Source organism: Spermophilus citellus, assembly GCF_964194105.1.
Source record: "Spermophilus citellus genome assembly, chromosome: 15".
Taxonomy (NCBI): Eukaryota; Metazoa; Chordata; class Mammalia; order Rodentia; family Sciuridae; genus Spermophilus; species Spermophilus citellus.
This window is the reverse complement of record NC_138195.1, coordinates 9011711-9083799: the sequence shown is the minus strand read 5'-3', so window position 1 is coordinate 9083799 and position 72089 is coordinate 9011711.

Below are 72089 nucleotides of genomic sequence, written 5' to 3'. Positions count from 1 at the left end.
TGAAAAAATATGTGCTGAGATTTCAGGAAACTCGTAGTTTTTTGGAAGCTTGACAACCCCTTTCCATGAAAGTGATTTGCGCCAGTCTCTGCTTAGGGCTACATGAATAGGAATCAAACCATAGAGATAGAACTTGGAACTACTTGATTTTGTCAAGTTTCAAAGAGCTAGCACAAACCGTGTTTGATTTAGAGTTCCAACTACAAGTATCCATATACGATAAAACAGAGTGATACCTAAAAATTAAAAATGTTACTGCCAACGAACGGTTTAACCTAGAAGAACGAAATTTGGTGAGCCAAGTGGGATTGGGGTACTCATCATTACCTGAAAGTGTCATGAAGTTTGGGTGAAAAAATGTGTGCTGAGATTTCAGGGAACTCGTAGTTTTTTGGAAGCTTGGCAACTCCTTACAATGAAAGTGATTTGCACCAGTCTCTGCTTAGGGCTACATCAATAGGAAACAAACCATAGAGACAGAACTTGGAACTACTTGGTTGTGTCAAGTTTCAAAGAGGTAGCACAAACCGTGTTTGATTTAGAGATCCAACTACATGTATCCATATTCTAGAAAGCAGAGGGAAACCTAAAAATTAAAACTGTTACTGCCAACGAATGGTTTAAAAAAGAAGAACGAAATTTGGTGAGCCAAGTGTGATTGGGGTACTGATCATTACCGGAAAGTGTCAGCAAGATTGGGTGAAAAAATGTGTGCTGAGATTTCAGGAAACTCGTAGTTTTTTGGAAGCTTGGCAACCCCTTTCCATGAAAGTGATTTGCGCCAGTCTCTGCTTAGGGCTACATCAATAGGAAACAAACCATAGAGATAGAACTTGGAACTACTTGATTGTGTCAAGTTTCAAAGAGCTAGCACAAACCGTCTTTGATTTAGAGTTCCAACTACATGTATCCATATAGGAGAAAACAGAGTGAAACCTAAAAATTAAAACTGTTACTGCCAACGAACGGTTTAAAATAGAAGAACGAAATTTGGTGAGCCAAGTGGGTTTGGGGTACTGATCATTACCTGAAAGTGTCATGAAGTTTGGGTGAAAAAATGTGTGCTGAGATTTCAGGAAACTTGTAGTTTTTTGGAAGCTTGGCAACTCCTTTCAATGAAACTGATTTGCACCAGTCTCTGCTTAGGGCTACATCAATAGGAAACAAACTATAGAAATAGAACTTGGAACTACTTGGTTGTGTCAAGTTTCAAAGAGGTAGCACAAACCGTGTTTGATTTAGAGTTCCAACTACATGTATCCATATAGGAGAAAACAGAATGAAACCTAAAGATTAAAACTGTTACTGCCAACGAACGGTTTAAAATAGAAGAACGAAATTTGGTGAGCCAAATGTGATTGGGGTACTGATCATTAACTGAAAGTGTCAGCAAGATTGGGTGAAAAAATGTGTGCTGAGATTTCAGGAAACTCGTAGTTTTTTGGAAGCTTGGCAACCCCTTTCCATGAAAAAGATTTGTGCCAGTCTCTGCTTAGGGCTACATCAATAGGAAACAAACCATAGAGATAGAACTTGGAACTACATGATTGTGTCAACTTTCAAAGAGCTAGCACAAACCGTCTTTGATTTAGAGTTCCAACTACATGTATGCATATAGGAGAAAACAGAGTGAAACCTAAAAATTAAAACGGTTACTGGCAACGAACGGTTTAACCTAGAAGAACGAAATTTGGTGAGCCAAGTGGGATTGGGGTACTGATAGTTTCCTGAAAGTGTCATCAAGATTGAGTGAAAAAATGTGTGCAGAGATGTCAGGAAACTCGTAGTTTCTTGGAAGCTTGGCAACCCCTTTCCATGAAAGGGATTTGTGCCAGTCTCTGCTTAGGGCTACATCAATAGGAAACAAACCATAGAGATAGAACTTGGAACTACTTGATTGTGTCAAGTTTCAAAGAGCTAGCACAAACCGTCTTTGATTTAGAGTTCCAACTACATGTATGCATATATGAGAAAACAGAGTGAAACCTAAAAATTAAAACTGTTACTGCCAACGAACGGTTTAACCTAGAAGAACAAAATTTGGGGAGCCAAGTGGGATTGGAGTTCTGATCATTACCTGAAAGTGTCATCAAGATTGGGTGAAAAAATGTGTGCTGAGATTGCAGGAAACTCATAGTTTTTTGGAAGCTTGGCAACCCCTTTGCATGAAAGTGAATTGCGCCAGTCTCTGCTTAGGGCTACATCTATAGGAAACAAACCATAGAGATAGAACTTGGAACTTCTTGATTGTGTCAAGTTTCAAAGAGCTAGCACAAACCGTGTTTGATTTAGAGTTCCAACTATATGTATCCATATAGGATAAAACAGAGTGATACCTAAAAATTAAAAATGTTACTGCCAACGAACGGTTTAACCTAGAAGAAAGAAATTTGGTGAGCCAAGTGGGATTAGGGTACTGATCATTACCTGCAAGTGTCATCAAGATTGGGTGAAAAAATGTGTTCTGAGATTTCAGGAAACTCATAGATTTTTGGAAGCTTGGCAACCCCTTTCCATGAAAGTGATTTGCACCAGTCTCTGCTTAGGGGTACATCAATAGGAAACAAACCATAGAGATAGAACTTGGAACTACTTGATTGTGTCAAGTTTCAAAGAGGTAGCATAAACCGTGTTTGATTTAGAATTCCAACTACATGTATCCATATAGGAGGAAACAGAGTGAAACCTAAAAATTAAAACTATTACTGCCAACGAACGGTTTAACCTAGAAGAACGAAATTTGGGGAGCCAAGTGGTATTGGGGTAGTGATCATTACCTGAAAGTGTCATGAAATTTGGTGGAAAAAATGTGTGCTGTGATTTCAGGAAACTCGTAGTTTTTTGGAAGCTTGGCAACCCCTTTCCATGAAAGTGATTTGCGCCAGTCTCTGCTTAGGGCTACATTAATAGGAAACAAACCATAGAGATAGAACTTGGAACTACTTGATTGTGTCAAGTTATAAGAGCTAGCACAAACCGTGTTTGATTTAGAGTTCCAACTACATGTATCCATATAGGAGAAAACAGAGTGAAACCTAAAAATTAAAACTGTTACTGCCAACGAACGGTTTAACCTAGAAGAACAAAATTTGGTGAGCCAAGTGGGATTGGGGTACTGATCATAACCTGAAAGTGTCATCAAGATTGGGTGAAAAAATATGTGCTGAGATTTCAGGAAAATCGTAGTTTTTTGGAAGCTTGGCAACCCCTTTCCATGTAAGTGATTTGCGCCAGTCTCTGATTAAAGCTACATCAATAGGAAACAAACCATACAGATAGAACTTGGAACTACTTGATTGTGTCAAGTTTCAAAGAGGTAGCACAAACCGTGTTTGATTTAGAGTTCCAACTACATGTATCCATATAGGAGAAAACAGAGTGAAACCTAAAAATTAAAACTGTTACTGCCAACGAACGGTTTAACATAGAAGAATGAAATTTGGTGAGCCAAGTGGGATTGGGGTACTGATCATTACCTGAAAGTGTCATGAAGTTTGGGTGAAAAAATATGTGCTGAGATTTCAAAAAACTCGTAGTTTTTTGGAAGCTTGGCAACCCCTTTGCATGAAAGTGATTTGCGCCAGTCTCTGCTTTGAGCTACATCAATAGGAAACAAACCATAGAGATAGAACTTGGAACTACCTGATTGTGTCAAGTTTCAAAGAGCTAGCACAAACCGTGTTTGATTTAGAGTTCCAGCTACATGTATCCATATAGGAGAAAACAGAGTGAAACCTTAAAATTTAAACTGTTACTGCCAACGAACGGTTGAACCTAGAAGAACAAAATTTGGGGAGCCAAGTGGGATTGGGGTACTGATCATTACCTGAAAGTGTCATCAAGATTGGGTGAAAAAAATGTGTGCTGAGATTTCAGGAAACTCGTAGTTTTTTGGAAGCTTGGCAACCCCTTTCCATGAAAGTGATTTGCGCCAGTCTCTGATTAGGGCTACATCAATAGGAAACAAACCATAGAGATAGAACTTGGAACTACTTGATTGTGTCAAGTTTCAAAAAGGTAGCACAAACCGTGTTTGATTTAGAGCTCCAACTATATGTATCCATATAGGAGAAAACAGAGTGAAACATAAAAATTAAAACTGTTACTGCCAACGAATGGTTTAACCTAGAAGAACGAAATGTGGTGAGCCAAGTGGGATTGGGGTACTGATCATTACCTGTAAGTGTCATCAATATTGGTTGAAAAAATGTGTGCTGAGATTTCAGGAAACTCGTAGTTTTTTGGAAGCTTGGCAACCCCTTTCCATGAAAGTGATTTGTGCCAGTCTCTGCTTAGGGCTACATCAATAGGAAAGAAACCAGGAGATAGAACTTGGAACTACTTGATTGTGTCAAGTTTCAAAGAGGTAGCACAAACCGTGTTTGATTTAGAGTTCCAACTACATGTATCCATATAGGAGAAAACAGAGTGAAACATAAAATTAAAACTGTTACTGCCAACGAAGGGTTTAACCTAGAGGAACGAAATTTGGTGAGCCAAGTGGGATTGGGGTACTGATCATTACCTGAAACTGTCATCAAGATTGGGTGAAAAAATATGTGCTGAGATTTCAGGAAACTCGTAGTTTTTTGGAAGCTTGACAACCCCTTTCCATGAAAGTGATTTGCGCCAGTCTCTGCTTAGGGCTACATGAATAGGAATCAAACCATAGAGATAGAACTTGGAACTACTTGATTTTGTCAAGTTTCAAAGAGCTAGCACAAACCGTGTTTGATTTAGAGTTCCAACTACAAGTATCCATATACGATAAAACAGAGTGATACCTAAAAATTAAAAATGTTACTGCCAACGAACGGTTTAACCTAGAAGAACGAAATTTGGTGAGCCAAGTGGGATTGGGGTACTGATCATTACCAGAAAGTGTCAACAATATTGGGTGAAAAAATGTGTGCAGAGATGTCAGGAAACTCGTAGTTTTTTGGAAGCTTGGCAACCCCTTTCCATGAAAGTGATTTGCGCCAGTCTCTGCTTAGGGCTACATCAATAGGAAACAAACCATAGAGATAGAACTTGAAACTACTTGATTGTGTCAAGTTTCAAAGATCTAGCACAAACCGTGGTTGATTTAGAGTTCCAACTACATGTATCCATATAGGAGAAAACAGAGTGATACCTAAAAATTAAAACTGTTACTGCCAACGAACGGTTTAACCTAGAAGAACGAAATTTGGTGAGCCAAGTGGGATTGGGGTACTGATCATTACCTGAAAGTGTAATCAAGATTGGGTGAAAAAAATGTGTGCTGAGATTTCAGGAAACTCATAGTTTTGTGGAAGCTTGGCAACCCCTTTCCATGAAAGTGATTTGCGCCAGTCTCTGATTAGGGCTACATCAATAGGAAACAAACCATAGAGATAGAACTTGGAACTACTTGATTGTGTCAAGTTTCAAAGAGGTAGCACAAACCGTGTTTGATTTAGAGCTCCAACTATATGTATCCATATAGGAGAAAACAGAGTGAAACCTAAAGCTTAAAACTGTTACTGCCAACGAATGGTTTAACCTAGAAGAACGAAATGTGGTGAGCCAAGTGGGATTGGGGTACTGATCATTACCTGAAAGTGTCATCAATATTGGGTGAAAAAATGTGTGTTGAGATTTCAGGAAACTCGTAGTTTTTTGGAAGCTTGGCAACCCCTTTCCATGAAAGTGATTTGCGCCAGTCTCTGCTTAGGGCTACATCAATAGGAAACAAACCAGGAGATAGAACTTGGAACTACTTGATTGTGTCAAGTTTCAAAGAGCTAGCACAATCCGTCTGTGATTTAGAGTTCCAACTACATGTATCCATGTAGGAGAAAACAGAGTGAAACATAAAATTAAAACTGTTACTGCCAACGAATGGTTTAAACTAGAAGAACGAAATTTGGTGAGCCAAGTGGGATTGGGGTACTGATCATTACCTGAAACAGTCATCAAGATTGGGTGAAAAAATATGTGCTGAGATTTCAGGAAACTCGTAGTTTTTTGGAAGCTTGACAACCCCTTTTCCATGAAAGTGATTTGCGCCAGTATCTGCTTAGGGCTACATGAATGGTAATCAAACCATAGAGATAGAACTTGGAACTACTTGATTTTGTCAAGTTTCAAAGAGCTAGCACAATCCGTCTGTGATTTAGAGTTCCAACTACATGTATCCATGTAGGAGGAAACAGAGTGAAACCTAAAAATTAAAACTGTTACTGCCAACGAACGGTTTAAAATAGAAGAACGCAATTTGGTGAGCCAAGTGGGATTGGGGTACTGATCATTACCTGAAAGTGTCATCAAGATTGGGTGAAAAAATGTGTGCTGAGATTTCAGGAAACTCGTAGTTTTTTGGAAGCTTGGCAACCCCTTTCAATGAAAGTGTTTCTCGCCAGTCACTGCTTAGTGCTACATCAATAGGAAACAAACCATAGAGATAGAACTTGGAACTACTTGATTTTGTCAAGTTTCAAAGAGCTAGCACAAACCGTGTTTGATTTAGAGTTCCAACTACAAGTATCCATATAGGATAAAACAGAATGATACCTAAAAATTAAAAATGTTACTGCCAACGAACGGTTTAACCTAGAAGAACGAAATTTGGTGAGCCAAGTGGGATTGGGGTACTGATCATTACCAGAAAGTGTCAACAATATTGGGTGAAAAAATGTGTGCAGAGATGTCAGGAAACTCGTAGTTTTTTGGAAGCTTGGCAACCCCTTTCCATGAAAGTGATTTGCGCCAGTCTCTGCTTAGGGCTACATCAATAGGAATCAAACCATAGAGATAGAACTTGGAACTACTTGATTTTGTCAAGTTTCAAAGAGCTAGCACAATCCGTCTGTGATTTAGAGTTCCAACTACATGTATCCATGTAGGAGGAAACAGAGTGAAACCTAAAAATTAAAACTGTTACTGCCAACGAACGGTTTAAAATAGAAGAACGCAATTTGGTGAGCCAAGTGGGATTGGGGTACTGATCATTACCTGAAAGTGTCATCAAGATTGGTTGAAAAAATGTGTGCTGAGATTTCAGGAAACTCGTAGTTTTTTGGAAGCTTGGCAACCCCTTTCAATGAAAGTGTTTCTCGCCAGTCACTGCTTAGTGCTACATCAATAGGAAACAAACCATAGAGATAGAACTTGGAACTACTTGATTTTGTCAAGTTTCAAAGAGCTAGCACAAACCGTGTTTGATTTAGAGTTCCAACTACAAGTATCCATATAGGATAAAACAGAATGATACCTAAAAATTAAAAATGTTACTGCCAACGAACGGTTTAACCTAGAAGAACGAAATTTGGTGAGCCAAGTGGGATTGGGGTACTCATCATTACCTGAAAGTGTCATGATGTTTGGGTGAAAAAATGTGTGCTGAGATTTCAGGGAACTCGTAGTTTTTTGGAAGCTTGGCAACTCCTTACAATGAAAGTGATTTGCACCAGTCTCTGCTTAGGGCTACATCAATAGGAAACAAACCATAGAGACAGAACTTGGAACTACGTGGTTGTGTCAAGTTTCAAAGAGTTAGCACAAACCGTGTTTGATTTAGAGATCCAACTACATGTATCCATATAGGAGAAAACAGAGTGAAACCTAAAAATTAAAACTGTTACTGCCAACGAACGGTTTAACCTAGAAGAACGAAATTTGGTGAGCCAAGTGGGATTGGGGTACTGATCGTTACCTGAAAGTGTCATCAAGATTGAGTGAAAAAATGTGTGCTGAGATTTCAGGAAACTCGTAGTTTTTTGGAAGCTTGGCAACCCCTTTCCATGAAAGTGATTTGCGCCAGTCTCTGCTTAGGGCTACATCAATAGGAAACAAACCATAGAGATAGAACTTGGAACTACTTGATTGTGTCAAGTTTCAAAGAGCTAGCACAAACCGTCTTTGATTTAGAGTTCCAACTACATGTATCCATATAGGAGAAAACAGAGTGAAACCTAAAAATTAAAACTTTACTGCCAACGAACGGTTTAACCTAGAAGAACGAAATTTGATGAGCCAAGTGGGATTGGGGTACTGATCATTACCTGAAAGTGTCATCAAGATTGGGTGAAAAAATGTGTGCTGAGATTTCAGGAAAGTCGTAGTTTTTTGGAAGCTTGGCTACCCCTTTCCATCCAAGTGATTTGCGCCAGTCTCTGCTTAGGGCTACATCAATAGGAAACAAACCATAGAGATAGAACTTGGAACTACTTGATTGTGTCAAGTTTCAAAGAGGTAGCACAAACCGTGTTTGATTTAGAGTTCCAACTACATGTATCCATATAGGAGAAAACAGAGTGAAACCTAAAAATTAAAACTGTTCCTGCCAACGAACTGTTTAAAATAGAAGAACGAAATTTGGTGAGCCAAGTGGGTTTGGGGTACTGATCATTACCTGAAAGTGTCATGAAGTTTGGGTGAAAAAATGTGTGCTGAGATTTCAGGAAACTTGTAGTTTTTTGGAAGCTTGGCAACTCCTTTCAATGAAAGTGATTTGCACCAGTCTCTGCTTAGGGCTACATCAATAGGAAACAAACTATAGAAATAGAACTTGGAACTACTTGGTTGTGTCAAGTTTCAAAGAGGTAGCACAAACCGTGTTTGATTTAGAGTTCCAACTACATGTATCCATATAGGAGAAAACAGAATGAAACCTAAAGATTAAAACTGTTACTGCCAACGAACGGTTTAAAATAGAAGAACGAAATTTGGTGAGCCAAATGTGATTGGGGTACTGATCATTAACTGAAAGTGTCAGCAAGATTGGGTGAAAAAATGTGTGCTGAGATTTCAGGAAACTCGTAGTTTTTTGGAAGCTTGGCTACCCCTTTCCATGAAAGTGATTTGCGCCAGTCTCTGCTTAGGGCTACATCAATAGGAAACAAACCATAGAGATACAACTTGGAACTACTTGATTGTGTCAAGTTTCAAAGAGCTAGCACAAACCGTCTTTGATTTAGAGTTCCAACTACATGTATGCATATAGGAGAAAACAGAGTGAAACCTAAAAATTAAAACTCTTACTGCCAACGAACGGTTTAAACTAGAAGAACGAAATTTGGTGAGCCAAGTGGGATTGGGGTACTGATCATTTCCTGAAAGTGTCATCAAGATTGAGTGAAAAAATGTGTGGTGAGATTTCAGGAAACTCGTAGTTTTTTGGAAGCTTGGCAACCCCTTTCCATGAAAGGGATTTGTGCCAGTCTCTGCTTAGGGCTACATCAATAGGAAACAAACCATAGAGATAGAACTTGGAACTACTTGATTGTGTCAAGTTTCAAAGAGCTAGCACAAACCGTCTTTGATTTAGAGTTCCAACTACATGTATGCATATATGAGAAAACAGAGTGAAACCTAAAAATTAAAACTGTTACTGCCAACGAACGGGTTAACCTAGAAGAACAAAATTTGGTGAGCCAAGTGGGATTGGGGTTCTGATCATTACCTGAAAGTGTCATCAAGATTGGGTGAAAAAATGTGTGCTGAGATTGCAGGAAACTCATAGTTTTTTGGAAGCTTGGCAACCCCTTTGCATGAAAGTGATTTGCGCCAGTCTCTGCTTAGGGCTACATCAATAGGAAACAAACCATAGAGATAGAACTTGGAACTTCTTGATTGTGTCAAGTTTCAAAGAGCTAGCACAAACCGTGTTTGATTTAGAGTTCCAACTATATGTATCCATATAGGATAAAACAGAGTGATACCTAAAAATTAAAAATGTTACTGCCAACGAACGGTTTAACCTAGAAGAAAGAAATTTGGTGAGCCAAGTGGGATTAGGGTACTGATCATTACCTAAAAGTGTCATCAAGATTGGGTGAAAAAATGTGTTCTGAGATTTCAGGAAACTCGTAATTTTTTGGAAGCTTGGCAACCCCTTTCCATGAAAGTGATTTGCACCAGTCTCTGCTTAGGGGTACATCAATAGGAAACAAACCATAGAGATAGAACTTGGAACTACTTGATTGTGTCAAGTTTCAAAGAGGTAGCATAAACCGTGTTTGATTTAGAGCTCCAACTATATGTATCCATATAGGAGAAAACAGAGTGAAACATAAAAATTAAAACTGTTACTGCCAACGAACGGTTTAACCTAGAAGAACGAAATTTGGGGAGCCAAGTGGTATTGGGGTAGTGATCATTACCTGAAAGTGTCATGAAATTTGGGGGAAAAAGTGTGTGCTGTGATTTCAGGAAACTCGTAGTTTTTTGGAAGCTTGGAAACACCTTTCTATGAAAGTGATTTGCGCCAGTCTCTGCTTAGGGCTACATTAATAGGAAACAAACCATAGAGATAGAACTTGGAACTACTTGATTGTGTCATGTTATAAGAGCTAGCACAAACCGTGTTTGATTTAGAGTTCCAACTACATGTATCCATATAGGAGAAAACAGAGTGAAACCTAAAATTAAAACTGTTACTGCCAACGAACGGTTTAACCTAGAAGAACAAAATTTGGTGAGCCAAGTGGGATTGGGGTACTGATCATAACCTGAAAGTGTCATCAAGATTGGGTGAAAAGAATGTGTGCTGAGATTTCAGGAAACTCGTAGTTTTTTGGAAGCTTGGCAACCCCTTTCCATGTAAGTGATTTGCGCCAGTCTCTGATTAAAGCTACATCAATAGGAAACAAACCATACAGATAGAACTTGGAACTACTTGATTGTGTCAAGTTTCAAAGAGGTAGCACAAACCGTGTTTGATTTAGAGTTCCAACTACATGTATCCATATAGGAGAAAACAGAGTGAAACCTAAAAATTAAAACTGTTACTGCCAACGAATGGTTTAACCTAGAAGAACGAAATTTGGTGAGCCAAGTGGGATTGGGGTACTGATCATTACCTGAAAGTGTCATGAAGTTTGGGTGAAAAAATGTGTGCTGAGATTTCAGGAAACTCGTAGTTTTTTGGAAGCTTGGCAACCCCTTTCCATGAAAGTGATTTGCGCCAGTCTGTGCTTAGGGCTATATGAATAGGAAACAAATCATAGAGATAGAACTTGGAACTACTTGATTGTGTCAAGTTTCAAAGAGCTAGCACAAACCGTGTTTGATTTAGAGTTCCAACTACATTTATCCATATAGGAGGAAACAGAGTGAAACCTAAAAATTAAACCTGTTACTGCCAACGAACGGTTGAACCTAGAAGAACGAAATTTGGTGATCCAAGTGGAATTGGGGTACTGATCATTACCTGAAAGTGTCATCAAGATTGGGTGAAAAAATGTGTGCTGAGATTTCAGGAAACTCGTAGTTTTTTGGAAGCTTAGCAACCCCTTTCCATGAAAGTGATTAGCGCCAGTCTCTGCTTTGAGCTACATCAATAGGAAACAAACTATAGTGATAGAACTTGGAACTACTTCATTGTGTCAAGTTATAAGAGCTAGCACAAACCGTGTTTGATTTAGAGTTCCAACTACATGTATCCATATAGGAGAAAACAGAGTGAAACCTAAAAATTTAAACTGTTACTGCCAACGAACGGTTTAACCTAGAAGAACGAAATGTGGTGAGCCAAGTGGGATTGGGGTACTGATCATTACCTGAAAGTGTCATCAATATTGGGTGAAAAAATGTGTGTTGAGATTTCAGGAAACTCGTAGTTTTTTGGAAGCTTGGCAACCCCTTTCCATGAAAGTGATTTGCGCCAGTCCCTGCTTTGAGCTACATCAATAGGAAACAAACCATAGAGATAGAACTTGGAACTACTTGATTGTGTCAAGTTTCAAAGAGGTAGCACAAACCGTGTTTGATTTAGAGTTCCAGCTACATGTATCCATATAGGAGAAAACAGAGTGAAACCTAAAAATTTAAACTGTTACTGCCAACGAACGGTTGAACCTAGAAGAACAAAATTTGGTGAGCCAAGTGGGATTGGGGTACTGATCATTACCTGAAAGTGTCATCAAGATTGGGTGAAAAAAATGTGTGCAGAGATGTCAGGAAACTCGTAGTTTTTTGGAAGCTTGGCAACCCCTTTCCATGAAAGTGATTTGCGCCAGTCTCTGCTTAGGGCTACATCAATAGGAATCAAACCATAGAGATAGAACTTGGAACTACTTGATTTTGTCAAGTTTTAAAGAGCTAGCACAATCCGTCTGTGATTTAGAGTTCCAACTACATGTATCCATGTAGGAGGAAACAGAGTGAAACCTAAAAATTAAAACTGTTACTGCCAACGAACGGTTTAAAATAGAAGAACGCAATTTGGTGAGCCAAGTGGGATTGGGGTACTGATCATTACCTGAAAGTGTCATCAAGATTGGTTGAAAAAATGTGTGCTGAGATTTCAGGAAACTCGTAGTTTTTTGGAAGCTTGGCAACCCCTTTCAATGAAAGTGTTTCTCGCCAGTCACTGCTTAGTGCTACATCGATAGGAAACAAACCATAGAGATAGAACTTGGAACTACTTGATTTTGTCAAGTTTCAAAGAGCTAGCACAAACCGTGTTTGATTTAGAGTTCCAACTACAAGTATCCATATAGGATAAAACAGAATGATACCTAAAAATTAAAAATGTTACTGCCAACGAACGGTTTAACCTAGAAGAACGAAATTTGGTGAGCCAAGTGGGATTGGGGTACTCATCATTACCTGAAAGTGTCATGATGTTTGGGTGAAAAAATGTGTGCTGAGATTTCAGGGAACTCGTAGTTTTTTGGAAGCTTGGCAACTCCTTACAATGAAAGTGATTTGCACCAGTCTCTGCTTAGGGCTACATCAATAGGAAACAAACCATAGAGACAGAACTTGGAACTACGTGGTTGTGTCAAGTTTCAAAGAGTTAGCACAAACCGTGTTTGATTTAGAGATCCAACTACATGTATCCATATAGGAGAAAACAGAGTGAAACCTAAAAATTAAAACTGTTACTGCCAACGAACGGTTTAACCTAGAAGAACGAAATTTGGTGAGCCAAGTGGGATTGGGGTACTGATCGTTACCTGAAAGTGTCATCAAGATTGAGTGAAAAAATGTGTGCTGAGATTTCAGGAAACTCGTAGTTTTTTGGAAGCTTGGCAACCCCTTTCCATGAAAGTGATTTGCGCCAGTCTCTGCTTAGGGCTACATCAATAGGAAACAAACCATAGAGATAGAACTTGGAACTACTTGATTGTGTCAAGTTTCAAAGAGCTAGCACAAACCGTCTTTGATTTAGAGTTCCAACTACATGTATCCATATAGGAGAAAACAGAGTGAAACCTAAAAATTAAAACTTTACTGCCAACGAACGGTTTAACCTAGAAGAACGAAATTTGATGAGCCAAGTGGGATTGGGGTACTGATCATTACCTGAAAGTGTCATCAAGATTGGGTGAAAAAATGTGTGCTGAGATTTCAGGAAAGTCGTAGTTTTTTGGAAGCTTGGCTACCCCTTTCCATCCAAGTGATTTGCGCCAGTCTCTGCTTAGGGCTACATCAATAGGAAACAAACCATAGAGATAGAACTTGGAACTACTTGATTGTGTCAAGTTTCAAAGAGGTAGCACAAACCGTGTTTGATTTAGAGTTCCAACTACATGTATCCATATAGGAGAAAACAGAGTGAAACCTAAAAATTAAAACTGTTCCTGCCAACGAACTGTTTAAAATAGAAGAACGAAATTTGGTGAGCCAAGTGGGTTTGGGGTACTGATCATTACCTGAAAGTGTCATGAAGTTTGGGTGAAAAAATGTGTGCTGAGATTTCAGGAAACTTGTAGTTTTTTGGAAGCTTGGCAACTCCTTTCAATGAAAGTGATTTGCACCAGTCTCTGCTTAGGGCTACATCAATAGGAAACAAACTATAGAAATAGAACTTGGAACTACTTGGTTGTGTCAAGTTTCAAAGAGGTAGCACAAACCGTGTTTGATTTAGAGTTCCAACTACATGTATCCATATAGGAGAAAACAGAATGAAACCTAAAGATTAAAACTGTTACTGCCAACGAACGGTTTAAAATAGAAGAACGAAATTTGGTGAGCCAAATGTGATTGGGGTACTGATCATTAACTGAAAGTGTCAGCAAGATTGGGTGAAAAAATGTGTGCTGAGATTTCAGGAAACTCGTAGTTTTTTGGAAGCTTGGCTACCCCTTTCCATGAAAGTGATTTGCGCCAGTCTCTGCTTAGGGCTACATCAATAGGAAACAAACCATAGAGATACAACTTGGAACTACTTGATTGTGTCAAGTTTCAAAGAGCTAGCACAAACCGTCTTTGATTTAGAGTTCCAACTACATGTATGCATATAGGAGAAAACAGAGTGAAACCTAAAAATTAAAACTCTTACTGCCAACGAACGGTTTAAACTAGAAGAACGAAATTTGGTGAGCCAAGTGGGATTGGGGTACTGATCATTTCCTGAAAGTGTCATCAAGATTGAGTGAAAAAATGTGTGGTGAGATTTCAGGAAACTCGTAGTTTTTTGGAAGCTTGGCAACCCCTTTCCATGAAAGGGATTTGTGCCAGTCTCTGCTTAGGGCTACATCAATAGGAAACAAACCATAGAGATAGAACTTGGAACTACTTGATTGTGTCAAGTTTCAAAGAGCTAGCACAAACCGTCTTTGATTTAGAGTTCCAACTACATGTATGCATATATGAGAAAACAGAGTGAAACCTAAAAATTAAAACTGTTACTGCCAACGAACGGGTTAACCTAGAAGAACAAAATTTGGTGAGCCAAGTGGGATTGGGGTTCTGATCATTACCTGAAAGTGTCATCAAGATTGGGTGAAAAAATGTGTGCTGAGATTGCAGGAAACTCATAGTTTTTTGGAAGCTTGGCAACCCCTTTGCATGAAAGTGATTTGCGCCAGTCTCTGCTTAGGGCTACATCAATAGGAAACAAACCATAGAGATAGAACTTGGAACTTCTTGATTGTGTCAAGTTTCAAAGAGCTAGCACAAACCGTGTTTGATTTAGAGTTCCAACTATATGTATCCATATAGGATAAAACAGAGTGATACCTAAAAATTAAAAATGTTACTGCCAACGAACGGTTTAACCTAGAAGAAAGAAATTTGGTGAGCCAAGTGGGATTAGGGTACTGATCATTACCTAAAAGTGTCATCAAGATTGGGTGAAAAAATGTGTTCTGAGATTTCAGGAAACTCGTAATTTTTTGGAAGCTTGGCAACCCCTTTCCATGAAAGTGATTTGCACCAGTCTCTGCTTAGGGGTACATCAATAGGAAACAAACCATAGAGATAGAACTTGGAACTACTTGATTGTGTCAAGTTTCAAAGAGGTAGCATAAACCGTGTTTGATTTAGAGCTCCAACTATATGTATCCATATAGGAGAAAACAGAGTGAAACATAAAAATGAAAACTGTTACTGCCAACGAACGGTTTAACCTAGAAGAACGAAATTTGGGGAGCCAAGTGGTATTGGGGTAGTGATCATTACCTGAAAGTGTCATGAAATTTGGGGGAAAAAGTGTGTGCTGTGATTTCAGGAAACTCGTAGTTTTTTGGAAGCTTGGAAACACCTTTCTATGAAAGTGATTTGCGCCAGTCTCTGCTTAGGGCTACATTAATAGGAAACAAACCATAGAGATAGAACTTGGAACTACTTGATTGTGTCATGTTATAAGAGCTAGCACAAACCGTGTTTGATTTAGAGTTCCAACTACATGTATCCATATAGGAGAAAACAGAGTGAAACCTAAAATTAAAACTGTTACTGCCAACGAACGGTTTAACCTAGAAGAACAAAATTTGGTGAGCCAAGTGGGATTGGGGTACTGATCATAACCTGAAAGTGTCATCAAGATTGGGTGAAAAGAATGTGTGCTGAGATTTCAGGAAACTCGTAGTTTTTTGGAAGCTTGGCAACCCCTTTCCATGTAAGTGATTTGCGCCAGTCTCTGATTAAAGCTACATCAATAGGAAACAAACCATATAGATAGAACTTGGAACTACTTGATTGTGTCAAGTTTCAAAGAGGTAGCACAAACCGTGTTTGATTTAGAGTTCCAACTACATGTATCCATATAGGAGAAAACAGAGTGAAACCTAAAAATTAAAACTGTTACTGCCAACGAATGGTTTAACCTAGAAGAACGAAATTTGGTGAGCCAAGTGGGATTGGGGTACTGATCATTACCTGAAAGTGTCATGAAGTTTGGGTGAAAAAATGTGTGCTGAGATTTCAGGAAACTCGTAGTTTTTTGGAAGCTTGGCAACCCCTTTCCATGAAAGTGATTTGCGCCAGTCTGTGCTTAGGGCTATATGAATAGGAAACAAATCATAGAGATAGAACTTGGAACTACTTGATTTTGTCAAGTTTCAAAGAGCTAGCACAAACCGTGTTTGATTTAGAGTTCCAACTACATTTATCCATATAGGAGGAAACAGAGTGAAACCTAAAAATTAAACCTGTTACTGCCAACGAACGGTTGAACCTAGAAGAACGAAATTTGGTGATCCAAGTGGAATTGGGGTACTGATCATTACCTGAAAGTGTCATCAAGATTGGGTGAAAAAATGTGTGCTGAGATTTCAGGAAACTCGTAGTTTTTTGGAAGCTTAGCAACCCCTTTCCATGAAAGTGATTAGCGCCAGTCTCTGCTTTGAGCTACATCAATAGGAAACAAACTATAGTGATAGAACTTGGAACTACTTCATTGTGTCAAGTTATAAGAGCTAGCACAAACCGTGTTTGATTTAGAGTTCCAACTACATGTATCCATATAGGAGAAAACAGAGTGAAACCTAAAAATTTAAACTGTTACTGCCAACGAACGGTTTAACCTAGAAGAACGAAATGTGGTGAGCCAAGTGGGATTGGGGTACTGATCATTACCTGAAAGTGTCATCAATATTGGGTGAAAAAATGTGTGTTGAGATTTCAGGAAACTCGTAGTTTTTTGGAAGCTTGGCAACCCCTTTCCATGAAAGTGATTTGCGCCAGTCCCTGCTTTGAGCTACATCAATAGGAAACAAACCATAGAGATAGAACTTGGAACTACTTGATTGTGTCAAGTTTCAAAGAGGTAGCACAAACCGTGTTTGATTTAGAGTTCCAGCTACATGTATCCATATAGGAGAAAACAGAGTGAAACCTAAAAATTTAAACTGTTACTGCCAACGAACGGTTGAACCTAGAAGAACAAAATTTGGTGAGCCAAGTGGGATTGGGGTACTGATCATTACCTGAAAGTGTCATCAAGATTGGGTGAAAAAAATGTGTGCTGAGATTTCAGGAAACTCGTAGTTTTTTGGAAGCTTGGCAACCCCTTTCCATGAAAGTGATTTGCGCCAGTCTGTGATTAGGGCTACATCAATAGGAAACAAACCATAGAGATAGAACTTGGAACTACTTGATTGTGTCAAGTTTCAAAAAGGTAGCACAAACCGTGTTTGATTTAGAGCTCCAACTATATGTATCCATATAGGAGAAAACAGAGTGAAACATAAAAATTTAAACTGTTACTGCCAACGAACGGTTTAACCTAGAAGAACGAAATGTGGTGATCCAAGTGGGATTGGGCTACTGATCATTACCTGAAAGTGTCATCAATATTGGGTGAAAAAATGTGTGCTGAGATTTCAGGAAACTCGTAGTTTTTTGGAAGCTTGGCAACCTCTCTCCATGAAAGTGATTTGCGCCAGTCTCTGCTTAGGGCTACATCAATAGGAAAGAAACCAGGAGATAGAACTTGGAACTACTTGATTGTGTCAAGTTTCAAAGAGGTAGCACAAACCGTGTTTGATTTAGAGTTCCAACTACATGTATCCATATAGGAGAAAACAGAGTGAAACATAAAATTAAAACTGTTACTGCCAACGAAGGGTTTAACCTAGAAGAACGAAATTTGGTGAGCCAAGTGGGATTGGGGTACTGATCATTACCTGAAACTGTCATCAAGATTGGGTGAAAAAATATGTGCTGAGATTTCAGGAAACTCGTAGTTTTTTGGAAGCTTGACAACCCCTTTCCATGAAAGTGATTTGCGCCAGTCTCTGCTTAGGGCTACATGAATAGGAATCAAACCATAGAGATAGAACTTGGAACTACTTGATTTTGTCAAGTTTCAAAGAGCTAGCACAATCCGTCTTTGATTTAGAGTTCCAACTAAATGTATCCATGTAGGAGGAAACAGAGTGAAACCTAAAAATTAAAACTGTTACTGCCAACGAACGGTTTAAAATAGAAGTACGCAATTTGGTGAGCCAAGTGGGATTGGGGTACTGATCAGTACCTGAAAGTGTCATCAAGATTGGGTGAAAAAATGTGTGCTGAGATTTCAGGAAACTCGTATTTATTTGGAAGCTTGGCAACCCCTTTCCATGAAAGTGATTTGCGCCAGTCTCTGCTTAGGGGAATATCAATAGGAAACAAACCATAGAGATAGAACTTGGAACTACTTGATTGTGTCAAGTTTCAAAGAGGTAGCATAAACCGTGTTTGATTTAGAGTTCCAACTACATGTATCCATGTAGGAGGAAACAAAGTGAAACCTAAAAATTAAAACTGTTACTGCCAACGAACGGTTTAACCTAGAAGAAAGAAATTTGTTACGCCAAGTGGGATTGGGGTACTGATCATTACCAGAAAGTGTCAACAATATTGGGTGAAAAAATGTGTGCAGAGATATCAGGAAACTCGTAGTTTTTTGGAAGCTTGGCAACCCCTTTCCATGAAAGTGATTAGCGCCAGTCTCTGCTTTGAGCTACATCAATAGGAAACAAACTATAGAGATAGAACTTGGAACTACTTGATTGTGTCAAGTTATAAGAACTTGCACAAACCGTGTTTGATTTAGAGTTCCAACTACATGTATCCATATAGGAGAAAACAGAGTGAAACCTAAATATTTAAACTGTTACTGCCAACCAACGGTTTAACATAGAAGAACAAAATTTGGTGAGCCAAGTGGGTTTGGGGTACTGATCATTACCTGAAAGTGTCATCAAGATTGGGTGAAAAAATGTGTGCTGAGATTTCAGGAAACTCGTAGTTTTGTGGAAGCTTGGCAACCCCTTTCCATGAAAGTGATTTGCGCCAGTCTCTGATTAGGGCTACATCAATAAGAAACAAACCATAGAGATAGAACTTGGAACTACTTGATTGTGTCAAGTTTCAAAGAGGTAGCACAAACCGTGTTTGATTTAGAGCTCCAACTATATGTATCCATATAGGAGAAAACAGAGTGAAACCTAAAAATTAAAACTGTTACTGCCAACGAATGGTTTAACCTAGAAGAACGAAATGTGGTGAGCCAAGTGGGATTGTGGTACTGATCATTACCTGAAAGTGTCATCAATATTGGGTGAAAAAATGTGTGTTGAGATTTCAGGAAACTCGTAGTTTTTTGGAAGCTTGGCAACCCCTTTCCATGAAAGTGATTTGCGCCAGTCTCTGCTTAGGGCTACATCAATAGGAAACAAACCAGGAGATAGAACTTGGAACTACTTGATTGTGTCAAGTTTCAAAGAGGTAGCACAAACCGTGTTTGATTTAGAGTTCCAACTACATGTATCCATATAGGAGAAAACAGAGTGAAACATAAAATTAAAACTGTTACTGCCAACGAATGGTTTAAACTAGAAGAACCAAATTTGGTGAGCCAAGTGGGATTGGGGTACTGATCATTACCTGAAACTGTCATCAAGATTGGGTGAAAAAATATATGCTGAGATTTCAGGAAACTAGTAATTTTTTGGAAGCTTGACAACCCCTTTTCCATGAAAGTGATTTGCGCCAGTCTCTGCTTAGGGCTACATGAATAGGAATCAAACCATAGAGATAGAACTTGGAACTACTTGATTTTGTCAAGTTTCAAAGAGCTAGCACAATCCGTCTTTGATTTAGAGTTCCAACTACATGTATCCATGTAGGAGGAAACAGAGTGAAACCTAAAAATTAAAACTGTTACTGCCAACGAACGGTTTAAAATAGAAGAACGCAATTTGGTGAGCCAAGTGGGATTGGGGTACTGATCATTACCTGAAAGTGTCATCAAGATTGGGTGAAAAAATGTGTGCTGAGATTTCAGGAAACTCGTAGTTTTTTGGAAGCTTGGCAACCCCTTTCAATAAAAGTGTTTCTCGCCAGTCACTGCTTAGCGCTACATCAATAGGAAACAAACCATAGAGATAGAACTTGGAACTACTTGATTTTGTCAAGTTTCAAAGAGCTAGCACAAACCGTGTTTGATTTAGAGTTCCAACTACAAGTATCCATATAGGATAAAACAGAATGATACCTAAAAATTAAAAATGTTACTGCCAACGAACGGTTTAACCTAGAAGAACGAAATTTGGTGAGCCAAGTGGGATTGGGGTACTCATCATTACCTGAAAGTGTCATGAAGTTTGGGTGAAAAAATGTGTGCTGAGATTTCAGGGAACTCGTAGTTTTTTGGAAGCTTGGCAACTCCTTACAATGAAAGTGATTTGCACCAGTCTCTGCTTAGGGCTACATCAATAGGAAACAAACCATAGAGACAGAACTTGGAACTACTTGGTTGTGTCAAGTTTTAAAGAGGTAGCACAAACCGTGTTTGATTTAGAGATCCAACTACATGTATCCATATAGGAGAAAACAGAGGGAAACCTAAAAATTAAAACTGTTACTGCCAACGAATGGTTTAAAAAAGAAGAACGAAATTTGGTGAGCCAAGTGTGATTGGGGTACTGATCATTACCTGAAAGTGTCAGCAAGATTGGGTGAAAAAATGTGTGCTGAGATTTCAGGAAAATCGTAGTTTTTTGGAAGCTTGGCAACCCCTTTCCATGAAAGTGATTTGCGCCAGTCTCTGCTTAGGGCTACATGAATAGGAAACAAACCATAGAGATAGAACTTGGAACTACATGATTGTGTCAAGTTTCAAAGAGCTAGCACAAACCGTCTTTGATTTAGAGTTCCAACTACATGTATGCATATAGGAGAAAACAGAGTGAAACCTAAAAATTAAAACTGTTACTGCCAACGAACGGTTTAACCTAGAAGAAAGAAATTTGGTGAGCCAAGTGGGATTAGGGTACTGATCATTACCTGAAAGTGTCATCAAGATTGGGTGAAAAAATGTGTTCTGAGATTTCAGGAAACTCATAGATTTTTGGAAGCTTGGCAACCACTTTCAATGAAAGTGATTTGCACCAGTCTCTGATTAGGGGTACATCAATAGGAAACAAACCATAGAGATAGAACTTGGAACTACTTGATTGTGTCAAGTTTCAAAGAGGTAGCATAAACCGTGTTTGATTTAGAGCTCCAACTATATGTATCCATATAGGAGAAAACAGAGTGAAACATAAAAATTAAAACTGTTACTGCCAACGAACGGTTTAACCTAGAAGAACGAAATTTGGGGAGCCAAGTGGTATTGGGGTAGTGATCATTACCTGAAAGTGTCATGAAATTTGGGGGAAAAAATGTGTGCTGTGATTTCAGGAAACTCGTAGTTTTTTGGAAGCTTGGAAACACCTTTCTATGAAAGTGATTTGCGCCAGTCTCTGCTTAGGGCTACATTAATAGGAAACAAACCATAGAGATAGAACTTGGAACTACTTGATTGTGTCAAGTTATAAGAGCTAGCACAAACCGTGTTTGATTTAGAGTTCCAACTACATGTATCCATATAGGAGAAAACAGAGTGAAACCTAAAAATTAAAACTGTTACTGCCAACGAATGGTTTAACCTAGAAGAACGAAATTTGGTGAGCCAAGTGGGATTGGGGTACTGATCATTACCTGAAAGTGTCATGAAGTTTGGGTGAAAAAATATGTGCTGAGATTTCAAAAAACTCGTAGTTTTTTGGAAGCTTGGCAACCCCTTTCAATGAAAGTGATTTGCACCACTCTCTGATTAGGGCTACATCAATAGGAAACAAACCATAGAGATAGAACTTGGAACTACTTGATTGTGTCAAGTTTCAAAAAGGTAGCACAAACCGTGTTTGATTTAGAGCTCCCACAATATGTATCCATATAGGAGAAAACAGAGTGAAACCTAAAAATTAAAACTGTTACTGCCAACGAATGGTTTAACCTAGAAGAACGAAATGTGGTGAGCCAAGTGGGATTGGGGTACTGATCATTACCTGAAAGTGTCATCAATATTGGGTGAAAAAATGTGTGCTGAGATTTCAGGAAACTCGTAGTTTTTTGGAAGCTTGGCAACCCCTTTCCATGAAAGTGATTTGCGCCAGTCTCTGCTTAGGGGTATATCAATAGGAAACAAACCATAGAGATAGAACTTGGAACTACCTGATTGTGTCAAGTTTCAAAGAGGTAGCATAAACCGTGTTTGATTTAGAGTTCCAACTACATGTATCCATGTAGGAGAAAACAGAGTGAAACCTAAAAATTAAAACTGTTACTGCCAACGAAAGGTTTAACCTAGAAGAAGGAAATTTGTTAAGCCAAGTGGGATTGGGGTATTGATCATTACCAGAAAGTGTCAACAAGTTTGGGTGAAAAAATGTGTGCAGAGATGTCAGGAAACTCGTAGTTTTTTGGAAGCTTGGCAACCCCTTTCCATGAAAGTGATTTGCGCCAGTCTCTGCTTAGGGCTACATCAATAGGAAACAAACCATAGATATAGAACTTGAAACTACTTGATTGTGTCAAGTTTCAAAGAGCTAGCACAAACCGTGGTTGATTTAGAGTTCCAACTACATGTATCCATATAGGAGGAAACAGAGTGAAACCTAAAAATTAACACTGTTACTGCCAACGAACGGTTTAACGTAGAAGAACGAAATTTGGTGAGCCAAGTGGGATTGGGGTACTGATCATTACCTGAAAGTGTCATGAAGTTTGGGTGAAAAAATGTGTGCTGAGATTTCAGGAAACTCGTAGTTTTTTGGAAGCTTGGCAACCCCTTTAAAAAATTGATTTGCGCCAGTCTGTGCTTAGGGCTATATGAATAGGAAAAAAATCATAGAGATAGAACTTGGAACTACTTGATTGTGTCAAGTTTCAAAGAGCTAGCACAAACCGTGTTTGATTTAGAGTTCCAACTACATTTATCCATATAGGAGGAAACAGAGTGAAACCTAAAAATTAAACCTGTTACTGCCAACGAACGGTTGAACCTAGAAGAACGAAATTTGATGATCCAAGTGGAATTGGGGTACTGATCATTACCTGAAAGTGTCATCAAGATTGGGTGAAAAAATGTGTGCTGAGATTTCAGGAAACTCGTAGTTTTTTGGAAGCTTAGCAACCCCTTTCCATGAAAGTGATTAGCGCCAGTCTCTGCTTTGAGCTACATCAATAGGAAACAAACTATAGAGATAGAACTTGGAACTACTTCATTGTGTCAAGTTGTAAGAGCTAGCACAAACCGTGTTTGATTTAGAGTTCCAACTACATGTATCCATATAGGAGAAAACAGAGTGAAACCTAAAAATTTAAACTGTTACTGCCAACGAACGGTTTAACCTAGAAGAACGAAATGTGGTGAGCCAAGTGGGATTGGGGTACTGATCATTACCTGAAAGTGTCATCAATATTGGGTGAAAAAATGTGTGTTGAGATTTCAGGAAACTCGTAGTTTTTTGGAAGCTTGGCAACCCCTTTCCATGAAAGTGATTTGCGCCAGTCCCTGCTTTGAGCTACATCAATAGGAAACAAACCATAGAGATAGAACTTGGAACTACTTGATTGTGTCAAGTTATAAGAACTTGCACAAACCGTGTTTGATTTAGAGTTCCAACTACATGTATCCATATAGGAGAAAACAGAGTGAAACCTAAAAATTTAAACTGTTACTGCCAACGAACGGTTTAACCTAGAAGAACGAAATGTGGTGAGCCAAGTGGGATTGGGGTACTGATCATTACCTGAAAGTGTCATCAATATTGGGTGAAAAAATGTGTGCTGAGATTTCAGGAAACTCGTAGTTTTTTGGAAGCTTGGCAACCTCTCTCCATGAAAGTGATTTGCGCCAGTCTCTGCTTAGGGCTACATCAATAGGAAAGAAACCAGGAGATAGAACTTGGAACTACTTGATTGTGTCAAGTTTCAAAGAGGTAGCACAAACCGTGTTTGATTTAGAGTTCCAACTACATGTATCCATATAGGAGAAAACAGAGTGAAACATAAAATTAAAACTGTTACTGCCAACGAAGGGTTTAACCTAGAAGAACGAAATTTGGTGAGCCAAGTGGGATTGGGGTACTGATCATTACCTGAAACTGTCATCAAGATTGGGTGAAAAAATATGTGCTGAGATTTCAGGAAACTCGTAGTTTTTTGGAAACTTGACAACCCCTTTCCATGAAAGTGATTTGCGCCAGTCTCTGCTTAGGGCTACATGAATAGGAATCAAACCACAGATATAGAACTTGGAACTACTTGATTTTGTCAAGTTTCAAAGAGCTAGCACAATCCGTCTTTGATTTAGAGTTCCAACTACATGTATCCATGTAGGAGGAAACAGAGTGAAACCTAAAAATTAAAACTGTTACTGCCAACGAATGGTTTAAAATAGAAGAACGCAATTTGGTGAGCCAAGTGGGATTGGGGTACTGATCAGTACCTGAAAGTGTCATCAAGATTGGGTGAAAAAATGTGTGCTGAGATTTCAGGAAACTCGTATTTATTTGGAAGCTTGGCAACCCCTTTCCATGAAAGTGATTTGCGCCAGTCTCTGCTTAGGGGTATATCAATAGGAAACAAACCATAGAGATAGAACTTGGAACTACTTGATTGTGTCAAGTTTCAAAGAGGTAGCATAAACCGTGTTTGATTTAGAGTTCCAACTACATGTATCCATGTAGGAGGAAACAGAGTGAAACCTAAAAATTAAAACTGTTACTGCCAACGAACGGTTTAACCTAGAAGAACGAAATTTGTTAAGCCAAGTGGGATTGGGGTGCTGATCATTACCAGAAAGTGTCAACAATATTGGGTGAAAAAATGTGTGCACAGATGTCAGGAAACTCGTAGTTTTTTGGAAGCTTGGCAACCCCTTTCCATGAAAGTGATTAGCGCCAGTCTCTGCTTTGAGCTACATCAATAGGAAACAAACTATAGAGATAGAACTTGGAACTACTTGATTGTGTCAAGTTATAAGAACTTGCACAAACCGTGTTTGATTTAGAGTTCCAACTACATGTATCCATATAGGAGAAAACAGAGTGAAACCTAAATATTTAAACTGTTACTGCCAACGAACGGTTTAACATAGAAGAACAAAATTTGGTGAGCCAAGTGGGATTGGGGTACTGATCATTACCTGAAAGTGTCATCAAGATTGGGTGAAAAAATGTGTGCTGAGATTTCAGGAAACTCGTAGTTTTGTGGAAGCTTGGCAACCCCTTTCCATGAAAGTGATTTGCGCCAGTCTCTGATTAGGGCTACATCAATAGGAAACAAACCATAGAGATAGAACTTGGAACTACTTGATTGTGTCAAGTTTCAAAGAGGTAGCACAAACCGTGTTTGATTTAGAGCTCCAACTATATGTATCCATATAGGAGAAAACAGATTGAAACCTAAAAATTAAAACTGTTACTGCCAACGAATGGTTTAACCTAGAAGAACGAAATGTGGTGAGCCAAGTGGGATTGTGGTACTGATCATTACCTGAAAGTGTCATCAATATTGGGTGAAAAAAGGTGTGTTGAGATTTCAGGAAACTCGTAGTTTTTTGGAAGCTTGGCAACCCTTTTCCATGAAAGTGATTTGCGCCAGTCTCTGCTTAGGGCTACATCAATAGGAAACAAACCAGGAGATAGAACTTGGAACTACTTGATTGTGTCAAGTTTCAAAGAGGTAGCACAAACCGTGTTTGATTTAGAGTTCCAACTACATGTATCCATATAGGAGAAAACAGAGTGAAACATAAAATTAAAACTGTTACTGCCAACGAATGGTTTAAACTAGAAGAACCAAATTTGGTGATCCAAGTGGGATTGGGGTACTGATCATTACCTGAAACTGTCATCAAGATTGGGTGAAAAAATATGTGCTGAGATTTCAGGAAACTCGTAATTTTTTGGAAGCTTGACAACCCCTTTTCCATGAAAGTGATTTGCGCCAGTCTCTGCTTAGGGCTACATGAATAGGAATCAAACCATAGAGATAGAACTTGGAACTACTTGATTTTGTCAAGTTTCAAAGAGCTAGCACAATCCGTCTTTGATTTAGAGTTCCAACTACATGTATCCATGTAGGAGGAAACAGAGTGAAACCTAAAAATTAAAACTGTTACTGCCAACGAACGGTTTAAAATAGAAGAACGCAATTTGGTGAGCCAAGTGGGATTGGGGTACTGATCATTACCTGAAAGTGTCATCAAGATTGGGTGAAAAAATGTGTGCTGAGATTTCAGGAAACTCGTAGTTTTTTGGAAGCTTGGCAACCCCTTTCAATGAAAGTGTTTCTCGCCAGTCACTGCTTAGTGCTACATCAATAGGAAACAAACCATAGAGATAGAACTTGGAACTACTTGATTTTGTCAAGTTTCAAAGAGCTAGCACAAACCGTGTTTGATTTAGAGTTCCAACTACAAGTATCCATATAGGATAAAACAGAATGATACCTAAAAATTAAAAATGTTACTGCCAACGAACGGTTTTACCTAGAAGAACGAAATTTGGTGTGCCAAGTGGGATTGGGGTACTCATCATTACCTGAAAGTGTCATGAAGTTTGGGTGAAAAAATGTGTGCTGAGATTTCAGGGAACTCGTAGTTTTTTGGAAGCTTGGCAACTCCTTACAATGAAAGTGATTTGCACCAGTCTCTGCTTAGGGCTACATCAATAGGAAACAAACCATAGAGACAGAACTTGGAACTACTTGGTTGTGTCAAGTTTTAAAGAGGTAGCACAAACCGTGTTTGATTTAGAGATCCAACTACATGTATCCATATAGGAGAAAACAGAGAGAAACCTAAAAATTAAAACTGTTACTGCCAACGAATGGTTTAAAAAAGAAGAACGAAATTTGGTGAGCCAAGTGTGATTGGGGTACTGATCATTACCTGAAAGTGTCAGCAAGATTGGGTGAAAAAATGTGTGCTGAGATTTCAGGAAAATCGTAGTTTTTTGGAAGCTTGACAACCCCTTTCCATGAAAGTGATTTGCGCCAGTCTCTGCTTAGGGCTACATGAATAGGAAACAAACCATAGAGATAGAACTTGGAACTACATGATTGTGTCAAGTTTCAAAGAGCTAGCACAAACCGTCTTTGATTTAGAGTTCCAACTACATGTATGCATATAGGAGAAAACAGAGTGAAACCTAAAAATTAAAACTGTTACTGCCAACGAACGGTTTAACCTAGAAGAACGAAATTTGGTGAGCCAAGTGGGATTGGGGTACTGATCGTTACCTGAAAGTGTCATCAAGATTGAGTGACAAAATGTGTGCTGAGATTTCAGGAAACTCGTAGTTTTTTGGAAGCTTGGCAACCCCTTTCCATGAAAGTGATTTGCGCCAGTCTCTGCTTAGGGCTACATCAATAGGAAACAAACCATAGAGATAGAACTTGGAACTACTTGATTGTGTCAAGTTTCAAAGAGCTAGCACAAACCTTCTTTGATTTAGAGTTCCAACTACATGTATCCATATAGGAGAAAACAGAGTGAAACCTAAAAATTAAAACTTTACTGCCAACGAACGGTTTAACCTAGAAGAACGAAATTTGGTGAGCCAAGTGGGATTGGGGTACTGATCATTACCTGAAAGTGTCATCAAGATTGGGTGAAAAAATGTGTGCTGAGATTTCAGGAAAGTCGTAGTTTTTTGGAAGCTTGGCTACCCCTTTCCATCCAAGTGATTTGCGCCAGTCTCTGCTTAGGGCTACATCAATAGGAAACAAACCATAGAGATAGAACTTGGAACTACTTGATTGTGTCAAGTTTCAAAGAGGTAGCACAAACCGTCTTTGATTTAGAGTTCCAACTACATGTATCCATATAGGAGAAAACAGAGTGAAACCTAAAAATTAAAACTGTTACTGCCAACGAACGGTTTAAAATAGAAGAACGAAATTTGGTGAGCCAAGTGGGTTTGGGGTACTGATCATTACCTGAAAGTGTCATGAAGTTTGGGTGAAAAAATGTGTGCTGAGATTTCAGGAAACTTGTAGTTTTTTGGAAGCTTGGCAACTCCTTTGAATGAAAGTGATTTCCACCAGTCTCTGCTTAGGGCTACATCAATAGGAAACAAACTATAGAAATAGAACTAGGAACTACTTGGTTGTGCCAAGTTTCAAAGAGGTAGCACAAACCGTGTTTGATTTAGAGTTCCAACTACATGTATGCATATAGGAGAAAACAGAGTGAAACCTAAAAATTAAAACTGTTACTGCCAACGAACGGTTTAACCTAGAAGAACGAAATTTGGTGAGCCAAGTGGGATTGGGGTACTGATCGTTACCTGAAAGTGTCATCAAGATTGAGTGACAAAATGTGTGCTGAGATTTCAGGAAACTCGTAGTTTTTTGGAAGCTTGGCAACCCCTTTCCATGAAAGTGATTTGCGCCAGTCTCTGCTTAGGGCTACATCAATAGGAAACAAACCATAGAGATAGAACTTGGAACTACTTGATTGTGTCAAGTTTCAAAGAGCTAGCACAAACCTTCTTTGATTTAGAGTTCCAACTACATGTATCCATATAGGAGAAAACAGAGTGAAACCTAAAAATTAAAACTTTACTGCCAACGAACGGTTTAACCTAGAAGAACGAAATTTGGTGAGCCAAGTGGGATTGGGGTACTGATCATTACCTGAAAGTGTCATCAAGATTGGGTGAAAAAATGTGTGCTGAGATTTCAGGAAAGTCGTAGTTTTTTGGAAGCTTGGCTACCCCTTTCCATCCAAGTGATTTGCGCCAGTCTCTGCTTAGGGCTACATCAATAGGAAACAAACCATAGAGATAGAACTTGGAACTACTTGATTGTGTCAAGTTTCAAAGAGGTAGCACAAACCGTCTTTGATTTAGAGTTCCAACTACATGTATCCATATAGGAGAAAACAGAGTGAAACCTAAAAATTAAAACTGTTACTGCCAACGAACGGTTTAAAATAGAAGAACGAAATTTGGTGAGCCAAGTGGGTTTGGGGTACTGATCATTACCTGAAAGTGTCATGAAGTTTGGGTGAAAAAATGTGTGCTGAGATTTCAGGAAACTTGTAGTTTTTTGGAAGCTTGGCAACTCCTTTGAATGAAAGTGATTTCCACCAGTCTCTGCTTAGGGCTACATCAATAGGAAACAAACTATAGAAATAGAACTAGGAACTACTTGGTTGTGCCAAGTTTCAAAGAGGTAGCACAAACCGTGTTTGATTTAGAGTTCCAACTACATGTATCCATATAGGAGAAAACAGAATGAAACCTAAAGATTAAAACTGTTACTGCCAACGAACGGTTTAAAATAGAAGAACGAAATTTGGTGAGCCAAATGTGATTGGGGTACTGATCATTAACTGAAAGTGTCAGCAAGATTGGGTGAAAAAATGTGTGCTGAGATTTCAGGAAACTCGTAGTTTTTTGGAAGCTTGGCTACCCCTTTCCATGAAAGTGATTTGCGCCAGTCTCTGCTTAGGGCTACATCAATAGGAAACAAACCATAGAGATAGAACTTGGAACTACTTGATTGTGTCAAGTTTCAATGAGCTAGCACAAACCGTGTTTGATTTAGAGTTCCAACTACATGTATGCATATAGGAGAAAACAGAGTGAAACCTAAAAATTAAAACTCTTACTGCCAACGAACGGTTTAACCTAGAAGAACGAAATTTGGTGAGCCAAGTGGGATTGGGGTACTAATCGTTTCCTGAAAGTGTCATCAAGATTGAGTGAAAAAATGTGTGGTGAGATTTCAGGAAACTCGTAGTTTTTTGGAAGCTTGGCAACCCCTTTCCATGAAAGTGATTTGCGCCAGTCTCTGCTTAGGGCTACATGAATAGGAAACAAACCATAGAGATAGAACTTGGAACTACATGATTGTGTCAAGTTTCAAAGAGCTAGCACAAACCGTCTTTGATTTAGAGTTCCAACTACATGTATGCATATAGAGAAAACAGAGTGAAACCTAAAAATTAAAACTGTTACTGCCAACGAATGGTTTAACCTAGAAGAACCAAATTGGGTGAGCCAAGTGGGATTGTGGTTCTGATCATTACCTGAAAGTGTCATCAAGATTGGGTGAAAAAATGTGTGCTGAGATTGCAGGAAACTCATAGTTTTTTGGAAGCTTGGCAACCCCTTTCGATGAAAGTGATTTGCGCCAGTCTCTGCTTAGGGCTACATCAATAGGAAACAAACCATAGAGATAGAACTTGGAACTTCTTGATTGTGTCAAGTTTCAAAGAGCTAGCACAAACCGTGTTTGATTTAGAGTTCCAACTATATGTATCCATATAGGATAAAACAGAGTGATACCTAAAAATTAAAAATGTTACTGCCAACGAACGGTTTAACCTAGAAGAAAGAAATTTGGTGAGCCAAGTGGGATTAGGGTACTGATCATTACCTGAAAGTGTCATCAATATTGGGTGAAAAAATGTGTTCTGAGATTTCAGGAAACTCATAGATTTTTGGAAGCTTGGCAACCCCTTTCAATGAAAGTGATTTGCACCAGTCTCTGCTTAGGGGTACATCAATAGGAAACAAACCATAGAGATAGAACTTGGAACAACTTGATTGTGTCAAGTTTCAAAGAGGTAGCATAAACCGTGTTTGATTTAGGGCTCCAACTATATGTATCCATATAGGAGAAAACAGAGTGAAACATAAAAATTAAAACTGTTACTGCCAACGAACGGTTTAACCTAGAAGAACGAAATTTGGGGAGCCAAGTGGTATTGGGGTAGTGATCATTACCTGAAAGTGTCATGAAATTTGGGGGAAAAAATGTGTGCTGTGATTTCAGGAAACTCGTAGTTTTTTGGTAGCTTGGAAACCCCTTTCTATGAAAGTGATTTGCGCCAGTCTCTGCTTAGGGCTACATTAATAGGAAACAAACCATAGAGATAGAACATGGAACTACTTGATTGTGTCAAGTTATAAGAGCTAGCACAAACGGTGTTTGATTTAGAGTTCCAACTACATGTATCCATATAGGAGAAAACAGAGTGAAACCTAAAAATTAAAACTGTTACTGCCAACGAACGGTTTAACCTAGAAGAACAAAATTTGGTGAGGCAAGTGGGATTGGGGTACTGATCATAACCTGAAAGTGTCATCAAGATTGGGTGAAAAGAATGTGTGCTGAGATTTCAGGAAACTCGTAGTTTTTTGGAAGCTTGGCAACCCCTTTCCATGTAAGTGATTTGCGCCAGTCTCTGATTAAAGCTACATCAATAGGAAACAAACCATACAGATAGAACTTGGAACTACTTGATTGTGTCAAGTTTCAAAGAGGTAGCACAAACCGTGTTTGATTTAGAGTTCCAACAACATGTATCCATATAGGAGAAAACAGAGTGAAACCTAAAAATTAAAACTGTTACTGCCAACGAATGGTTTAACCTAGAAGAACGAAATTTGGTGAGCCAAGTGGGATTGGGGTACTGATCATTACCTGAAAGTGTCATGAAGTTTGGGTGAAAAAATATGTGCTGAGATTTCAAAAAACTCGTAGTTTTTTGGAAGCTTGGCAACCCCTTTCAATGAAAGTGATTTGCACCACTCTCTGATTAGGGCTACATCAATAGGAAACAAACCATAGAGATAGAACTTGGAACTACTTGATTGTGTCAAGTTTCAAAAAGGTAGCACAAACCGTGTTTGATTTAGAGCTCCAACAATATGTATCCATATAGGAGAAAACAGAGTGAAACCTAAAAATTAAAACTGTTACTGCCAACGAACGGTTTAAAATAGAAGAACGAAATGTGGTGAGCCAAGTGGGATTGGGGTACTGATCATTACCTGAAAGTGTCATCAATATTGGGTGAAAAAATGTGTGCTGAGATTTCAGGAAACTCGTAGTTTTTTGGAAGCTTGGCAACCCCTTTCCATGAAAGTGATTTGCGCCAGTCTCTGCTTAGGGGTATATCAATAGGAAACAAACCATAGAGATAGAACTTGGAACTACTTGATTGTGTCAAGTTTCAAAGAGGTAGCATAAACCGTGTTTGATTTAGAGTTCCAACTACATGTATCCATGTAGGAGGAAACAGAGTGAAACCTAAAAATTAAAACTGTTACTGCCAACGAACGGTTTAACCTAGAAGAAGGAAATTTGTTAAGTCAAGTGGGATTGGGGTACTGATCATTACCAGAAAGTGTCAACAAGATTGGGTGAAAAAATGTGTGCAGAGATGTCAGGAAACTCGTAGTTTTTTGGAAGCTTGGCAACCCCTTTCAAAAAGTGATTTGCGCCAGTCTGTGCTTAGGGCTATATGAATAGGAAACAAATCATAGAGATAGAACTTGGAACTACTTGATTGTGTCAAGTTTCAAAGAGCTAGCACAAACCGTGTTTGATTTAGAGTTCCAACTACATTTATCCATATAGGAGGAAACAGAGTGAAACCTAAAAATTTAAACTGTTACTGCCAACGAACGGTTTAACCTAGAAGAACGAAATGTGATGAGCCAAGTGGGATTGGGGTACTGATCATTACCTGAAAGTGTCATCAATATTGGGTGAAAAAATGTGTGTTGAGATTTCAGGAAACTCGTAGTTTTTTGGAAGCTTGGCAACCCCTTTCCATGAAAGTGATTTGCGCCAGTCTCTGCTTAGGGCTACATCAATAGGAAACAAACCAGGAGATAGAACTTGGAACTACTTGATTGTGTCAAGTTTCAAAGAGGTAGCACAAACCGTGTTTGATTTAGAGTTCCAACTACATGTATCCATATAGGAGAAAACAGAGTGAAACATAAAATTAAAACTGTTACTGCCAACGAATGGTTTAAACTAGAAGAACGAAATTTGGTGAGCCAAGTGGGATTGGGGTACTGATCATTACACGAAACAGTCATCAAGATTGGGTGAAAAAATATGTGCTGAGATTTCAGGAAACTCGTAGTTTTTTGGAAGCTTGACAACCCCTTTTCCATGAAAGTGATTTGCGCCAGTCTCTGCTTAGGGCTACATCAATAGGAAACAAACCAGGAGATAGAACTTGGAACTACTTGATTGTGTCAAGTTTCAAAGAGGTAGCACAAACCGTGTTTGATTTAGAGTTCCAACTACATGTATCCATGTAGGAGGAAACAGTGTGAAACCTAAAAATTAACACTGTTACTGCCAACGAACGGTTTAACATAGAAGAACGAAATTTGTTAAGCCAAGTGGGATTGGGGTACTGATCATTACCTGAAAGTGTCAACAAGATTGGGTGAAAAAATGTGTGCTGAGATGTGGGGAAACTCGTAGTTTTTTGGAAGCTTGGCAACCCCTTTCCATGAAAGTCATTTGCGCCAGTCTCTGCTTAGGGCTACATCAATAGGAAACAAACCATAGAGATAGAACTTGAAACTACTTGATTGTGTCAAGTTTCAAAGAGCTAGTACAAACCGTGTTTGATTTAGAGTTCCAACTACATGTATTCATATAGGAGAAAACAGAGTGAAACCTAAAGCTTAAAACTGTTATTGCCAACGAACGGTTTAACCTAGAAGAATGACATTTGGTGAGCCAAGTGGGATTGGGGTAGTGATCATTAGCTGAAAGTGTCATCAAGATTGGGTGAAAAAATGTGTGCTGAGATTTCAGGAAACTCGTAGTTTTTTGGAAGCTTGGCAACCCCTTTCCATGAAAGTGATTTGCGCCAGTCTCTGCTTAGGGCTACATCAATAGGAAACAAACCATAGAGATAGAACTAGGAACTACTTGATTGTGTCAAGTTTCAAAGAGGTAGCACAGACCGTCTTTGATTTAGAGTTCCAAATACATGTATCCATATAGGAGGAAACTGAGTGAAACCTAAAAATTATAACTATTACTGCCAACGAACGGTTTAACCTAGAAGAACGAAATTTGGGGAGCCAAGTGGGATTGGTGTAGTGATCATTTCCTGAAAGTGTCATGAAATTTGGTTGAAAAAATGTGTGCTGAGATTTGCGGAAACTCGTAGTTTTTGGAAGCTTGGCAACCCCTTTCCATGAAAGTGATTTGCGCCAGTCTCTGCTTAGGGCTACATGAATAGGAAACAAACCATAGTGACAGAACTTGGAACTACTTGATTGTGTCAAGTTTCAAAGAGCTAGCACAAACCGTCTTTGATTTAGAGTTCCAACTACATGTATTCATATAGGAGAAAACAGAGTGAAACCTAAAGCTTAAAACTGTTATTGCCAACGAACGGTTTAACCTAGAAGAATGACATTTGGTGAGCCAAGTGGGATTGGGGTAGTGATCATTAGCTGAAAGTGTCATCAAGATTGGGTGAAAAAATGTGTGCTGAGATTTCAGGAAACTCGTAGTTTTTTGGAAGCTTGGCAACCCCTTTCCATGAAAGTGATTTGCGCCAGTCTGTGATTAGGGCTACATCAATAGGAAACAAACCATAGAGATAGAACTTGGAACTACTTGATTGTGTCAAGTTTCAAAAAGGTAGCACAAACCGTGTTTGATTTAGAGCTCCAACTATATGTATCCATATAGGAGAAAACAGAGTGAAACATAAAAATTTAAACTGTTACTGCCAACGAACGGTTTAACCTAGAAGAACGAAATGTGGTGATCCAAGTGGGATTGGGCTACTGATCATTACCTGAAAGTGTCATCAATATTGGGTGAAAAAATGTGTGCTGAGATTTCAGGAAACTCGTAGTTTTTTGGAAGCTTGGCAACCTCTCTCCATGAAAGTGATTTGCGCCAGTCTCTGCTTAGGGCTACATCAATAGGAAAGAAACCAGGAGATAGAACTTGGAACTACTTGATTGTGTCAAGTTTCAAAGAGGTAGCACAAACCGTGTTTGATTTAGAGTTCCAACTACATGTATCCATATAGGAGAAAACAGAGTGAAACATAAAATTAAAACTGTTACTGCCAACGAAGGGTTTAACCTAGAAGAACGAAATTTGGTGAGCCAAGTGGGATTGGGGTACTGATCATTACCTGAAACTGTCATCAAGATTGGGTGAAAAAATATGTGCTGAGATTTCAGGAAACTCGTAGTTTTTTGGAAGCTTGACAACCCCTTTCCATGAAAGTGATTTGCGCCAGTCTCTGCTTAGGGCTACATGAATAGGAATCAAACCATAGAGATAGAACTTGGAACTACTTGATTTTGTCAAGTTTCAAAGAGCTAGCACAATCCGTCTTTGATTTAGAGTTCCAACTAAATGTATCCATGTAGGAGGAAACAGAGTGAAACCTAAAAATTTAAACTGTTACTGCCAACGAACGGTTTAAAATAGAAGTACGCAATTTGGTGAGCCAAGTGGGATTGGGGTACTGATCAGTACCTGAAAGTGTCATCAAGATTGGGTGAAAAAATGTGTGCTGAGATTTCAGGAAACTCGTATTTATTTGGAAGCTTGGCAACCCCTTTCCATGAAAGTGATTTGCGCCAGTCTCTGCTTAGGGGAATATCAATAGGAAACAAACCATAGAGATAGAACTTGGAACTACTTGATTGTGTCAAGTTTCAAAGAGGTAGCATAAACCGTGTTTGATTTAGAGTTCCAACTACATGTATCCATGTAGGAGGAAACAAAGTGAAACCTAAAAATTAAAACTGTTACTGCCAACGAACGGTTTAACCTAGAAGAAAGAAATTTGTTACGCCAAGTGGGATTGGGGTACTGATCATTACCAGAAAGTGTCAACAATATTGGGTGAAAAAATGTGTGCAGAGATATCAGGAAACTCGTAGTTTTTTGGAAGCTTGGCAACCCCTTTCCATGAAAGTGATTAGCGCCAGTCTCTGCTTTGAGCTACATCAATAGGAAACAAACTATAGAGATAGAACTTGGAACTACTTGATTGTGTCAAGTTATAAGAACTTGCACAAACCGTGTTTGATTTAGAGTTCCAACTACATGTATCCATATAGGAGAAAACAGAGTGAAACCTAAATATTTAAACTGTTACTGCCAACCAACGGTTTAACATAGAAGAACAAAATTTGGTGAGCCAAGTGGGTTTGGGGTACTGATCATTACCTGAAAGTGTCATCAAGATTGGGTGAAAAAATGTGTGCTGAGATTTCAGGAAACTCGTAGTTTTGTGGAAGCTTGGCAACCCCTTTCCATGAAAGTGATTTGCGCCAGTCTCTGATTAGGGCTACATCAATAAGAAACAAACCATAGAGATAGAACTTGGAACTACTTGATTGTGTCAAGTTTCAAAGAGGTAGCACAAACCGTGTTTGATTTAGAGCTCCAACTATATGTATCCATATAGGAGAAAACAGAGTGAAACCTAAAAATTAAAACTGTTACTGCCAACGAATGGTTTAACCTAGAAGAACGAAATGTGGTGAGCCAAGTGGGATTGTGGTACTGATCATTACCTGAAAGTGTCATCAATATTGGGTGAAAAAATGTGTGTTGAGATTTCAGGAAACTCGTAGTTTTTTGGAAGCTTGGCAACCCCTTTCCATGAAAGTGATTTGCGCCAGTCTCTGCTTAGGGCTACATCAATAGGAAACAAACCAGGAGATAGAACTTGGAACTACTTGATTGTGTCAAGTTTCAAAGAGGTAGCACAAACCGTGTTTGATTTAGAGTTCCAACTACATGTATCCATATAGGAGAAAACAGAGTGAAACATAAAATTAAAACTGTTACTGCCAACGAATGGTTTAAACTAGAAGAACCAAATTTGGTGAGCCAAGTGGGATTGGGGTACTGATCATTACCTGAAACTGTCATCAAGATTGGGTGAAAAAATATATGCTGAGATTTCAGGAAACTAGTAATTTTTTGGAAGCTTGACAACCCCTTTTCCATGAAAGTGATTTGCGCCAGTCTCTGCTTAGGGCTACATGAATAGGAATCAAACCATAGAGATAGAACTTGGAACTACTTGATTTTGTCAAGTTTCAAAGAGCTAGCACAATCCGTCTTTGATTTAGAGTTCCAACTACATGTATCCATGTAGGAGGAAACAGAGTGAAACCTAAAAATTAAAACTGTTACTGCCAACGAACGGTTTAAAATAGAAGAACGCAATTTGGTGAGCCAAGTGGGATTGGGGTACTGATCATTACCTGAAAGTGTCATCAAGATTGGGTGAAAAAATGTGTGCTGAGATTTCAGGAAACTCGTAGTTTTTTGGAAGCTTGGCAACCCCTTTCAATAAAAGTGTTTCTCGCCAGTCACTGCTTAGCGCTACATCAATAGGAAACAAACCATAGAGATAGAACTTGGAACTACTTGATTTTGTCAAGTTTCAAAGAGCTAGCACAAACCGTGTTTGATTTAGAGTTCCAACTACAAGTATCCATATAGGATAAAACAGAATGATACCTAAAAATTAAAAATGTTACTGCCAACGAACGGTTTAACCTAGAAGAACGAAATTTGGTGAGCCAAGTGGGATTGGGGTACTCATCATTACCTGAAAGTGTCATGAAGTTTGGGTGAAAAAATGTGTGCTGAGATTTCAGGGAACTCGTAGTTTTTTGGAAGCTTGGCAACTCCTTACAATGAAAGTGATTTGCACCAGTCTCTGCTTAGGGCTACATCAATAGGAAACAAACCATAGAGACAGAACTTGGAACTACTTGGTTGTGTCAAGTTTTAAAGAGGTAGCACAAACCGTGTTTGATTTAGAGATCCAACTACATGTATCCATATAGGAGAAAACAGAGGGAAACCTAAAAATTAAAACTGTTACTGCCAACGAATGGTTTAAAAAAGAAGAACGAAATTTGGTGAGCCAAGTGTGATTGGGGTACTGATCATTACCTGAAAGTGTCAGCAAGATTGGGTGAAAAAATGTGTGCTGAGATTTCAGGAAAATCGTAGTTTTTTGGAAGCTTGGCAACCCCTTTCCATGAAAGTGATTTGCGCCAGTCTCTGCTTAGGGCTACATGAATAGGAAACAAACCATAGAGATAGAACTTGGAACTACATGATTGTGTCAAGTTTCAAAGAGCTAGCACAAACCGTCTTTGATTTAGAGTTCCAACTACATGTATGCATATAGGAGAAAACAGAGTGAAACCTAAAAATTAAAACTGTTACTGCCAACGAACGGTTTAACCTAGAAGAAAGAAATTTGGTGAGCCAAGTGGGATTAGGGTACTGATCATTACCTGAAAGTGTCATCAAGATTGGGTGAAAAAATGTGTTCTGAGATTTCAGGAAACTCATAGATTTTTGGAAGCTTGGCAACCACTTTCAATGAAAGTGATTTGCACCAGTCTCTGATTAGGGGTACATCAATAGGAAACAAACCATAGAGATAGAACTTGGAACTACTTGATTGTGTCAAGTTTCAAAGAGGTAGCATAAACCGTGTTTGATTTAGAGCTCCAACTATATGTATCCATATAGGAGAAAACAGAGTGAAACATAAAAATTAAAACTGTTACTGCCAACGAACGGTTTAACCTAGAAGAACGAAATTTGGGGAGCCAAGTGGTATTGGGGTAGTGATCATTACCTGAAAGTGTCATGAAATTTGGGGGAAAAAATGTGTGCTGTGATTTCAGGAAACTCGTAGTTTTTTGGAAGCTTGGAAACACCTTTCTATGAAAGTGATTTGCGCCAGTCTCTGCTTAGGGCTACATTAATAGGAAACAAACCATAGAGATAGAACTTGGAACTACTTGATTGTGTCAAGTTATAAGAGCTAGCACAAACCGTGTTTGATTTAGAGTTCCAACTACATGTATCCATATAGGAGAAAACAGAGTGAAACCTAAAAATTAAAACTGTTACTGCCAACGAATGGTTTAACCTAGAAGAACGAAATTTGGTGAGCCAAGTGGGATTGGGGTACTGATCATTACCTGAAAGTGTCATGAAGTTTGGGTGAAAAAATATGTGCTGAGATTTCAAAAAACTCGTAGTTTTTTGGAAGCTTGGCAACCCCTTTCAATGAAAGTGATTTGCACCACTCTCTGATTAGGGCTACATCAATAGGAAACAAACCATAGAGATAGAACTTGGAACTACTTGATTGTGTCAAGTTTCAAAAAGGTAGCACAAACCGTGTTTGATTTAGAGCTCCCACAATATGTATCCATATAGGAGAAAACAGAGTGAAACCTAAAAATTAAAACTGTTACTGCCAACGAATGGTTTAACCTAGAAGAACGAAATGTGGTGAGCCAAGTGGGATTGGGGTACTGATCATTACCTGAAAGTGTCATCAATATTGGGTGAAAAAATGTGTGCTGAGATTTCAGGAAACTCGTAGTTTTTTGGAAGCTTGGCAACCCCTTTCCATGAAAGTGATTTGCGCCAGTCTCTGCTTAGGGGTATATCAATAGGAAACAAACCATAGAGATAGAACTTGGAACTACCTGATTGTGTCAAGTTTCAAAGAGGTAGCATAAACCGTGTTTGATTTAGAGTTCCAACTACATGTATCCATGTAGGAGAAAACAGAGTGAAACCTAAAAATTAAAACTGTTACTGCCAACGAAAGGTTTAACCTAGAAGAAGGAAATTTGTTAAGCCAAGTGGGATTGGGGTATTGATCATTACCAGAAAGTGTCAACAAGTTTGGGTGAAAAAATGTGTGCAGAGATGTCAGGAAACTCGTAGTTTTTTGGAAGCTTGGCAACCCCTTTCCATGAAAGTGATTTGCGCCAGTCTCTGCTTAGGGCTACATCAATAGGAAACAAACCATAGATATAGAACTTGAAACTACTTGATTGTGTCAAGTTTCAAAGAGCTAGCACAAACCGTGGTTGATTTAGAGTTCCAACTACATGTATCCATATAGGAGGAAACAGAGTGAAACCTAAAAATTAACACTGTTACTGCCAACGAACGGTTTAACGTAGAAGAACGAAATTTGGTGAGCCAAGTGGGATTGGGGTACTGATCATTACCTGAAAGTGTCATGAAGTTTGGGTGAAAAAATGTGTGCTGAGATTTCAGGAAACTCGTAGTTTTTTGGAAGCTTGGCAACCCCTTTAAAAAATTGATTTGCGCCAGTCTGTGCTTAGGGCTATATGAATAGGAAAAAAATCATAGAGATAGAACTTGGAACTACTTGATTGTGTCAAGTTTCAAAGAGCTAGCACAAACCGTGTTTGATTTAGAGTTCCAACTACATTTATCCATATAGGAGGAAACAGAGTGAAACCTAAAAATTAAACCTGTTACTGCCAACGAACGGTTGAACCTAGAAGAACGAAATTTGATGATCCAAGTGGAATTGGGGTACTGATCATTACCTGAAAGTGTCATCAAGATTGGGTGAAAAAATGTGTGCTGAGATTTCAGGAAACTCGTAGTTTTTTGGAAGCTTAGCAACCCCTTTCCATGAAAGTGATTAGCGCCAGTCTCTGCTTTGAGCTACATCAATAGGAAACAAACTATAGAGATAGAACTTGGAACTACTTCATTGTGTCAAGTTGTAAGAGCTAGCACAAACCGTGTTTGATTTAGAGTTCCAACTACATGTATCCATATAGGAGAAAACAGAGTGAAACCTAAAAATTTAAACTGTTACTGCCAACGAACGGTTTAACCTAGAAGAACGAAATGTGGTGAGCCAAGTGGGATTGGGGTACTGATCATTACCTGAAAGTGTCATCAATATTGGGTGAAAAAATGTGTGTTGAGATTTCAGGAAACTCGTAGTTTTTTGGAAGCTTGGCAACCCCTTTCCATGAAAGTGATTTGCGCCAGTCCCTGCTTTGAGCTACATCAATAGGAAACAAACCATAGAGATAGAACTTGGAACTACTTGATTGTGTCAAGTTTCAAAGAGCTAGCACAAACCGTGTTTGATTTAGAGTTCCAGCTACATGTATCCATATAGGAGAAAACAGAGTGAAACCTAAAAATTTAAACTGTTACTGCCAACGAACGGTTGAACCTAGAAGAACAAAATTTGGTGAGCCAAGTGGGATTGGGGTACTGATCATTACCTGAAAGTGTCATCAATATTGGGTGAAAAAAATGTGTGCTGAGATTTCAGGAAACTCGTAGTTTTTTGGAAGCTTGGCAACCCCTTTCCATGAAAGTGATTTGCGCCAGTCTGTGATTAGGGCTACATCAATAGGAAACAAACCATAGAGATAGAACTTGGAACTACTTGATTGTGTCAAGTTTCAAAAAGGTAGCACAAACCGTGTTTGATTTAGAGCTCCAACTATATGTATCCATATAGGAGAAAACAGAGTGAAACATAAAAATTTAAACTGTTACTGCCAACGAACGGTTTAACCTAGAAGAACGAAATGTGGTGAGCCAAGTGGGATTGGGGTACTGATCATTACCTGAAAGTGTCATCAATATTGGGTGAAAAAATGTGTGCTGAGATTTCAGGAAACTCGTAGTTTTTTGGAAGCTTGGCAACCTCTCTCCATGAAAGTGATTTGCGCCAGTCTCTGCTTAGGGCTACATCAATAGGAAAGAAACCAGGAGATAGAACTTGGAACTACTTGATTGTGTCAAGTTTCAAAGAGGTAGCACAAACCGTGTTTGATTTAGAGTTCCAACTACATGTATCCATATAGGAGAAAACAGAGTGAAACATAAAATTAAAACTGTTACTGCCAACGAAGGGTTTAACCTAGAAGAACGAAATTTGGTGAGCCAAGTGGGATTGGGGTACTGATCATTACCTGAAACTGTCATCAAGATTGGGTGAAAAAATATGTGCTGAGATTTCAGGAAACTCGTAGTTTTTTGGAAACTTGACAACCCCTTTCCATGAAAGTGATTTGCGCCAGTCTCTGCTTAGGGCTACATGAATAGGAATCAAACCACAGATATAGAACTTGGAACTACTTGATTTTGTCAAGTTTCAAAGAGCTAGCACAATCCGTCTTTGATTTAGAGTTCCAACTACATGTATCCATGTAGGAGGAAACAGAGTGAAACCTAAAAATTAAAACTGTTACTGCCAACGAATGGTTTAAAATAGAAGAACGCAATTTGGTGAGCCAAGTGGGATTGGGGTACTGATCAGTACCTGAAAGTGTCATCAAGATTGGGTGAAAAAATGTGTGCTGAGATTTCAGGAAACTCGTATTTATTTGGAAGCTTGGCAACCCCTTTCCATGAAAGTGATTTGCGCCAGTCTCTGCTTAGGGGTATATCAATAGGAAACAAACCATAGAGATAGAACTTGGAACTACTTGATTGTGTCAAGTTTCAAAGAGGTAGCATAAACCGTGTTTGATTTAGAGTTCCAACTACATGTATCCATGTAGGAGGAAACAGAGTGAAACCTAAAAATTAAAACTGTTACTGCCAACGAACGGTTTAACCTAGAAGAACGAAATTTGTTAAGCCAAGTGGGATTGGGGTGCTGATCATTACCAGAAAGTGTCAACAATATTGGGTGAAAAAATGTGTGCACAGATGTCAGGAAACTCGTAGTTTTTTGGAAGCTTGGCAACCCCTTTCCATGAAAGTGATTAGCGCCAGTCTCTGCTTTGAGCTACATCAATAGGAAACAAACTATAGAGATAGAACTTGGAACTACTTGATTGTGTCAAGTTATAAGAACTTGCACAAACCGTGTTTGATTTAGAGTTCCAACTACATGTATCCATATAGGAGAAAACAGAGTGAAACCTAAATATTTAAACTGTTACTGCCAACGAACGGTTTAACATAGAAGAACAAAATTTGGTGAGCCAAGTGGGATTGGGGTACTGATCATTACCTGAAAGTGTCATCAAGATTGGGTGAAAAAATGTGTGCTGAGATTTCAGGAAACTCGTAGTTTTGTGGAAGCTTGGCAACCCCTTTCCATGAAAGTGATTTGCGCCAGTCTCTGATTAGGGCTACATCAATAGGAAACAAACCATAGAGATAGAACTTGGAACTACTTGATTGTGTCAAGTTTCAAAGAGGTAGCACAAACCGTGTTTGATTTAGAGCTCCAACTATATGTATCCATATAGGAGAAAACAGATTGAAACCTAAAAATTAAAACTGTTACTGCCAACGAATGGTTTAACCTAGAAGAACGAAATGTGGTGAGCCAAGTGGGATTGTGGTACTGATCATTACCTGAAAGTGTCATCAATATTGGGTGAAAAAAGGTGTGTTGAGATTTCAGGAAACTCGTAGTTTTTTGGAAGCTTGGCAACCCTTTTCCATGAAAGTGATTTGCGCCAGTCTCTGCTTAGGGCTACATCAATAGGAAACAAACCAGGAGATAGAACTTGGAACTACTTGATTGTGTCAAGTTTCAAAGAGGTAGCACAAACCGTGTTTGATTTAGAGTTCCAACTACATGTATCCATATAGGAGAAAACAGAGTGAAACATAAAATTAAAACTGTTACTGCCAACGAATGGTTTAAACTAGAAGAACCAAATTTGGTGATCCAAGTGGGATTGGGGTACTGATCATTACCTGAAACTGTCATCAAGATTGGGTGAAAAAATATGTGCTGAGATTTCAGGAAATTCGTAATTTTTTGGAAGCTTGACAACCCCTTTTCCATGAAAGTGATTTGCGCCAGTCTCTGCTTAGGGCTACATGAATAGGAATCAAACCATAGAGATAGAACTTGGAACTACTTGATTTTGTCAAGTTTCAAAGAGCTAGCACAATCCGTCTTTGATTTAGAGTTCCAACTACATGTATCCATGTAGGAGGAAACAGAGTGAAACCTAAAAATTAAAACTGTTACTGCCAACGAACGGTTTAAAATAGAAGAACGCAATTTGGTGAGCCAAGTGGGATTGGGGTACTGATCATTACCTGAAAGTGTCATCAAGATTGGGTGAAAAAATGTGTGCTGAGATTTCAGGAAACTCGTAGTTTTTTGGAAGCTTGGCAACCCCTTTCAATGAAAGTGTTTCTCGCCAGTCACTGCTTAGTGCTACATCAATAGGAAACAAACCATAGAGATAGAACTTGGAACTACTTGATTTTGTCAAGTTTCAAAGAGCTAGCACAAACCGTGTTTGATTTAGAGTTCCAACTACAAGTATCCATATAGGATAAAACAGAATGATACCTAAAAATTAAAAATGTTACTGCCAACGAACGGTTTTACCTAGAAGAACGAAATTTGGTGTGCCAAGTGGGATTGGGGTACTCATCATTACCTGAAAGTGTCATGAAGTTTGGGTGAAAAAATGTGTGCTGAGATTTCAGGGAACTCGTAGTTTTTTGGAAGCTTGGCAACTCCTTACAATGAAAGTGATTTGCACCAGTCTCTGCTTAGGGCTACATCAATAGGAAACAAACCATAGAGACAGAACTTGGAACTACTTGGTTGTGTCAAGTTTTAAAGAGGTAGCACAAACCGTGTTTGATTTAGAGATCCAACTACATGTATCCATATAGGAGAAAACAGAGAGAAACCTAAAAATTAAAACTGTTACTGCCAACGAATGGTTTAAAAAAGAAGAACGAAATTTGGTGAGCCAAGTGTGATTGGGGTACTGATCATTACCTGAAAGTGTCAGCAAGATTGGGTGAAAAAATGTGTGCTGAGATTTCAGGAAAATCGTAGTTTTTTGGAAGCTTGACAACCCCTTTCCATGAAAGTGATTTGCGCCAGTCTCTGCTTAGGGCTACATGAATAGGAAACAAACCATAGAGATAGAACTTGGAACTACATGATTGTGTCAAGTTTCAAAGAGCTAGCACAAACCGTCTTTGATTTAGAGTTCCAACTACATGTATGCATATAGGAGAAAACAGAGTGAAACCTAAAAATTAAAACTGTTACTGCCAACGAACGGTTTAACCTAGAAGAACGAAATTTGGTGAGCCAAGTGGGATTGGGGTACTGATCGTTACCTGAAAGTGTCATCAAGATTGAGTGACAAAATGTGTGCTGAGATTTCAGGAAACTCGTAGTTTTTTGGAAGCTTGGCAACCCCTTTCCATGAAAGTGATTTGCGCCAGTCTCTGCTTAGGGCTACATCAATAGGAAACAAACCATAGAGATAGAACTTGGAACTACTTGATTGTGTCAAGTTTCAAAGAGCTAGCACAAACCTTCTTTGATTTAGAGTTCCAACTACATGTATCCATATAGGAGAAAACAGAGTGAAACCTAAAAATTAAAACTTTACTGCCAACGAACGGTTTAACCTAGAAGAACGAAATTTGGTGAGCCAAGTGGGATTGGGGTACTGATCATTACCTGAAAGTGTCATCAAGATTGGGTGAAAAAATGTGTGCTGAGATTTCAGGAAAGTCGTAGTTTTTTGGAAGCTTGGCTACCCCTTTCCATCCAAGTGATTTGCGCCAGTCTCTGCTTAGGGCTACATCAATAGGAAACAAACCATAGAGATAGAACTTGGAACTACTTGATTGTGTCAAGTTTCAAAGAGGTAGCACAAACCGTCTTTGATTTAGAGTTCCAACTACATGTATCCATATAGGAGAAAACAGAGTGAAACCTAAAAATTAAAACTGTTACTGCCAACGAACGGTTTAAAATAGAAGAACGAAATTTGGTGAGCCAAGTGGGTTTGGGGTACTGATCATTACCTGAAAGTGTCATGAAGTTTGGGTGAAAAAATGTGTGCTGAGATTTCAGGAAACTTGTAGTTTTTTGGAAGCTTGGCAACTCCTTTGAATGAAAGTGATTTCCACCAGTCTCTGCTTAGGGCTACATCAATAGGAAACAAACTATAGAAATAGAACTAGGAACTACTTGGTTGTGCCAAGTTTCAAAGAGGTAGCACAAACCGTGTTTGATTTAGAGTTCCAACTACATGTATGCATATAGGAGAAAACAGAGTGAAACCTAAAAATTAAAACTGTTACTGCCAACGAACGGTTTAACCTAGAAGAACGAAATTTGGTGAGCCAAGTGGGATTGGGGTACTGATCGTTACCTGAAAGTGTCATCAAGATTGAGTGACAAAATGTGTGCTGAGATTTCAGGAAACTCGTAGTTTTTTGGAAGCTTGGCAACCCCTTTCCATGAAAGTGATTTGCGCCAGTCTCTGCTTAGGGCTACATCAATAGGAAACAAACCATAGAGATAGAACTTGGAACTACTTGATTGTGTCAAGTTTCAAAGAGCTAGCACAAACCTTCTTTGATTTAGAGTTCCAACTACATGTATCCATATAGGAGAAAACAGAGTGAAACCTAAAAATTAAAACTTTACTGCCAACGAACGGTTTAACCTAGAAGAACGAAATTTGGTGAGCCAAGTGGGATTGGGGTACTGATCATTACCTGAAAGTGTCATCAAGATTGGGTGAAAAAATGTGTGCTGAGATTTCAGGAAAGTCGTAGTTTTTTGGAAGCTTGGCTACCCCTTTCCATCCAAGTGATTTGCGCCAGTCTCTGCTTAGGGCTACATCAATAGGAAACAAACCATAGAGATAGAACTTGGAACTACTTGATTGTGTCAAGTTTCAAAGAGGTAGCACAAACCGTCTTTGATTTAGAGTTCCAACTACATGTATCCATATAGGAGAAAACAGAGTGAAACCTAAAAATTAAAACTGTTACTGCCAACGAACGGTTTAAAATAGAAGAACGAAATTTGGTGAGCCAAGTGGGTTTGGGGTACTGATCATTACCTGAAAGTGTCATGAAGTTTGGGTGAAAAAATGTGTGCTGAGATTTCAGGAAACTTGTAGTTTTTTGGAAGCTTGGCAACTCCTTTGAATGAAAGTGATTTCCACCAGTCTCTGCTTAGGGCTACATCAATAGGAAACAAACTATAGAAATAGAACTAGGAACTACTTGGTTGTGCCAAGTTTCAAAGAGGTAGCACAAACCGTGTTTGATTTAGAGTTCCAACTACATGTATCCATATAGGAGAAAACAGAATGAAACCTAAAGATTAAAACTGTTACTGCCAACGAACGGTTTAAAATAGAAGAACGAAATTTGGTGAGCCAAATGTGATTGGGGTACTGATCATTAACTGAAAGTGTCAGCAAGATTGGGTGAAAAAATGTGTGCTGAGATTTCAGGAAACTCGTAGTTTTTTGGAAGCTTGGCTACCCCTTTCCATGAAAGTGATTTGCGCCAGTCTCTGCTTAGGGCTACATCAATAGGAAACAAACCATAGAGATAGAACTTGGAACTACTTGATTGTGTCAAGTTTCAATGAGCTAGCACAAACCGTGTTTGATTTAGAGTTCCAACTACATGTATGCATATAGGAGAAAACAGAGTGAAACCTAAAAATTAAAACTCTTACTGCCAACGAACGGTTTAACCTAGAAGAACGAAATTTGGTGAGCCAAGTGGGATTGGGGTACTAATCGTTTCCTGAAAGTGTCATCAAGATTGAGTGAAAAAATGTGTGGTGAGATTTCAGGAAACTCGTAGTTTTTTGGAAGCTTGGCAACCCCTTTCCATGAAAGTGATTTGCGCCAGTCTCTGCTTAGGGCTACATGAATAGGAAACAAACCATAGAGATAGAACTTGGAACTACATGATTGTGTCAAGTTTCAAAGAGCTAGCACAAACCGTCTTTGATTTAGAGTTCCAACTACATGTATGCATATAGAGAAAACAGAGTGAAACCTAAAAATTAAAACTGTTACTGCCAACGAATGGTTTAACCTAGAAGAACCAAATTGGGTGAGCCAAGTGGGATTGTGGTTCTGATCATTACCTGAAAGTGTCATCAAGATTGGGTGAAAAAATGTGTGCTGAGATTGCAGGAAACTCATAGTTTTTTGGAAGCTTGGCAACCCCTTTCGATGAAAGTGATTTGCGCCAGTCTCTGCTTAGGGCTACATCAATAGGAAACAAACCATAGAGATAGAACTTGGAACTTCTTGATTGTGTCAAGTTTCAAAGAGCTAGCACAAACCGTGTTTGATTTAGAGTTCCAACTATATGTATCCATATAGGATAAAACAGAGTGATACCTAAAAATTAAAAATGTTACTGCCAACGAACGGTTTAACCTAGAAGAAAGAAATTTGGTGAGCCAAGTGGGATTAGGGTACTGATCATTACCTGAAAGTGTCATCAATATTGGGTGAAAAAATGTGTTCTGAGATTTCAGGAAACTCATAGATTTTTGGAAGCTTGGCAACCCCTTTCAATGAAAGTGATTTGCACCAGTCTCTGCTTAGGGGTACATCAATAGGAAACAAACCATAGAGATAGAACTTGGAACAACTTGATTGTGTCAAGTTTCAAAGAGGTAGCATAAACCGTGTTTGATTTAGGGCTCCAACTATATGTATCCATATAGGAGAAAACAGAGTGAAACATAAAAATTAAAACTGTTACTGCCAACGAACGGTTTAACCTAGAAGAACGAAATTTGGGGAGCCAAGTGGTATTGGGGTAGTGATCATTACCTGAAAGTGTCATGAAATTTGGGGGAAAAAATGTGTGCTGTGATTTCAGGAAACTCGTAGTTTTTTGGTAGCTTGGAAACCCCTTTCTATGAAAGTGATTTGCGCCAGTCTCTGCTTAGGGCTACATTAATAGGAAACAAACCATAGAGATAGAACATGGAACTACTTGATTGTGTCAAGTTATAAGAGCTAGCACAAACGGTGTTTGATTTAGAGTTCCAACTACATGTATCCATATAGGAGAAAACAGAGTGAAACCTAAAAATTAAAACTGTTACTGCCAACGAACGGTTTAACCTAGAAGAACAAAATTTGGTGAGGCAAGTGGGATTGGGGTACTGATCATAACCTGAAAGTGTCATCAAGATTGGGTGAAAAGAATGTGTGCTGAGATTTCAGGAAACTCGTAGTTTTTTGGAAGCTTGGCAACCCCTTTCCATGTAAGTGATTTGCGCCAGTCTCTGATTAAAGCTACATCAATAGGAAACAAACCATACAGATAGAACTTGGAACTACTTGATTGTGTCAAGTTTCAAAGAGGTAGCACAAACCGTGTTTGATTTAGAGTTCCAACAACATGTATCCATATAGGAGAAAACAGAGTGAAACCTAAAAATTAAAACTGTTACTGCCAACGAATGGTTTAACCTAGAAGAACGAAATTTGGTGAGCCAAGTGGGATTGGGGTACTGATCATTACCTGAAAGTGTCATGAAGTTTGGGTGAAAAAATATGTGCTGAGATTTCAAAAAACTCGTAGTTTTTTGGAAGCTTGGCAACCCCTTTCAATGAAAGTGATTTGCACCACTCTCTGATTAGGGCTACATCAATAGGAAACAAACCATAGAGATAGAACTTGGAACTACTTGATTGTGTCAAGTTTCAAAAAGGTAGCACAAACCGTGTTTGATTTAGAGCTCCAACAATATGTATCCATATAGGAGAAAACAGAGTGAAACCTAAAAATTAAAACTGTTACTGCCAACGAACGGTTTAAAATAGAAGAACGAAATGTGGTGAGCCAAGTGGGATTGGGGTACTGATCATTACCTGAAAGTGTCATCAATATTGGGTGAAAAAATGTGTGCTGAGATTTCAGGAAACTCGTAGTTTTTTGGAAGCTTGGCAACCCCTTTCCATGAAAGTGATTTGCGCCAGTCTCTGCTTAGGGGTATATCAATAGGAAACAAACCATAGAGATAGAACTTGGAACTACTTGATTGTGTCAAGTTTCAAAGAGGTAGCATAAACCGTGTTTGATTTAGAGTTCCAACTACATGTATCCATGTAGGAGGAAACAGAGTGAAACCTAAAAATTAAAACTGTTACTGCCAACGAACGGTTTAACCTAGAAGAAGGAAATTTGTTAAGTCAAGTGGGATTGGGGTACTGATCATTACCAGAAAGTGTCAACAAGATTGGGTGAAAAAATGTGTGCAGAGATGTCAGGAAACTCGTAGTTTTTTGGAAGCTTGGCAACCCCTTTCAAAAAGTGATTTGCGCCAGTCTGTGCTTAGGGCTATATGAATAGGAAACAAATCATAGAGATAGAACTTGGAACTACTTGATTGTGTCAAGTTTCAAAGAGCTAGCACAAACCGTGTTTGATTTAGAGTTCCAACTACATTTATCCATATAGGAGGAAACAGAGTGAAACCTAAAAATTTAAACTGTTACTGCCAACGAACGGTTTAACCTAGAAGAACGAAATGTGATGAGCCAAGTGGGATTGGGGTACTGATCATTACCTGAAAGTGTCATCAATATTGGGTGAAAAAATGTGTGTTGAGATTTCAGGAAACTCGTAGTTTTTTGGAAGCTTGGCAACCCCTTTCCATGAAAGTGATTTGCGCCAGTCTCTGCTTAGGGCTACATCAATAGGAAACAAACCAGGAGATAGAACTTGGAACTACTTGATTGTGTCAAGTTTCAAAGAGGTAGCACAAACCGTGTTTGATTTAGAGTTCCAACTACATGTATCCATATAGGAGAAAACAGAGTGAAACATAAAATTAAAACTGTTACTGCCAACGAATGGTTTAAACTAGAAGAACGAAATTTGGTGAGCCAAGTGGGATTGGGGTACTGATCATTACACGAAACAGTCATCAAGATTGGGTGAAAAAATATGTGCTGAGATTTCAGGAAACTCGTAGTTTTTTGGAAGCTTGACAACCCCTTTTCCATGAAAGTGATTTGCGCCAGTCTCTGCTTAGGGCTACATCAATAGGAAACAAACCAGGAGATAGAACTTGGAACTACTTGATTGTGTCAAGTTTCAAAGAGGTAGCACAAACCGTGTTTGATTTAGAGTTCCAACTACATGTATCCATGTAGGAGGAAACAGTGTGAAACCTAAAAATTAACACTGTTACTGCCAACGAACGGTTTAACATAGAAGAACGAAATTTGTTAAGCCAAGTGGGATTGGGGTACTGATCATTACCTGAAAGTGTCAACAAGATTGGGTGAAAAAATGTGTGCTGAGATGTGGGGAAACTCGTAGTTTTTTGGAAGCTTGGCAACCCCTTTCCATGAAAGTCATTTGCGCCAGTCTCTGCTTAGGGCTACATCAATAGGAAACAAACCATAGAGATAGAACTTGAAACTACTTGATTGTGTCAAGTTTCAAAGAGCTAGTACAAACCGTGTTTGATTTAGAGTTCCAACTACATGTATTCATATAGGAGAAAACAGAGTGAAACCTAAAGCTTAAAACTGTTATTGCCAACGAACGGTTTAACCTAGACGAATGACATTTGGTGAGCCAAGTGGGATTGGGGTAGTGATCATTAGCTGAAAGTGTCATCAAGATTGGGTGAAAAAATGTGTGCTGAGATTTCAGGAAACTCGTAGTTTTTTGGAAGCTTGGCAACCCCTTTCCATGAAAGTGATTTGCGCCAGTCTCTGCTTAGGGCTACATCAATAGGAAACAAACCATAGAGATAGAACTAGGAACTACTTGATTGTGTCAAGTTTCAAAGAGGTAGCACAGACCGTCTTTGATTTAGAGTTCCAAATACATGTATCCATATAGGAGGAAACTGAGTGAAACCTAAAAATTATAACTATTACTGCCAACGAACGGTTTAACCTAGAAGAACGAAATTTGGGGAGCCAAGTGGGATTGGTGTAGTGATCATTTCCTGAAAGTGTCATGAAATTTGGTTGAAAAAATGTGTGCTGAGATTTGCGGAAACTCGTAGTTTTTGGAAGCTTGGCAACCCCTTTCCATGAAAGTGATTTGCGCCAGTCTCTGCTTAGGGCTACATGAATAGGAAACAAACCATAGTGACAAAACTTGGAACTACTTGATTGTGTCAAGTTTCAAAGAGCTAGCACAAACCGTCTTTGATTTAGAGTTCCAACTACATGTATCCATATAGGAGAAAACAGAGTGTAACCTAAAAATTAAAACTGTTACTGCCAACGAACGGTTTAACCTAGAAGAAAGAAATTTGGTGAGCCAAGTGGGATTGGGGTAATGATCAGTACCTGAAAGTGTCATCAAGATTGGGTGAAAAAATGTGTGCTGAGATGTCAGGAAACTCGTAGTTTTTTGGAAGCTTGGCAACTTCTTTCCATGAAAGTGATTTGCGCCAGTCTCTGCTTAAGGCTACTTCAATAGGAAACAAAGCATAGAGATAGAACTTGGAACTACTTGATTGTGTCAAGTTTCAAAGAGCTAGCACAAACCGTGTTTGATTTAGAGTTTTAACTACATGTAGCCATGTAGCAGAAAACAGAGTGAAACCTAAAAATTAAAACTGTTACTGCCAAGGAACGGTTGAACCTAGAAGAACGAAATTTGATGAGCCAAGGGGGATTGGGGTACTGATCATAACCTGAAAGTGTCATCAAGATTGGGTGAAAAAATGTGTGCTGAGATTTCAGGAAACTCGTAGTTTTTTGGAAGCTTGGCAACCCCTTTCCATGAAAGTTATTTGCGCCAGTCTCTGCTTAGGGATACATCAATAGGAAACAAACCGTAGAGACAGAACTTGGAACTACTTGATTGTGTCAAGTTTCAAAGAGCTAGCACAAACCGTGTTTGATTTAGAGTTCCAACTACATGTATCCATATAGGAGAAAACAGAGTGAAACCTAAATATTAAAACTGTTACTGCCAACAAACGGTTTAAAATAGAAGAACGAAATTTGGTGAGCCATGTGGGATTGGGATACTGATCATTACCTGAAAGTGTCATCAAGATTGGTGAAAAAAATGTGTGCTGAGATTTCAGGAAACCAGTAGTTTTTTGGAAGCTTGGCAACCCCTTTCCATGAAAGTGATTTGCGCCAGTCTCTGCTTAGAGCTACATCAATAGGAAACAAACCATAGAGATAGAACTTGGAACTACTTGATTGTGTCAAGTTATAAGAGCTAGCACAAACCGTGCTTGATTTAGAGTTCCAACTACATGTATCCATATAGGAGGAAACAGATTGAAACCTAAAAATTAAAACTATTACTGCCAACGAACGGTTTAACCTAGAAGAACGAAATTTGGGGAGCCAAGTGGGATTGGTGTAGTGATCATTACCTGAAAGTGTCATGAAATTTGGGTGAAAAAATGTGTGCTGTGATTTCAGGAAACTCGTAGTTTTTTGGAAGCTTGGCAACCCCTTTCCATGAAAGTGATTTGCGCCAGTCTCTGCTTAGGGCTACATGAATAGTAAACAAACCATAGTGACAGAACTTGGAACTACTTGATTGTGTCAAGTTTCAAAGTGCTAGCACAAACCGTCTTTGATTTAGAGTTCCAACTACATGTATCCATATAGGAGAAAACAGAGTGAAACCTAAAAATTAAAACTGTTACTGCCAACGAACTGTTTAACCTAGAAGAACGAAATTTGGTAAGCCACGTGGGATTGGGGTACTGATCATTACCTGAAAGTGTCATCAAGATTGGGTGAAAAAATGTGTGCTGAGATGTCAGGAAACTCGTAGTTTTTTGGAAGCTTGGCAACTTCTTTCCATGAATGTGATTTGCGCCAGTCTCTGCTTAAGGCTACTTCAATAGGAAACAAACCATACAGATAGAACTTGGAACTACTTGATTGTGTCAAGTTTCAAAGAGCTATCACAAACCGTGTTTGATTTAGAGTTCCAACTACATGTAGCCATGTAGGAGAAAACAGAGTGAAACCTAAAAATTAAAACTGTTACTGCCAAGGAACGGTTGAACCTAGAAGAACGAAATTTGATGAGCCAAGTGGGATTGGGGTACTGATCATAACCTAAAAGTGTCATCAAGATTGGGTGAAAAAATGTGTGCTGAGATTTCAGGAAACTCGTAGTTTTTTGGAAGCTTGGCAACCCCTTTCCATGAAAGTTATTTGCGCCAGTCTCTGCTTAGGGATACATCAATAGGAAACAAACCGTAGAGACAGAACTTGGAACTACTTGATTGTGTCAAGTTTCAAAGAGCTAGCACAAACCGTGTTTGATTTAGAGTTCCAACTACATGTATCCATATAGGAGAAAACAGAGTGAAACCTAAATATTAAAACTGTTACTGCCAACGAACGGTTTAAAATAGAAGAACGAAATTTGGTAAGCCAAGTGGGATTGGGGTACTGATCATTACCTGAAAGTGTCGTCAAGATTGGGTGAAAAAATTTGTGCTGAGATGTCAGGAAACTCGTAGTTTTTTGGAAGCGTGGCAACCCCTTTCCATGAAAGTGATTTGCGCCAGTCTCTGCTTAGGGCTACATCAATAGGAAACAAACCATAGAGATAGAACTTGGAACTACTTGATTGTGTCAAGTTTCAAAGAGCTAGCACAAACCGTGTTTGATTTAGAGTTCCAACTACATGTAGCCATGTAGGAGAAAACAGATTGAAACCTAAAAATTAAAACTGATACTGCCAACGAACGGTTTAAAATAGAAGAACGAAATTTGGTGAGCCAAGTGGGATTGGGGTACTGATCATTACCTGAAAGTGTCATCAAGATTGGTTGAAAAAATGTGTGCTGAGATTTCAGGAAACTCGTAGTTTTTTGGATGCTTGGCAACCCTTTCCATGAAAGTGATTTGCGCCAGTCTCTGCTTAGAGCTACATCAATAGGAAACAAACCATAGAGATAGAACTTGGAACTACTTGATTGTGTCAAGTTTCAATGAGCTAGCACAAACCGTGTTTGATTTAGATTTCCAAATACATGTATGCGTATAGGAGAAAACAGATTGAAACCTAAAAATTAAAACTGATACTGCCAACGAACGGTTTGACCTAGAAGAACGAAATTTGGTGAGCCAAGTGGGATTGGGGTACTGATCATTACCTGAAAGTGTCATCAAGATTGGGTGAAAAAATGTGTGCTGAGATTTCAGGATACTCGTAGTTTTTTGGAAGCTTGGCAACCCCTTTCCATGAAAGTGATTTGCGCCAGTCTCTGCTTAGGGCTACATCAATAGGAAACAAACCATAGAGATAGAACTTGGAACTACTTGATTGTGTCAAGTTTCAAAGAGGTAGCACAGACCGTCTTTGATTTAGAGTTCCAAATACATGTATCCATATAGGAGGAAACTGAGTGAAACCTAAAAATTATAACTATTACTGCCAACGAACGGTTTAACCTAGAAGAACGAAATTTGGGGAGCCAAGTGGGATTGGGGTAGTGATCATTACCTGAAAGTGTCATGAAATTTGGTTGAAAAAATGTGTGCTGAGATTTGCGGAAACACGTAGTTTTTGGAAGCTTGGCAACCCCTTTCCATGAAAGTGATTTGCGCCAGTCTCTGCTTAGGGCTACATCAATAGGAAACAAACCATAGAGATAGAACTTGGAACTACTTGATTGTGTCAAGTTATAAGTGCTAGCAAAAACCGTGTTTGATTTAGAGTTCCAACTACATGTATCCATATAGGAGAAAACATAGTGAAACCTAAAAATTTAAACTGTTACTGCCAACGAACGGTTTAACCTAGAAGAACAAAATTTGGTGAGCCAAGTGGGATTGTGGTACTGATCATTACCTGAAATTGTCATCAAGTTTGGGTGAAAAAATGTGTGCTGTGATTTAAGGAAACTCATGGTTTTTTGGAAGCTTGGCAACCCCTTTCCATGAAAGTGATTTGCGCCAGTCTCTGATTAGGGCTACATGAATAGGAAACAAACCATAGAGATAGAACTTGGAACTACTTGATTGTGTCAAGTTTCAAAGAGGTAGCACAAACCGTGTTTGATTTAGAGTTCCAACTACATGTATCCATATAGGAGGAAACTGAGTGAAACCTAAAAAATTAAACTATTACTGCCAACGAACGGTTTAACCTAGAAGAACTAAATTTGGGGAGCCAAGTGGGATTGGGGTAGTGATCATTACCTGAAAGTGTCATGAAATTTGGGTGTAAAAATGTGTTCTGTGATTTCAGGAAACTCGTAGTTTTTTGGAAGCTTGGCAACCCCTTTCCATGAAAGTGATTTGCGCCAGTCTCTGCTTAGGGCTACATCAATAGGAAACAAACCATAGAGATAGAACTTGGAACTACTTGATTGTGTCAAGTTTCAAAGAGCTAGCACAAACCGTGTTTGATTTAGAGTTCCAACTACATGTAGCCATGTAGGAGAAAACAGAGTGAAACCTAAAAATTAAAACTGTTACTGCCAACGAATGGTTGAACCTAGAAGAACGAAATTTGGTGATCCATGTGGGATTGGGGTACTGATCATTACCTGAAAGTATCATCAAGATTGGGTGAAAAAATGTGTGCTGATATTTCAGGAAACTCGTAGTTTTTTGGAAGCATGGCAAACCCTTTCCATGAAAGTGATTTGCGCCAGTCTCTGCTTAGGGCTACATGAATAGGAAACAAACCATAGTGACAGAACTTGGAACTACTTGATTGTGTCAAGTTTCAAAGAGCTAGCACAAACCGTCTTTGATTTAGAGTTCCAACTACACGTATCCATATAGGGGAAAACAGAGTGAAACCTAAAAATTAAAACTGTTACTGCCAACGAACGGTTTAACCTAGAAGAAAGAAATTTGGTGAGCCAAGTGGGATTGGGGTAATGATCAGTACCTGAAAGTGTCATCAAGATTGGGTGAAAAAATGTGTGCTGAGATGTCAGGAAACTCGTAGTTTTTTGGAAGCTTGGCAACTTCTTTCCATGAAAGTGATTTGCGCCAGTCTCTGCTTAAGGCTACTTCAATAGGAAACAAAGCATAGAGATAGAACTTGGAACTACTTGATTGTGTCAAGTTTCAAAGAGCTAGCACAAACCATGTTTGATTTAGAGTTTTAACTACATGTAGCCATGTAGGAGAAAACAGAGTGAAACCTAAAAATTAAAACTGTTACTGCCAAGGAACGGTTGAACCTAGAAGAACGAAATTTGATGAGCCAAGGGGGATTGGGTTACTGATCATAACCTGAAAGTGTCATCAAGATTGGGTGAAAAAATGTGTGCTGAGATTTCAGGAAACTCGTAGTTTTTTGGAAGCTTGGCAACCCCTTTCCATGAAAGTTATTTGCGCCAGTCTCTGCTTAGGGATACATCAATAGGAAACAAACCGTAGAGACAGAACTTGGAACTACTTGATTGTGTCAAGTTTCAAAGAGCTAGCACAAACCGTGTTTGATTTAGAGTTCCAACTACATGTATCCATATAGGAGAAAACAGAGTGAAACCTAAATATTAAAACTGTTACTGCCAACGGACGGTTTAAAATAGAAGAACGAAATTTGGTGAGCCATGTGGGATTGGGGTACTGATCATTACCTGAAAGTGTCATCAAGATTGGGTGAAAAAAATGTGTGCTGAGATTTCAGGAAACTCGTAGTTTTTTGGAAGCTTGGCAACCCCTTTCCATGAAAGTGATTTGCGCCAGTCTCTGCTTAGAGCTACATCAATAGGAAACAAACCATAGAGATAGAACTTGGAACTACTTGATTGTGTCAAGTTATAAGAGCTAGCACAAACCGTGCTTGATTTAGAGTTCCAACTACATGTATCCATATAGGAGGAAACAGAGTGAAACCTAAAAATTAAAACTATTACTGCCAACGAACGGTTTAACCTAGAAGAACGAAATTTGGGGAGCCAAGTGGGATTGGTGTAGTGATCATTACCTGAAAGTGTCATGAAATTTGGGTGAAAAAATGTGTGCTGTGATTTCAGGAAACTCGTAGTTTTTTGGAAGCTTGGCAACCCCTTTCCATGAAAGTGATTTGCGCCAGTCTCTGCTTAGGGCTACATGAATAGTAAACAAACCATAGTGACAGAACTTGGAACTACTTGATTGTGTCAAGTTTCAAAGTGCTAGCACAAACCGTCTTTGATTTAGATTTCCAAATACATGTATGCGTATAGGAGAAAACGCATTGAAACCTAAAAATTAAAACTGATACTGCCAACGAACGGTTTGACCTAGAAGAACGAAATTTGGTGAGCCAAGTGGGATTGGGGTACTGATCATTACCTGAAAGTGTCATCAAGATTGGGTGAAAAAATGTGTGCTGAGATTTCAGGAAACTCATAGTTTTTTGGAAGCTTGGCAACCCCTTTCCTTGAAAGTGATTTGCGCCAGTCTCTGCTTAGAGCTACATCAATAGGAAACAAACCATAGAGATAGAACTTGGAACTACTTGATTGTGTCAAGTTATAAGAGCTAGCACAAACCGTGTTTGATTTAGAGTTCCAACTACATGTACCCATATAGGAGAAAACAGAGTGAAACCTAAAAATTTAAACAGTTACTGCCAACGAACGGTTTAACCTAGAAGAACAAAATTTGGTGAGCCAAGTGGGATTGTGGTACTGATCATTACATGAAAGTGTCATCAAGATTGGGTGAAAAAAATGTGTGCTGAGATTTCAGGAAACTCGTAGTTTTTTGGAAGCTTGGCAACCCCTTTCCATGAAAGTGATTTGCGCCAGTCTCTGATTAGGGCTACATCAATAGGAAAAAACCATAGAGATAGAACTTGGAACTACTTGATTGTGTCAAGTTTCAAAGAGGTAGCACAAACCGTGTTTGATTTAGAGTTCCAACTACATGTATCCATATAGGAGAAAACAGAGTGAAACCTAAAAATTAAAACTGTTACTGCCAACGAATGGTTTAACCTAGAAGAACGAAATTTGGTGAGCCAAGTGGGATTGGGGTACTGATCATTACCTGAAAGTGTCATCAAAATTGGGTGAAAAAATGTGTGCTGAGATTTCAGGAAACTCGTAGTTTTTTTGGAAACTTGGCAACCCCTTTCCATGAAAGTGATTTGCGCCAGTCTCTGCTTAGGGATACATCAATAGGAAACAAACCATAGAGACAGAACTTGGAACTACTTGATTGTGTCAAGTTTCAAAGAGCTAGCACAAACCGTCTTTGATTTAGAGTTCCAACTACATGTATCCATATAGGAGAAAACAGAGTGAAACCTAAAAATTAAAACTGTTACTGCCAACGAACGGTTTAACCTAGAAGAACGAAATTTGGTAAGCCAAGTGGGATTGGGGTACTGATCATTACCTGAAAGTGTCATCAAGATTGGGTGAAAAAATGTGTGCTGAGATGTCAGGAAACTCTTAGTTTTTTGGAAGTTTGGCAACCCCTTTCCATGAAAGTGATTTGCGCCAGTCTCTGCTTAGGGCTACTTCAATAGGAAACAAACCATAGAGATAGTACTTGGAACTACTTGATTGTGTCAAGTTTCAAAGAGCTAGCGCAAAACGTGTTTGATTTAGAGTTCCAACTACATGTAGCCGTGTAGGAGAAAACAGAGTGAAACCTAAAAATTAAAACTGTTACTGCCAACGAACGGTTGAAACTAGAAGAACGAAATTTGGTGATCCAAGTGGGATTGGGGTACTGATCATTACCTGAAAGTGTCATCAAGATTGGGTGAAAAAATGTGTGCTGAGATTTCAGGAAACTCGTAGTTATTTGGAAGCTTGGCAACCCCTTTCCATGAAAGTGATTTGCGCCAGTCTCTGCTTAGGGCTACATGAATAGGAAACAAACCATAGTGACAGAACTTGGAACTACTTGATTGTGTCAAGTTTCAAAGAGCTAGCACAATCCGTCTTTGATTTAGAGTTCCAACTACATGTTTTCATATAGGAGAAAACAGAGTGAAAACTAAAAATTAAAACTCTTACTGCCAACGAACGGTTTAACCTAGAAGAACGAAATTTGGTGAGCCAAGTGGGATTGTGGTACTGATCATTACCTGAAAGCGTCATCAAGATTGGGTGAAAAAACATGTGCTGAGATTTCAGGAAACTCGTAGTTTTTTGGAAGCTTGGCAACCCCTTTCAATGAAAGTGATTTGCGCCAATCTCTGCTTAGGGATACATCAATAGGAAACAAACCATAGAGACACAACTTGGAACTACTTGATTGTGTCAAGTTTCAAAGAGCTAGCACAAACCGTGTTTGATTTAGAGTTCCAACTACATGTATCCATGTAGGAGAAAACAGAGTGAAACCTAAAAATTAAAACTGTTACTGCCAACGAACGGTTTAACCTAGAAGAACGAAATTTGGTGAGCCAAGTGGGATTGGGGTACTGATTATTACCTGAAAGTGTCATCAAGATTGGGTGAAAAAATGTGTGCTGAGATTTCAGGAAACTCGTAGTTTTTTGAAAGCTTGGCAACCCTTTTCCATGAAAGTGATTTGCGCCAGTCTCTGCTTAGGGCTACATCAATAGGAAAGAAACCATAGAGATAGAACTTGGAACTACTTGATTGTGTCAAGTTTGAAAGAGCTAGCACAAACCGTGTTTGATTTAGAGTTCCAACTACATGTATCCATATAGGAGAAAACAGAGTGAAACCTAAAAATTAAAACTGTTACTGCCAACGAATGGTTTAAAATAGAAGAACGAAATTTGGTGAGCCATGTGGGATTGGGGTATTGATCATTACCTGAAAGTGTCATCAAGATTGGGTGAAAAAATGTGTGCTGAGATTTCAGGAAACTTGTAGTTTTTTGGAAGCTTGGCAATCCCTTTCCATGAAACTGATTTGCGCCAGTCTCTGCGTAGGGCTACATCAATAGGAAACAAACCATAGAGATAGAACTTGGAACTACTTGATTGTGTCAAGTTTCAAAGAGCTAGGACAAACCAAGTTTGATTTAGGGTTCCAACTATTATCCATGTAGGAGAAAAGAGAGTGAAACCTAAAAATTAAAACTGTTACTGCCAATGAAGGGTTTAACCTAGAAGAACGAAATTTGGTGAGCCAAGTGGGATTGGGGTACTGATTATTACCTGAAAGTGTCATCAAGATTGGGTGAAAAAATGTGTGCTGAGATTTCAGGAAACTCGTAGTTTTTTGAAAGCTTGGCAACCCCTTTCCATGAAAGTGATTTGCGCCAGTCTCTTCTTAGGGCTACATGAATAGGACAGAAACCATAGAGATAGAACTTGGAACTACTTGATTGTGTCAAGTTTGAAAGAGCTAGCACAAACCGTGTTTGATTTAGAGTTCCAACTACATGTATCCATATAGGAGAAAACAGAGTGAAACCTAAAAATTAAAACTGTTACTGCCAACGAACTGTTTAAAATAGAAGAACGAAATTTGGTGATCCAAGTGGGATTGGGGTACTGATCATTACCTGAAAGTGTCATCAAGATTGGTTGAAAAAATGTGTGCTGAGATTTCAGGAAACTCGTAGTTTTTTGGAAGCTTGGCAACCCCTTTCCATGAAAGTGATTTGTGCCAGTCTCTGCTTAGGGCTACATCAATAGGAAACAAACCATAGAGATAGAACTTGGAACTACTTGATTGTGTCAAGTTTCAAAGAGCTAGCACAAACCGTGTTTGATTTTGAGTTCCAACTACATGTATCCATATAGGAGAAAACAGAGTGAGACCTAAAAATTAAAACTGTTACTGCCAATGAACGGTTTAAAATACAAGAACGAATGTTGGTTAGCCAAGTGGGATTGGGGTACTGATCATTACCTGAAAGTGTCATCAAGATTGGGTGAAAAAATGTGTGCTGAGATTTCAGGAAACTCATAGTTTTTTGGAAGCTTGGCAACCCCTTTCCATGAATGTGATTTGCGCCAGTCTCTGCTTAGGGCTACATCAATAGGAAACAACATAGAGATAGAACTTGGAACTACTTTATTGTGTCAAGTTTCAAAGAGCTAGAACAAACCGTGTTTGATTTAGAGATTCAACTAAATGTATCCATATAGGAGAAAACAGAGTGAAACCTAAAAATTAAAACTTTTACTGCCAACGAACTGTTTAAAATAGAAGAACGAAATTTGGTGAGCCAAGTGGGATTGGGGTACTGATCATTACCTGAAAGTGTCATCAAGATTGGTTGAAAAAATGTGTGCTGAGATTTCAGGAAACTCGTAGTTTTTTGGAAGCTTGGCAACCCTTTTCCTTGAAAGTGATTTGGGCCAGTCTCTGCTAAGGGCTACATCAATAGGAAACAAACCATAATGATAGAACGTGCAACTACTTTATTGTGTCAAGTTTCAAATAGCTAGCACAAACCGTGTTTGATTTAGAGTTCCAACTACATGTATCCATATAGGAGGAAACAGAGTGAAACCTAAAAATTAAAACTGTTACTGCCAACGAACAGTTTAACCTAGAAAAACGAAATTTGGTGAGCCAAGTGGGATTGGGGTACTGATCATTACCTGAAAGTGTCATCAAGATTGGTTGAAAAAATGTGTGCTGAGATGTCAGGAAACTCGTAGTTTTTTGGAAGCTTGGCTACCCCTTTCCATGAAAGTGATTTGTGCCAGTCTCTGCTTAGGGCTACATCAATAGGAAACAAACCATAGAAATAGAACTTGGAACTACTTGATTGTGTCAAGTTTCAAAGAGCTAGCACAAACCGTGTTTGATTTAGAGTTCCAACTACATGTAGCCATGTAGGAGAAAACAGAGTTAAACCTAAAAATGAAAACTGTTTCTGCCAACGAACGGTTTAAAATAGAAGTATGAAATTGGGTGAGCCAAGTGGGATTGGGGTAATGATCATTACCTGAAAGTGTCATGAAGTTTGGGTGAAAAAATGTGTGCTGAGATTTCAGGAAACTCGTAGTTTTTTGGAAGCTTGGCAATCCCTTTCCCTGAAAGTGATTTGCGCCAGTCTCTGCTTAGGGCTACATCAATAGGAAACAAACCATAGGGATAGAACTTGGAACTACTTCATTGTGTCAAGTTTCAAAGAGCTAGCACAAACCGTGTTTGATTTAGAGTTCCAACTCCATGTATCCATATAGGAGGAAACAGAGTGAAACCAAAAATTAAAACTGTTACTGCCAACGAACGGTTTAACATAGAAGAACGAAATTTGGTGAGCCAAGTGGGATTGGGGTACTGATCATTACTTCTAAGTGTCATCAAGATTGTGTGAAAACATGTGTGATGAGATTATAGGAAACTCGTAGTTTTTTGGAAGCTTGGCAACCGCTTTCCATGAAAGTGATTTGTGCCAGTCTCTGCTTTGGGCTACATCAATAGGAAACAAACCATAGAGATAGAACTTGGAACTACTTGATTGTGTCAAGTTTAAAGAGCTAGCACAAACCGTGTTTGATTTAGAGTTCCAAATACATGTATGCATATAGGAGAAAACAGATTGAAACCTAAAAATTTAAACTGTTACTGCCAACGAACGTTTTAACCTAGAAGAACGAAATTTGGTGAGCCAAGTGGGATTGGGGTACTGATCATTACCTGAAAGTGTCATCAAGATTGGTTGAAAAAATGTTTGCTGAGATGTCAGGAAACTCGTAGTTTTTTGGAAGCTTGGCAGCACCTTTCCATGAAAGTGATTTGTGCCAGTCTCTGCTTAGGGCTACATCAATAGGAAACAAACCATAGAGATAGAACTTGGAACTACTTGATTGTGTCAAGTTTCAAAGAGCTAGCACAAACCGTGTTTGAATTAGAGTTCCAACTACATGTAGCCATATAGGAGAAAACAGAGTGAAACCTAAAAATTAAAACTGTTACTGCCAACGAACGGTTTAACCTAGAAGAACGAAATTTGGTGAGCCAAGTGGGATTGTGGTACTGATCATTACCTGAAAGCGTCATCAAGATTGGGTGAAAAAACATGTGCTGAGATTTCAGGAAACTCGTAGTTTTTTGGAAGCTTGGAAACCCCTTTCAATGAAAGTGATTTGCGCCAATATCTGCTTAGGGATACATCAATAGGAAACAAACCATAGAGACAGAACTTGGAACTACTTGATTGTGTCAAGTTTCAAAGAGCTAGCACAAACCGTGTTTGATTTAGAGTTCCAAATACATGTATCCATACAGGAGAAAACAGAGTGAAACCTAAAAATTAAAACTGTTACTGCCAACGAACGGTTTAACATAGAAGAACGAAATTTGGTGAGCCAAGTGGGATTGGGGTACTGATCATTACTTGAAAGTGTCATCAAGATTGTGTGAAAACATGTGTGCTGAGATTTCAGGAAACTCGTAGTTTTTTGGAAGCCTGACAACCCCTTTCCATGAAAGTGATTTGCGCCAGTCTCTGCTTAGGGCTACATCAATTGGAAACAAACCATAGAGATAGAACTTGGAACTACTTGATTGTGTCAAGTTTAAAGAGCTAGAACAAACCGTGTTTGATTTAGAGTTCCAAATACATGTATGCATATAGGAGAAAACAGAGTGAAACCTAAAAATTTAAACTGTTACTGCCAACGAACGGTTTAACCTAGAAGAACGAAATTTGGTGAGCCAAGTGGGATTGGGGTACTGATTATTACCTGAAAGTGTCATCAAGATTGGGTGAAAAAATGTGTGCTGAGATTTCAGGAAACTCGTAGTTTTTTGAAAGCTGGCAACCCCTTTCCATGAAAGTGATTTGCGCCAGTCTCTGCTTAGGGCTACATGAATAGGACACAAACCATAGAGATAGAACTTGGAACTACTTGATTGTGTCAAGTTTCAAAAAGCTAGCACAAGCCGTGTTTGATTTTGAGTTCCAACTACATGTATCCATATAGGAGAAAACAGAGTGAGACCTAAAAATTAAAACTGTTACTGCCAACGAACGGTTTAAAATACAAGAACGAACTTTGGTGAGCCAAGTGGGATTGGGGTACTGATCATTACCTGAAAGTGTCATCAAGATTGGGTGAAAAAATGTGTGCTGAGATTTCAGAAAACTCGTATTTTGTTGGAAGCTTGGCAAACCCCTTTCCATGAAAGTGATTTGCGCCAGTCTCTGCTTAGGGCTACATCAATAGGAAACAATCCATAGAGATAGAACTTGGAACTACTTGATTGTGTTAAGTTTGAAAGAGCTAGCACAAACCGTGTTTGATTTAGAGTTCCAACTACATGTATCCATATAGGAGAAAACAGAGTGAAACCTAAAAATTAAAACTGTTACTGCCAACGAACTGTTTAAACTAGAAGAACGAAATTTGGTAAGCCAAGTGGGATTGGGGTACTGATCATTACCTGAAAGTGTCATCAAGATTGGGTGAAAAAATGTGTGCTGAGATGTCAGGAAACTCGTAGTTTTTTGGAAGCTTGGCAACCCCTTTCAATGAAAGTGATTTGTGCCAGTCTCTGCTTAGGGCTAATTCAATAGGAAACAAACCATAGAGATAGAACTTAGAGCTACTTGATTGTGTGAAGTTTCAAAGAGCTAGCACAAACCGTGTTTGATTTAGAGTTCCAAATACATGTAGCCATGTAGGAGAAAACAGAGTGAAACCTAAAAATTAAAACTGTTACTGCCAATGAACGGTTGAACCTAGAAGAACGAAATTTGGAGAGCCAAGTGGGATTGGGGTACTGATCATTACCTGAAAGCGTCATCAATATTGGGTGAAAAAATGTGTGCTGAGATTTCAGGAAACTCGTAATTTTTTGGAAGCTTGGCAACCCCTTTCCATGAAAGTGATTTGCGCCAGTCTCTGCTTTGGGCTACATTAATAGGAAACAAACCATAGTGACAGAACTTGGAACTACTTGATTGTGTCAAGTTTCAAAGAGCTAGCACAATCCTTCTTTGATTTAGAGTTCCAACTACATGTATCCATATAGGAGAAAACAGAGTGAGACCTAAAAATTAAAACTGTTACTGCCAACGAATGGTTTAAAATACAAGAACGAACTTTGGTGAGCCAAGTGGGATTGGGGTACTGATCATTACCTGAAAGTGTCATCAAGATTGGGTGAAAAAATGTGTGCTGAGATTTCAGGAAACTCGTAGTTTTTTGGAAGCTTGGCAACCCCTTTCCAAGAAAGTGATTTGCGCCAGTCTCTGCTTAGGGCTACATCAATAGGAAACAACCATAGAGATAGAACTTGAACTACTTTATTGTATCAAGTTTCAAAGAGGTAGCACAAACCGTGTTTGATTTAGAGTTTCATCTACATGTATCCATATAGGAGAAAACAGAGTGAAACCTAAAAATTAAAACTTTTACTGCCAACGAACGGTTTAAAATAGAAGAACGAAATTTGGTGAGCCAAGTGGGATTGGTGTACTGATCATTACCTGAAAGTGTCATCAAGATTGGTTGAAAAAATGTGTGCTGAGATTTCAGGAAACTCGTAGATTTTGGAAACTTGGCAACCCCTTTCCTTGAAAGTGATTTGCGCCAGTCTCTGCTTAGGGCTACATCAATAGGAAACAAACCATAGTGATAGAACTTGGAACTACTTTATTGTGTCAAGTTTCAAAGAGCTAGCACAAACCGTGTTTGATTTAGAGTTCCAACTACATGTATCCGTATAGGAGAAAACAGAGTGATACCTAAAAATTAAAAATGTTACTGCCAACGAACGGTTTAACCTAGAAGAACGAAACTTGGTGAACCAAGTGGGATTTGGGTACTGATCATTACCTGAAAGTGTCATCAAGATTGGGTGAAAAAATGTGTGCTGAGATTTCAGGAAACTGGTAGTTTTTTGGAAGCTTGGCAACCCCTTTCCATGAAAGTGATTTGCGCCTGTCTCTGCTTAGGGCTACATCCATTAGAAACAACCATCAATATAGAACTTGGAACTATTTTATTGTGTCAAGTTTCAATGTGGTAGCACAAACCGTGTTTGATTTAGGGATCCAACTCAATGTATCCATATAGGAGAAAACAGAGGGAAACCTAAAAATTAAAACTGTTTCTGCCAACGAATGGTTTAAAATAGAAGTATGAAATTGGGTGAGCCAAGTGGGATTGAAGTAATGATCATTACCTGAACGTGTCATGATGTTTGGGTGAAAAAAAGTGTGCTGAGATTTCAGGAAACTCGTAATTTTTTGGAAGCTTGACAACCCCTTTCCATGAAAGTGATTTGTGCCAGTCTCTGCTTAGGGCTACATGAATAGGAAACAAACCATAGAGACAGAACTTGGAACTACATGATTGTGTCAAGTTTCAAAGAGCTAGCACAAACCGTGTTTCATTTAGAGTTCCAACTCCATGTATCCATATATGAGGAAACAGAGTGAAACCAAAAATTAAAACTGTTACTGCCAACGAACGGTTTACCATAGAAGAACGAAATTTGGTGAGCCAAGTGGGATTGGGGTACTGATCATTTCTTGAAAGTGTCATCAAGATTGTGTGAAAACATGTGTGCTGAGATTTCAGGAAACTCGTAGTTTTTTGGAAGCTTGGCAACCGCTTTTCATGAAAGTGATTTGTGCCAGTCTCTGCTTAGGGCTACATCAATAGGAAACAAACCATAGATATAGAACTTAGAACTACTTGATTGTGTCAAGTTTAAAGAGCTAGCAAAAACCGTGTTTGATTTAGAGTTCCAAATACATGTATGCATATAGGAGAAAACAGATTGAAACTTAAAAATTAAAACTGTTACTGCCAACGAACGGTTTGACCTAGAAGAACGAAATATGGTGAGCCAAGTGGGATTGGGGTACTGATCGTTACCTTAAAGTGTCATCAAGATTGGGTGAAAAAATGGGTGCTGATATTTCACGAAACTCGTAGTATTTGGAAGCTTGGCAACCCCTTTCTATGAAAGTGATTTGCGCCAGTCTCGGCCTAGGGCTACATGAATATGAAACAACCATAGAGATAGAACATGGAACTACTTTATTGTGTCAAGATTCAAAGAGGTAGCACAAACCGTGTTTGATTTAGAGTTCCAACTACATGTATCCATATTGGAGAAAACAGAGTGAAACCTAAAAATTAAAACTGTTACTGCCAACGAACGGTTTAACCTAGAAGAACGAAATTTGGTGAGCCAAGTGGGATTGGGGTACTGATCATTACCTGAAAGTGTCATCAAGATTGGGTGAAAAAATGTGTGCTGAGATTTCAGGAAACTCGTAGTTTTTTGGAAGCTTGGCAACCCCTTTCCAAGAAAGTGATTTGCGCCAGTATCTGCATAGGGCTACATCAAGAGGAAAAAAAAATATACAGATAGAACTTGGAACTACTTTATTGTGTCAAGTTTCAAAGAGGTAGCACAAACCGTGTTTGATTTAGAGTTCCAACTATATGTATCCATATTGGAGAAAACAGAGTTAAACCTAAAAATTAAAACTGTTACTGCCAATGACCGGTTTAACCTAGAAGAATGAAATTTGGTGAGCCAAGTGGGATTGGGGTACTGATCATTACCTGAAAGTGTCATCAAGATTGGGTGAAAAAATGTGTGCTGAGATTTCAGGAAACTCGTAGTTTTTTGGAAGCTTGGCAACTCCTTTCCATGAAAGTGATTTGCGCCAGTCTCTGCTTAGGGCTACATGAATAGGAAAGAATTCATAGTGATAGAACTTGGAACTACTTGATTGTGTCAAGTCTCAAAGAGATAGCACAAACCGTGTTTGATTTAGAGTTCCAAATACATGTATCCATATAGGATGAAACAGAGTAAAAGCTAAAAATTAAAACTGTTACTGCCAATGAACTGTTTAACCTAGAAGAACGAAATTTGGTAACCCAAGTGGGATTGGGGTACTGATCATTACCTGAAAGTGTCATCAAGATTGGGTGAAAAAATGTGTGCTGAGATTTCAGGAAACTCCTAATTTTTTGGAAGCTTGGCAACCGCTTTCCATGAAAGTGATTTGCGCCAGTCTCTGCTTAGGACTACATGAATAGGAAACAAACCATAGTGACAGAAGTTGGAACTACTTGATTGTGTCAAGTTTCAAAGAGCTAGCACAATCCGTCTTTGATTTAGAGTTCCAACTACATGTATCCATATAGGAGAAAACAGAGTGAGACCTAAAAATTAAAGCTGTTACTGCCAACGAATGGTTTAAAATACAAGAACGAACTTTGGTGAGCCAAGTGGGATTGGTGTACTGATCATTACCTGAAAGTGTCATCAAGATTGGGTGAAAAAATGTGGGCTGAGATTTCAGGAAACTCGTAGTTTTTTGGAAGCTTGGCAACCCCTTTCCATGAAAGTGATTTGCGCCAGTCTCTGCTTAGGGCTACATCGTTAGGAAAAAAAATATAGAGATAGAACTTGGAACTACTTTATTGTGTCAAGTTTCAAAGAGCTAGCACAAACCGTGTTTGATTTAGAGTTCCAACTATATGTATCCATATGGGAGAAAACAGAGTGAAACCTAAAAATTAAAACTGTTACTGCCAACGACCGGTTTAACCTAGAAGAATGAAATTTGGTGAGCCAAGTGGGATTGTGCTAATGATCATTACCTGAAAGTGTCATGAAGATTGGGTGAAATAATGTGTGTTGAGATTTCAGGAAACTCGTAGTTTTTTGGAAGCTTGGCAACCCCTTTCCTTGAAAGTGATTTGCGCCAGTCTCTGCTTAGGGCTACATCAATAGGAAACAAACCATAGTGATAGAACTTGGAACTACTTCATTGTGTCAAGTTTCAAAGAGCTAGCACAAACCGTGTTTGATTTAGAGTTCCAACTACATGTATCCATATAGGAGGAAACAGAGTGAAACCTACAAATTAAAACTGTTACTGCCAACGAACGGTTTAACCTAGAAAAACGAAATTTGGTGAGCCAAGTGGGATTGGGTTACTGATCATTACCTGAAAGTGTCATGAAGTTTGGTTGAAAATATGTGTGCTGTGATTTCAGGAAACTCGTAGTTTTTTGGAAGCTTGGCAACCCCTTTCCTTGAAAGTGATTTGGGCCAGTCTCTGCTTAGGGCTACATCAATAGGAAACAAACCATAGTGATAGAACGTGGAACTACTTGATTGTGTCAAGTTTCAAAGAGCTAGCAGAAACCGTGTTTGATTTAGAGTTCCAACTACATGTATCCATATAGGAGGAAACAGAGTGAAACCTAAAAATTAAAACTGTTACTGCCAACGAACGGTTTGACCTACAAGAATGAAACTTGGTGAGCCAAGTGGGATTGGGGTACTGATCGTTACCTGAAAGTGTCATCAAAATTGGGTGAAAAAATGTGTGCTGGGATTTCAGGAAACTCGTAGTTTGTTGGAAGCTTGGCAACCCCTTTCCATGAAAGTGATTTGCGCCAGTCTCAGCTTAGGGCTACATGAATAGGAAACAAACCATAGAGATAGAAATTGGAACTACTTGATTGTGTCAAGTTTCAAAGAGCTATCACAAACCGTGTTTGATTTAGAGTTCCATCTACATGTCTCCATATAGGAGGAAACAGAGTGAAACCTAAAAATTAAAACTGTTACTGCCAACGAACGGTTTAACCTAGAAGAACGAAATTTGGTGAGCCAAGTGGGATTGGGGTACTGATCATTACATGAAAGTGTCAACAAATTTGGGTGAAAAAAAGTGTGCTGTGATTTAAGGAAACTCGTAGTTTTTTGGAAGCTTGGCAACCCCTTTCCATGAAAGTGATTTGCGCCAGTCTCTGCTTAGGGCTACATGAATAGGAAACAAACCATAGAGATAGAACTTGGAACTACTTGATTGTGTCAAATTTCAAAGAGCTATCACAAACCGTGTTTGATTTAGAGTTCCAACTACATATATCCATATAGGAGGAAACAGAGTGAAACCTAAAAATTAAAACTGTTACTGCCAACGAACGGTTTCACCTAGAAGAAGGAAATTTGGTGAGCCAAGTGGGATTGGGGTACTGATCATTACCTGAAAGTGTCATGAAGTTTGGGTGAGAAAATGTGTGCTGAGATTTCAGGAAACTCGTAGTTTTTTGGAAGCTTGGCAACCCCTTTCCATGAAAATGATTTGCGCCAGTCTCTGCTTAGGGCTACATCAATAGGAAACAAACCATAGAGATAGAACTTGGAACTACTTGATTGTGTCAAGTTTCAAAGAGCAAGGACAAACCGTGTTTGATTTAGAGTTCCAACTACATATACCATGTAGGAGAAAACAGAGTGAAACCTAAAAATTAAAACTGTTACTGCCAATGAACGGTTTAACCTAGAAGAATGAAATTTGGTGAGCCAAGTGGGATTGGGGTACTGATCATTACCTGAAAGTGTCATCAAGATTGGGTGAAAAAATGTGTGCTGAGATTTCAGGAAACACGTAGTTTTTTGGAAGCTTGGCAACCGCTTTCAATGAAAGTGATTTGCGCCAGTCTCTGCTTATGGCTACATCAATAGGAAACAAACCACAGAGATAGAACTTGGAACTACTTGATTGTGTCAAGTTTCAAAGAGCTAGCACAAACCGTGTTTGATTTAGAGTTCCAACTACATGTATCCATATTGGAGAAAACAGAGTGAAACCTAAAAATTAAAACTGTTACTGCCAACGAAAGGTTTAACCTAGAAGAACGAAATTTGGTGAGCCAAGTGGGATTGGGGTACTGATCATTACCTGAAAGTGTCATCAAGATTGAGTGAAAAAATGTGTGCTGAGATTTCAGGAAACTCGTAGTTTTTTGGATGCTTGGCAACCCCTTTCCATGAAAGTGATTTGCGCCAGTCTCTGCTTAGAGCTACATCAATAGGAAACAAACCATAGAGATAGAACTTGGAACTACTTGATTGTATCAAGTTTCAATAAGCTAGCACAAACCGTGTTTGATTTAGAGTTCCAAATACATGTATGCGTATAGGAGAAAACAGATTGAAACCTAAAAATTAAAACTGATACTGCCAACAAACGATTTTACCTACAAGAATGAAACTTGGTGAGCCAAGTGGGATTGGGGTACTGATCGTTACCTGAAAGTGTCATCAAAATTGGGTGAAAAAATGTGTGCTGGGATTTCAGGAAACTCGTAGTTTGTTGGAAGCTTGGCAACCCCTTTCCATGAAAGTGATTTGCGCCAGACTCTGCTTAGGGCTACATCATTAGGAAAAAAAATATAGAGATAGAACTTGGAACTACTTTATTGTGTCAAGTTTCAAAGAGCTAGCACAAACCGTGTTTGATTTAGAGTTCCAACTACATGTATCCATATAGGAGAAAACAGAGTGAAACCTAAAAATTAAAACTGTTACTGCCAACGACCGGTTTAACCTAGAAGAATGAAATTTGGTGAGCCAAGTGGGATTGTGCTACTGATCATTACCTGAAAGTGTCATGAAGATTGGGTGAAAAAATGTGTGCTGAGATTTCAGGAAACTCGTAGTTTTTTGGAAGCTTGGCAACCCCTTTCCATGAAAGTGATTTGCGCCAGTCTCTGCTTAGGGCTACATGAATAGGAAACAAACCATAGAGGTAGAACTTGGAACTACTTGATTGTGTCAAGTTTCAAAGAGCTAGCACAAACCGTGTTTGATTTAGAGTTCCAACTCCATGTATCCATATAGGAGAAAACAGAGTGAAACCTAAAAATTAAAACTGTGACTGCCAACGAACAGTTTAACCTAGAAGAACGAAATTTGGTGAGCCAAGTGGGATTGAGGTATGATCATTACCTGAAAGTGTCATCAAGATTGGGTGAAAAAATGTGTGCTGAGATTTCAGGAAACTCATAGGTTTTTGGAAGCTTGGCAA